We start from the raw sequence: 72,089 nt of genomic DNA on the forward strand, positions 1-72,089 counted from the left end.
AGGCCGTGATGCAGTGGGAGGTTGTGACACCAGTCAAATTTTGGTTAAAAATAAATTGATCAATAATCGTAATTGGGATGAACCAAGTGGTAGAGTTTGTAACAAGGTTTCCAAAAACATAAAGAACACTGAAATCCGAGTTATAACGAAGAAGTAATGACCAATCGAAAATCCGCGGTAAAACCGGCAAAACACTGTTCAGTGTAAAAAAGCGAATTTTCGATAAAAGGACTTTTAGCCTTAACAATCTAAATGAAAGTTGTAGAATATGTTAAACCGAGAACGTTCATAAAAAGAACGTCAAAATCTGACTTCGTATGAGGAAGTTATGATTTTTCGAAGTTTCGGTTTAGCAGTAGACAGCTAAAAATTTGAAATATAAATCGATCGATATTTAGCTGACACAACTTAAAAGCGAATCGAAGGTCTCATAAAAAGTAGCACAACAATAAAAAGACAGACGAAAACGGACGTCGGATGAAGAAGTTATGAATTTTTAACGGATTCCCGTCCCGGTCTGTTTAAAATAATAATATTAAAAATAAAAGTCAAAATCACCCGACGAAGTCTAAACAAAAGTCGTAGAGTATGATTTTTCCTACGCGTGCATATAAAGAACGTCAAAAACGGAGCTCGTATGCGAAAGTTATGATTTTCGCAAGTTTTTGGCACAAAAATCAAAAAAATCTAAAAAACCGGGAAATTTCGCTGAGTCACTCCTCGGACACGTCACCTCGCATGCGAGGCTGCCACGTGTCATCTTCGGGTTGGACCACAAATCTCCGTGTCACCATCGGATTGGACCGTAGCCGCGGTCCAGTAAGAAGCCTACACCTTCGCATGAGACACTCCTCGGATGACCCCTTCGCATGCGTGGCCTTCTCCTATTGGACCGAAGTCCGGTCCACTCAGAAGTTGCCCTGTCCGAACCCTCGCACGTGGCTTCGCTGCTGACCGACGCGTGGCTGCTGACTCACCCCTCGCCTCGCCACCTGTCCTCCTCGGCCGAACCCTCGCACCCCTATATAAAGGGTGCGAGCCTTCTCGGATGGAAGGGTTTTTCACCCCATTTCTCACCCATTTTGCACCATTTCACCCCATTTTTCACCCATTTTGCACCATTTCACCCCCTCGACTTTCTCACGACCCCCGAAGGCCCCGGTATCACGTCTAAAGCCCGAAGCAAGCCCCGGAGCCCCGAAATTCTTGATAATTCATCCTCTCTCCTGTCGAAACTCTGCCCGATTTAAGCCGGTTTTTCGTCAAACAAACTATTTTCCGGGAAACGAAACGCGGCCCGAATTACCACCTATCAAGGTGAGTTCATACCCCTATAATTTACCTTTTCAATGGTTTTTAAATGCTTTTTAGGGGGGGAATACAAGTTTAACACAATATTAAATTGTGTTAATAACTGTGTGTGATAATAATCACACAGAAAGTTTCTGTATGCTTTTAAGAAATTACCAAATACTTCCAAAATAACGTAAAGCCATGTTAAATTCTTTGAAAAATGTTTTATAAGCTATTTCAAAATATAAATGCCAAAGTCATGTTTATATATGTATAAATATATAAATAAGACTTGAAAGGCTTAGGACTAATGAATTATCTTATATCCTTTTCCTTGTTTGGATGTGGAATTAAGGTTGTGTTATTTGTCCGAAGGTCGTTTCCTTCTTAATTATATATATATTATACATATATGAGTCTAAAAGGTTACTCCCTTTAGTATCATTACCTTTGTATCAGGCTGAGCAAAGGTGATATTCCATAAGAATTCATGCTAATCAGATAGAACATATAAATTATAATAGGTATAATTTATGATTAAAAACTAAATATACAAGTATGATTCACGACTGTATACTTCCCAAGGAAATTACCAAAATTCATTCAACTATACCAAGATATGTATAATACCTTTAATATACGAACAACATATTAAAGAAGTAAAGATACATCATACCTAGTTTGCATTAACAAAGGTACTATACAGAGTACCAGAGTTAGCAAACACTTGGTAATGTCGGGTTTGCATTAGCAAAGGTACTATACAAAGTGCTCGAGTTAGCAAACACGAGGTAATAATACATCCTGTCGGGTTTGCATTAGCAAAGGTACTATACAGAGTACCCGAGTTAGCAAACACGAGGTAATAATACATTCTGTCGGGTTTGCATTAGCAAAGGTACTATACAGAGTACCCGAGTTAGCAAACACGAGGTAATAATTCATAATTCAAGTATACTAGAATACACTGTTTTACAAGAAACCATGGTTTTGATTCAAAACAAATCAAGGTTTTACACTTATCAAATACATGTCAGAAATTCTAATTCAAGAACACACTGTCAATCATTATTTCAGAATGATTGGGCTTTTCATAAATAATACACATGTAACGTTAATATGCTTTTTATGAGACACTAGATTCAGGTTGTTTAATTCATTTTAGACAACATAGAAAATCCCTGACATTATAACCAGAATCTCCAGTCGGGGATCGAAACAAGTGTGTGTAGATTTATATCGGGATTGACAACCCCGCACTCAGGCTGCTAGCTACAGTCTGGCATACACGCCGATGAGTGATAATTGTTATCACCAGTTTAAACACCCACAAAGCGTTTGTTTCAGGCCATCCGTCATAGTATGGTTATAATAACTACTCATTAAAAAGATATTAACAATACGTTAGTGTATAAACAAATAAACGAAAGTACACCTTCAAAGTACCAGTTTATAGAATACAAAATACAATGGTTTAATACAGTTTTCATTAACACCTGGTGGAGCCAGGCACACTCTCATTTTCAAGTTTTCATAAAGGAATACAAATAGAAAACAGTAATACAAAGAGAACGGTTTATGGATTAAACCACTTATCCGATGGAACTTAGTCACTCAATCTCTGTAAACTAGTATAACATAAAAGACCTTTAGTGGTTAATTCTATAATTCCTTAGTTATTACATCATAGTTATACATAAGTAATATCCGATTGACAGTGAAATGTGTGACTTCCGCCTTACTTCCTGTTCCTTGTTTGGTTGTGGGCTTAGGGCAGATGCACCCAGTTGACTGTCCATTCGATATTGTGTTATGTATAATCAGTATAAACTAAGTAATTACAGAGGGAAACTATTGAGGTTATCAATCTAGCACCTCAGGAAATATAGGATTTCCTGGAGAAACCAATGAACTTATCCAAAGAACTTACGGTATACTTAACAGAACTAAAATAATTATGAACTCACCAGCTTAAATGTTGATCTACTCTTTCCAAATAACTTGTATTCTCAGGAATCCAGTAGGCCGGTACACTCCAGAAGCTTTTGAGAAGACTACCTAGTATCGTACTGCGACTCTTGTCTTCTACTGTACCTACTTTAGTGTTTGAATATGTAATGTTTAAACACTTATGTAAAACTTATACTTATTAATGCAATGGTTGTTTGTACTTTGATTACTATGTTACATGTGTTGTGATACTTACCTTAAGTCCTCTGCCCCCGAACGTTTCCGCCGTTCTGGTTTGGGGGTGCGACAGATTGGTATCAGAGCAGTGTTTATAGTGAACTCAGTATATCAGTCATAAAGATATACAACTATAAACCCATTGGGATAAAAACACTCTGACCAAGAGTTATACTTTAAAAATATATCAATATTTTATAAAAGTATAAGTACATGCATAGTATATATACCAGAATGAGTATCACAAGAAGAACAAAACTAAAGTATTTGGATGTTGGACATTGCAGTTAAACCTAGACAGTGACGTAATCATATCTGGGATCAATATAGCCTGATCAACTATATTCATCCGAGATATGACCAACATGTGTTTAGGGGAGTGATTGTAGTGTTGCAACTGGTCTAAAACTTACCTAAGCACCAGAAGAATTCTAGAACCAAAGACTAAAATACTATGGGAGTATTTTAGGATGCTATAACAAGGAAACTGAAGACTTGTCAAGTTCTTATATCTAGAAGTCCAAGAATCAAACTCATAACTAAAATAACCTGGAGGTATGTTACATACCTTTGAGAAAATGTTAAAAAGATCTTTTCTGATAAGTCTATAAGTACTAAGTGGATACGTTAAGGTTATATATAGCCGAGATTTTATAGACTTAGAATAGGTGATTTTCACTCTACTTCCTTTTCCTTGTTTGGATGTGGTTTTAGAGTAGGATTACTTATTCAAAGGTCTATTTGATCTAGATTATATATAATCGGTACACACCATGTGATTATAGGAGGACCAGGAAGGATCACCTTCGTAAAAGTTCAGATTTTCTCATAGATTCTTTAGACATTCCCATTCTCGTATAAACCTGTTAGATAAACATAGTTACTCCAGCAATCAATAGAAGAGTCAAGGAGGATCCAACAGAATTTCATTAGGATAATCCCAAGAAAGAAACATATGAGAAGTACATAAACTATAGAAATCATTTAGTGTCCTTACCCTATTAAGGACACCAATGAGAGATTCGCATGAACTTCCGAGATTCAAAATCTTCATTACGAAGTAATGGGGACCAGGGTCAGAATCGGAAGTAAGACAGCCCGGGAATTGAATATACCTACAGAGGAGAAGGACATCCTATAGATACCAGGAGAGAATAAATCATTACCACCTAGAATAAAACGGAGAACAAAGGAAAACCACGCATGATTCATGTGAAGAGTTTGAGCACCATTTCATCTAAGTAATAACTAGTAAATCGGTTCAACCTAGTGAGTTAGTGATTTCATTACTCACATTAGCTTTTGAGTTTATCCTCTTTTTCCGGTCACGGCTATTAACAATAAATCAGATCACGGAATCTTAATTGATAGTGATTACTTCTCAAATTCATAAGTCTATTTTATGTAGACACTATTATGAATTGTTTTCGAATATTTTCGAAAATTAGGAAACGATATCCACCAAACGAAGGTAACTTAGTTCGGATGATACTCGGTTCCTAACCATTCTAGAAACTTAATTATGTTCCTTACCAGGACTGTATCATAGGGATGCAGGTCGAATCATTAAGAACAATATAACAAAATGAAAGATTAATACATAGATACAAATGGTTAGAATACATCTAGAGACACGATAGTCGCTCACGAACTCATTTTCTTATCATGTAACAGAATCATGCCTCCAAAGAAGTGTAACCAACCCACCAGCGAAACACCAATCCTTCAGATAGATGCGGTTACGTTTCAAGCTGCGGTCACATCAGCTGTAGCAACTGTCATGGCACACCTTAATACTAACAATACAAATGTTAGTAGTAATGTTATCGGTAACCCCGATCATGGTGATGGCCAAGTACAGCAACGAGCACCTACTTGTAAGAACACCTCGAACCTTAAGCGTAATAACCTTAAACGAAAGTTCGAGAACATGAAAGGGAGTTGTTCAACTCAAGAACCTAACAGAGGGCATCGAACTGGGGCAGTCAATACCCCCATCAGCCCTATTATTCTAGCACCAACTAAGCCGTATATAGGAAACCTCCCACACTGCAACAAGTGCAACTACCATCACCATGGAGGTTGCCGAAAGCGGCATTGCAATAGATGCAACTTGAAGGGGCATACCGCCCGCTTCTGTAGAACTCCGGTTGAGTTCATCACTTCAACTACCGATGTTGGAACCATTCCCATATGTTACTTTTGTGGTGAAATAGGACACTACAAGAGGGACTGTCCAACAGAGAAGAACGAAGGGGGAGCAAGAGGATTTTGATCCCAATACATGAGAAAGCATCAAAGAACCCTGCTATATATTTTGGTACGCTTCCAAACCCCGATAACTATCTATAATTATGATTACTCTTCCGTTCAAATTAAATCATAACACTTATATAAAAATTTGAAACCCTAACAGGTAAGCTATGATGACTTAGTGTATACATAAGGGTCATTTATAATTAAGATTTGTAGACTTAGAATGAGTAATCCGGCCTCATTTCCTGTTCCTTGTTTGGTTGTGGATTTAGGGCAGGGTTGCTCAGTCAAAGGTCTTACCAATCTTAATTATACATGACTTGTATACACCAAGCAATTATAGAGAGACCTAGTAAGGATCGTATCATGAAAGTTCATAATTTCAAATTATCAGAACCCTCGTATTGGTAGTACCCGCCAATTTCGAATCAAAAAGGGGTTCGTAGTGATAATAACAGAATAAAACCAGAAGCGCAGAAAACTTAGGTACATAGGATATCATTCTAGTAATCATTCGTCCCAGAACAACTTAATATCTATTTCATCGAGAAAATTCCGACATCCTCATTCGACATGGTTTGGCCTGGCCCTTACCATGTGAAAATTCTTATGCTGTATAAGAGAACTTTTCCTTAATCAGCCGTAAGATGAAATTCTTTCAATCCATAACACAAAACCCTTAGGTTGTCTCTCGTTTCAAAACTTCAGAAGTACCCATGCGAAGAGTACCACGCCATTCTAGCCTACTCCGTAGACAGGGAACTTCAAACGAAAAGCACTGAAGTAGTCTTAGAAGTCAGTAACTACCGAAATACCTCAATAGATCTCATAGGAAAATCATTGTACCACAGGTCAAGTTCAAGAATAGAGACTAAGAACTCATTAAGTTAATCTATCGCTGCTAAGTGTATACACGAGGGTGGTATATAAGTTAGACTTAACAAGATTAAGGATGTGTGCTTCCGCCCTATCTCCTGTTCCTTGTTTGGTTCTGGACCTGGGGCAGAGTCACCCATCCGAACGTTTTGTGAAATCTAAATTATATACGAATTGTATACACGAGGTGATGATGTATGAGCCAAGTATGAGTCTAATCATTAACTTCGGAGCAAAAGCCAGCATCATGCATTCTACCAGGTAGAATTCAACACGAGACCACGACAGTAGGTCGAGCTACTAAATGACTACGAATTTGAAATTCGTTATCATCTCGACAAAGCCAATATAGTAGCTGACACCCTAAGTCGGAAAGAGTACCCAGGTCATAGTGCCACTCACGGACTATGATAACCCTTTCAAATCTCTCCACACAAAGTAAGGAGGCTCAACAGGAAGCCTTGAAACCTGAAAATGTGGCAAGTAGAGAAAATAACTAAAACGTGTGAGTGCACGGTATTCCAATATCTGTTATCTCCACTGAGATAATAGAATCAGCTCCCAGTTCAGGCCGTCACTCAAAAATCTCTAGGAACCAGAGTAGTCATGATTCTATGGGATCGATTATGGTAAAGAATGGGATACCCATTTACCAATTAGTCGAGACCATTATCACACTAGCATTCAAGTTGCTCCATTCAAAACGTTCTGTGGTCACAAGTGCAGATCCTATCTGCACTGGACTAAATTAGGTAATACGCAACTAGCTAGAGATCCAATTTCCACACAGCACCCTTGCTGATCTGGAATTCATCCGAGAAACTACCAAAAACAAAATACGAATCGGGAAGCGTCATAAAGCTTCTAGAGTTAACCAGAGAAACTACGGCTTCGATAAAAGAAAACCCTTGGAATTCCAGGATTGATGACCTTGTCATATGAAGGTCTCACTCAGGAAAGATAAGATGCGCTTGATAGAGCATGAAATACAAAACTCAAAGTACATAAGACCATTTGAGGTTATTACCAGAATCGGTCTTGTACTTTTAAACTTAGACTACCACAAAAACTTAATAACATTCATCCCATCTTTCACATATCTAATCTAAAGAGGTGTCTATCCGATAAAACACTTGGTGTTTCACTCGATGAAATCAAGTTAAATAAAAGTCTACACTCTGTAGAAGAACCAATAAAAACCATGGATAGGGAAATCTAAAGAACCACGCTAAGTCTCATCCCGTTAGTGAAGGTTTGCTGGATTACAAACCAGGGACCTGAATTCACTTGGGAAAGGAAAGATTAGACCTAGTCCATGAGTATCACTTTAGACTTAATTTCGGGACGAAATTCCCTCTAACGGGGGATAATGTGACACCAGTCAAATTTTGGTCAAAAATAAATTGATCAATAATCGTAATTGGGATGAACCAAGTGGTAGACTTTGTAACAAGGTTTCCAAAAACATAAAGAACACTGAAATCCGAGTTATACCGAAGAAGTTATAACCAATCGAAAATCCGCGGTAAAACCGGCAAAACACTGTTCAGTGTAAAAAGCAAATTTTCGATAAAAGGATTTTTAGCCTTAACAATCTAAATGAAAGTTGTAGAATATGTTAAATCGAGAACGTTCATAAAAAGAACGTCAAAATCTGACTTCGTATGAGGAAGTTATGATTTTTCGAAGTTTCGGTCTAGCAGTAGACAGCTAAAAATTCGAAATATAAATCGATCGATATTTAGCCGAAACAACTTAAACGAGAATCGAAGGTCTCGTCAAAAGTAGCACAACGGTAAAAAGACAGACGAAAACGGACGTCGGATGGAGAAGTTATGAATTTTTAACGGATTCCCGTCCCGGTCTATTTAAAATAATAATATTAAAAATAAAGTAAAAATCACCTGATGAAGTCTAAATGAAAGTCGTAGAGTATGATTTTACCTACGCGTGCATATAAAGAACGTCAAAAACGGAGCTCGTATGCGAAAGTTATGATTTTCACAAATTTTTGGCAAAAAAATCAAAAAAATCTAGAAAACCGGGAAATTTCGCTGAGTCACTCCTCGGACACGTCACCTCGCATGCGAGGCTGCCACGTGTCATCTTCGGGTTGGACCGCAGCCGCGGTCCAGTAAGAAGCCTACACCTTCGCATGAGACACTCCTCGGATGACCCTTTCGCATGTGTGGCCTTCTCCTATTGGACCAAAGTCCGGTCCACTCAGAAGCTGCCCTGTCCGAACCCTCGCACGTGGCTTCGCTGCTGACCGACGCGTGGCTGCTGACTCACCCCTCGCCTCGCCACCTGTCCTCCTCGGCCGAACCCTCACACCCCTATATAAAGGGTGCGAGCCTTCTCGGATGGAAGGGTTTTTCACCCTATTTTTCACCCATTTTGCACCATTTCACCCCCCTCGACTTTCTCACGACCCCCGAAGGCCCCGGTATCACGTCTAAAGCCCGAAGCAAGCCCAGGAGCCCTGGAATTCTCGAGAATTCATCCTCTCTCCTGTCGAAACTCTGCCCGATTTAAGCCGGTTTTTCGTCAAACAAACTATTTTCCGGGAAACGAAACGCTGCCCGAATTACCACCTATCAAGGTGAGTTCATACCCCTATAATTTACCTTTTCAATGGTTTTTAAATGCTTTTTAGGGGGGGAATACAAGTTTAACACAATATTAAATTGTGTTAATAACTGTGTGTGATAATAATCACACAGAAAGTTTCTGTATGCTTTTAAGAATTACCAAATACTTCCAAAATAACATAAAGCCATGTTAAATTCTTTGAAAAATGTTTTATAAGCTATTTCAAAATATAAATGCCAAAGTCATGTTTATATATGTATAAATATATAAATAAGACTTGAAAGGCTTAGGACTAATGAATTATCTTATATCCTTTTCCTTGTTTGGATGTGGAATTAAGGTTGTGTTATTTGTCCGAAGGTCGTTTCCTTCTTAATTATATATATATTATACATATATGAGTCTAAAAGGTTACTCCCTTTAGTATCATTACCTTTGTATCAGGCTGAGCAAAGGTGATATTCCATAAGAATTCATGCTAATCAGATAGAACATATAAATTATAATAGGTATAATTTATGATTAAAAACTAAATATACAAGTATGATTCACGACTGTATACTTCCCAAGGAAATTACCAAAATTCATTCAACTATACCAAGATATGTATAATACCTTTAATATACGAACAACATATTAAAGAAGTAAAGATACATCATACCTAGTTTGCATTAACAAAGGTACTATACAGAGTACCAGAGTTAGCAAACACATGGTAATGTCGGGTTTGCATTAGCAAATGTACTATACAGAGTGCCCGAGTTAGCAAACACGAGGTAATAATACATCCTGCCGGGTTTGCATTAGCAAAGGTACTATACAGAGTACCCGAGTTAGCAAACACGAGGTAATAATACATTCTGCCGGGTTTACATTAGCAAATGTACTATACAGAGTACCCGAGTTAGCAAACACGAGGTAATAATTCATAATTCAAGTATACTAGAAGACACTGTTTTACAAGAAACCAGGGTTTTGATTCAAAACAAATCAAGGTTTTACACTTATCAAATACATGTCAGAAATTCTAATTCAAGAACACACTGTCAATCATTATTTCAGAATGATTGGGCTTTTCATAAATAATACACATGTAACGTTAATATGCTTTTTATGAGACACTAGATTCAGGTTGTTTAATTCATTTTAGACAACATAGAAAATCCCTGACATTATAACCAGAATCTCCAGCCGGGGATCGAAACAAGTGTGTGTAGATCTATATCGGGATTGACAACCCCGCACTCAGGCTGCTAGCTACAGTCTGGCATACACGCCGATGAGTGATAATTGTTATCACCAGTTTAAACGCCCACAAAGCGTTTGTTTCAGGCCATCCGTCATAGTATGGTTATAATAACTACTCATTAAAAAGATATTAACAATATGTTAGTGTATAAACAAATAAACGAAAGTACACCTTCAAAGTACCAGTTTATAGAATACAAAATACAATGGTTTAATACAGTTTTCATTAACACCTGGTGGAGCCAGGCACACTCTCATTTTCAAGTTTTCATAAAGGAATACAAATAGAAAACAGTAATACAAAGAGAACGGTTTATGGATTAAACCACTTATCCGATGGAACTTAGTCACTCAATCTCTGTAAACTAGTATAACATAAAAGACCTTTAGTGGTTAATTCTATAATTCCTTAGTTATTACATCATAGTTATACATAAGTAATATCCGATTGACAGTGAAATGTGTGACTTCCGCCTTACTTCCTGTTCCTTGTTTGGTTGTGGGCTTAGGGCAGATGCACCCAGTTGACTGTCCATTCGATATTGTGTTATGTATAATCAGTATAAACTAAGTAATTACAGAGGGAAACTATTGAGGTTATCAATCTAGCACCTCAGGAAATATAGGATTTCCTGGAGAAACCAGTGAATTTATCCAAAGAACTTAGGGTATACTTAACAGAACTAAAATACTTATGAACTCACCAGCTTAAATGTTGATCTACTCTTTCCAAATAACTTGTATTCTCAGGAATCCAGTAGACAAGTACACTCCAGAAGCTTTTGAGAAGACTACCTAGTATCGTACTGCGACTCTTGTCTTCTACTGTACCTACTTTAGTGTTTGAATATGTAATGTTTAAACACTTATGTAAAACTTATACTTATTAATGCAATGGTTGTTTGTACTTTGATTACTATGTTACATGTGTTGTGATACTTACCTTAAGTCCTCTGCCCCCCGAACGTTTCCGCCGTTCTGGTTTGGGGGTGCGACAGAGGTCCCGAGGTCTCCATCCGAGATTCGGAGCTTCCTGGGATTGGCAGGGTACTACAGGAGATTTATCCAGGATTTCTCCAAGATAGCAGTTCCGCTGACTTGACTGACGAAGAAGTCGGTGGTGTTTCGCCGGGGTCCTGAGCAGCAGACAGCCTTTGAGACGCTCAAGCAATGACTGTGTGAGGCACCGATTCTTACCCTGCCAGAGGGAGTAGATGATTTTGTGGTTTACTGTGATGCCTCGATCACAGGTATGGGAACAGTGTTGATGCAGCATGGGCATGTGATAGCTTATTGATGGGTTTTGCGCATTCTAACACTCCTAAGTGTACATGCAACCCTAAATACCTTGGATCTATGTTTTCTCTATTATACATGCAATTATGAACTTTCCAAGGTATTACCCTATCTAGCATACAATACTTGATACTTGGGTAATCAAATGGATAGAATACATACCTTTGTTTGATGTAGCTTGTCTCCATGAAGCTTGAGTGCCTAGTGCCCCAAGTGTGACACCTTAAATGGTTCACACAACACCAAATGCACATGGAATGACTTGAGAGAAATGGAACACTCCTTGAAATCGTCTAGCCCTCATATTCACACATTAGTGCACGATTTCTTGAGCCATGGGATTCTTTTATATGGTGGCTATTAGGGTTACACCATGTAACTCATAACTTTACCCATTCCTTATGCTCCATGGATTTTAACCTCCATGGAGTATCCATGGGTCACCCCATGGACTTAGTCCAACATAAGGAATCTTGGATCACAAGCCCACATATATAAGAATGAATGATTTACACAATCAACCCATATATTTAATTAGTCTCCTTTTGATCACTTAATTAATTCCAAATTAATTCTTGATCAATACTAATTAAATAACCTTATTAATATATTAGAACTTATAATATATTAACCAACCTTAAGTGTTATTTCTCTCATTATAGTATATCCAAATGCATGATGCCATGCAACCCAAATGGACCATGCCGGGTTGGGTCAAGTCTTACCAATTATAGTTATGGACTTAGACATTAATCCAACAGTCTCCCACTTGGATAAGTCTAAAACTATTATTGCGTATGACTTCAGGAACCGATCAGCAATCGTAGCTCTCAAAAGCTTCTGTCGAACTCTGACCTTGTCGATGAACTCTGACCTTTGTCAATGACTTGTCCATTAGATAAGGGATCATATATTCCTCCATTCTAGATATCATATGGACTGAGACATGGATTATAATCATTCTCTCTGTCCATTTGTTGTTTCCCGATTTCCGATTTATGACGACTGACTAATTGAACAAATCAAATCAGTCCAGGCCCGGCCGAGCACTTACATTTGTCATCACCAAATCATCGAGGGGCCCACAGATATCGCTTTTATCCCGAAGGTAAAAGGAATGGATAAACTTCGACTCATATGGCTTGTTCTACTACTTGTTGAATCATACACAAAGGCACGTTTTATAACATCGAGTTACCAATGCGTTTTCGTGCAATCAATGTATAACCAACTCATAGTAACAACTCATATCTCTACGTTTGAAGAATATAAGATATTATCGTCTCATGATCACTCGTGATAAAATCCATGAAGTGATTCCAATGAGCGCGGGTTGAATCCAATACTCAGAACTTATGAGCACTCATGAGTGTTGTAGCCCTTTGTCCAACATCTTAGACCTCTACAAGCCAACCCATGACAGTCTTAATTCATATCTACTTCCAACATATGACCGACTGTGGATGGTTTGAATAACTTAGTCATCCAGAACAATGACCTAGTTTATTCTGGAAGTCAAAACATGCAAAATGAAACACAAGAATAATTGAATCGAATATGGTATCAAAACCTATGAACATAAATAAAACACCTTTTATTTATCACCATATGATTACACATTATTCATTGTATACTGTTTCAGCTATCAACTTTATTCTTGAATTTAAAACAATAGTTGTCCCATGCTCCAAGCATGTACACTATGTTTTCTAAACACTAGTCATGCCATACACCAAGTATGCATACTATGTTTGTCTATGATCTTTACTTTGTGAAATAGATCAATTGAACATAACTCCAATGATCCTCTTTTCATAGTCCCAAATCCTTACTGCAAATGCAAGAATTCCAAATTCATGCCATTTACTGAAATCTGTTAGATTCTAAACTTATATGCATTGATCCTCTTGTAATGATTATGCACAAAGTCAGATAGACTTGACAACAAACATTACAGAGCATTCCAAAGGAGATCAACTCCTTGGAAACATCCTTCTTGCATTAAGTTTCCTAATCTTACACAGATTGAATAATTTCTAACTTTGAAACATTTCCATATTCCATTTTGACTATCACTTCTGAACAAGAGTTTCCTCCTTACAGATTATGTCAATATGGTCCTTCCAGAATTATCATTATACTTCCAACTGTCCTTGAGCAACCAATCTTTGGTAAACCTTAGATTGTCCTCGACAATTGTTTAATCATTTTAGTCATATCCAATTCTAGACCTTTTCCCTTCTTAATGCCCCAGGCATTTGGAAAATTTTAGAAAGGATGAATATAGCACATGCAATCGATCCTATATCTGAAGCATATGGGACACGATTCATGATGTATCACATAAAGACTAAACCAGTCTTTTGCTATAATATTTCCATTTCAATTTGCCAAGTTCTCATAATTCAGATTATGAAAAGGGATGTCGTAATCATAATCGAATTTTAGAACGCAAATAATGGACCATATATTAGAATTTTCTTATGTTGAGCCATTCCAACATAACATTCATATATATACTTGACTAAATACGATTAAAACCTCAATCTAAGCTTTTAGATTTGAGATGAAGTATAATTTCCTCTCCCTTAATTATAGCAAAACAACTTTTTCCCAATTGAAACCTTTTGTTTTCTATAATTAACATTGCTAACTTGCAACCTTTATCATAATTATCATGCTCCCACTAACATGATGATTATTAGCATAACACTTATGCTCCCACTAGCTTTGACATGTACTCAGAAATCAGTTGAACTTCTAGAAAAAACAATACTTTATTGACTTTCTTACCAAATTTCAGATTTCTGATACTAGATTGCTTTGATAAAACTTTATCAATATCATACACCTTATCTTAGATAGCTCACAGGTGTGTCTAAACAATTTCAGAACTATGAAAAGGGATGCCGTAATCATAGTCTCAATTGTTTAGACCTTTGCCACTTCTCACAAGTCCATGTTAGTGTGCTGGTTAACCACACAGCTCCACTAACGACTTTGAGAATGCAAATATCACAATTGCTATCTACTTCAAATCTACTTGGTGGAAATGTTTCCTCACCATCATTTTCATGAATCGGAGAGAAACCTTATGACCCTTAGATTTAATGGTGTATGTGTTCTTATCCATGTGAATTGTCAAAACCATAGTCACAAGACAAGGATAATGACAAATCCAAACTCATATGGACTGAACTCAATCTTAATTTCTTGCCACCTGTCAGCTCAAGGGCCTGCCATTGCTTCCAAGTTGTTGTGCAACCAATTGAGAACTCTAAGAACTCATATGCAAAGCCAACTTTAACTGGAATGGGCACAGAATATGTCAACACGATAGGTTATAAACCTCAAGTCGTGTGCTAGTGAAGAACTTCAGGTTTTATTCTTGATTAGTTCTTGAGACTTTCAAGACCTTTAAGACTCCCACTGTCCTCTTGACATATAAGACTTTCTTGTCAGATATTCAAGAGATAGTGTGGATTCTAATCAAGACAAACACTTCACACAATTGGCCTTAGTTGGTCTTTGTTTTATCCAAAACATCACAACTTACCAATTTCAAATGTACAAGAGTAGAAAACTTTTACTCTTACATTTGATAAGTGTTTTAAACCTTCTTTAAGACATGTCACTCAAGTTACAATCTTAGAATATAACTCTAAGAATTGTTTTTGGAACGAAGTATGAATCATCTTCTTGATTTAACCACTTCAATAATTCATAACTCCTCTTCTTAACTATCAGAATGCACTTAGAGGATGAATTGTGATAAGGTCTCAAAATCATTAAGATGGTCTTAAAACATGATACAAAAGTACTCTCCCATCTTTTCAGATTTGAGAAACTTTTATCTTTCTGCCTAAATTGATTCTTCTTATTCGCTCTGCCATACATTAGAACCTTTTCCAATGTCTCAGAATTACACTTAAGCTTGTAAGTATAACCATATTTACTGAGCTATAGTAAATTATGACGAATAGTCTTATCGATCTTTTGTGGTGGACTCTGACCAGTGCACAAGAATGTGTACCCGATCCCTTAGTCCTTCACTTGACTCACACACCCATGTGAACAAGTAGTTAGTCTTAATTTTTCCAATGCTCGAAAGTTCTCATTCATCATGCTATACAACTTGCATGATTCCAAGTTTCTATCCAACTGAAACTTGGGTGATGAGAATCTTTCCTTATTTGGTAAATTTAGACAGTACCACAAATGAAAGAATCAAATTCATATTTCCACTCTTGCTCTTAATGGAATCTTATAAGCAACACAGATTTTCACAAATGTCATTGTAAGGATACTTTAAAATAAATAAAATCAAAAGATTTACCTTTTATTTTAAAACTTTGCGGAAAAACTTATCCTTACAATCCATATGAAAACTTGTTGTTATTTATTCCTAAGCAAAATATCATAACTCCTAAGAAGTAGCTCAAGAATCCGATCTTCAAACTATACGATAGAAATCCATCTACGCGATCAGATTCAGCATATTCTTTCTTTAAGTTTCTTCACTTTTCTTTGATTCTTAAAACATCAACATCTGACCCAGTCACATCATGTATCAAGAATCTCAGAATAGAAACTTAGCAGAGTTAGATAGTGGACTTTACCTGAAGTAGAGTCAAACTTAATGACTTTAACATCCTTAGGTAAATTTGGCAGGTTCGCAACCAATGCCCCTTTCTTTGGCAATATAAACATATGGACCCTTTGGTAATGGGACTATCTCAGACTTAGCTTTTCTCTTTACCATTTGGTCAACCGAGTTGACTATGGCCGATCCATTTCCATTGGGAAGAGAATGCTTTTTTTGGATTCCCAGTGTCATCATTGTCAATGTCCATAAAGTTTTTAGGAAGTTGATCTTAGCAAATAGATAAGATCATTAAGGGTCTTGTCATAGTCTGTTTCATAGGTGTTCCAAAAGAACTCACTATGTGACTTAGAAAGTAGTTGAGCCACCAACTTTCTCAAGACTTTGACACCCAACTCTCCCGGCTTGTCAATATGTGAATACATCTCCAAGATGTGATCACACATAGACCTTTGCTTGCCAATAGGGCTTGAGTGACCTTAAACTTTTCAGGAACTTGTGGGTTAGGGAGAATAATTGGAGGAGGTGAAAGAAGTATGATTTCCATGGGACATCATCTTCATTTAGGAAAGCTTGTTTCAAGAGATTTGGGAAGATCATAAATGTCTAAACCAGACATCTTTTGGGAGATACTCAAGATAGTTGATTTAAAGTCCTTAATATAACACCCAATATGAAATATTAAGGCTAGGACCCAACACAATACTTTTATAACTTGGAAGAGGGATGCCGTAATCCAAGCTATACAATATTTGAAGGTAGGCGAATGACGATTCACCAATTTCCACCATGAAAACAAAATATATATTATTAGGTTTTAATTGGTTTTTGAAACTCCTAGATCTTTGAGATTCATTGAACTGTTCAATGGCATGTTTCAATCTCGACTGTGCCCTTCAGGTTTTGTGACTGGGATGTCGAGGATCACAAAACAAGGTGTGAAGTAACCATGCAAATTACTTGGTACCCTTAAGTGTTTACCCCTCAATCGATGTGCCGGTTAACCACACACGCTCCATCGATACTATGATAAATATTAAGTTACCCTTTGCCTACTTTGTTAAATCCAGGTTAGTGTGCCGGTTAACCACACACGCTCCACTAACGGTTTAAACAAAGTGCAAAGTGTAATTTCATGGATTAGCACCTTATTCACATTTTCCTAAGTAACTAAGATTGGGAATTTATAAGTGTTTAGTTACTTAGTATTTATCATTAATACTTTTAATGAAGGGAGAATTATAGTCCTTGTCCTACCCGTTCGGCTAACGACCCTCCACCAGTCAAGGAAGCGGTGGGTGAGAGTGGACACCCATTAAACTGCCATTTTATAGGCAGTAACCTTATACCCCCCTTATAGACCGGCTTCGTGAATGAGGCCTACTAACGGTAAGACTGACTTGCTCTTATACATATATTTATTATTCACTTATAATACTATAAAGTATAAGGGTTGAATTTTAACTTTTAAAATTCTAAGGGCTAACTTGGAATTAAAGTATTCATGGGGAAAACTTTACAAATTCCAAAACTTGAGGGCAAGTTTTGAAAATATTCAAAACTAATTAATTCCATAACTTATGTGTTTAAAGTAGTTTTAATTAAAAAAAAACTCTTCAAGTTCCATAACTTGAGGACAAGTTATGGAAGACTTTAAACTAATAAAAGAATGTAACTTTTCTTTATTTTTGTAACTTATGGAACTAATTAAGGTTACACATTTTATCATTTAATGAAGTGACTCCTGAACCTCCTTAACTTGAGGACAAGTTATGGAGTCATAAAACCATTTAATGAGGACAAGACTCTTCATTTTTGTAACCATTGCCAACTTTTTATGAGTTTTATGAAACTTAAATGTGACTTTTCATATAACTTGAGGACAAGTTACAAAAACACATTTTAGAATCAACTCTTAGATTAAAATGGATTGAAAACACATAATCAATTAACTTTTCTATTAATCTAATAAACTCATATGAACAAAGATAATTCACATCAAATTTTTTTCAAGTAATTAGCATAACTTTTAAACTAATACAATTCGATTTTTCAGCTAATTTTGCAAGTATAACAAGAAAACAAGCCTTGGCTCTGATACCACTGATGAGTTTTGCGCATTCTAACACTCCTAAGTGTACATGCAACCCTAAATACCTTGGATCAATGTTTTCTCTATTATACATGCAATTATGAACTTTCCAAGGTATTACCCTATCTAGCATACAATACTTGATACTTGGGTAATCAAATGGATAGAATACATACCTTTGTTTGATGTAGCTTGTCTCCATGAAGCTTGAGTGCCTAGTGCCCCAAGTGTGACACCTCAAATGGTTCACACAACACCAAATGCACATGGAATGACTTGAGAGAAATGGAACACTCCTTGAAATCGTCTAGCCCTCATATTCACACATTAGTGCACGATTTCTTGAGCCATGGGATTCTTTTATATGGTGGCTATTAGGGTTACACCATGTAACTCATAACTCTACCCATTCCTTATGCTCCATGGATTTTAACCTCCATGGAGTATCCATGGGTCACCCCATGGACTTAGTCCAACATAAGGAATCTTGGATCACAAGCCCACATATATAAGAATGAATGATTTACACAATCAACCCATATATTTAATTAGTCTCCTTTTGATCACTTAATTAATTCCAAATTAATTCTTGATCAATACTAATTAAATAACCTTATTAATATATTAGAACTTATAATATATTAACCAACCTTAAGTGTTATTTCTCTCATTATAGTCTATCCAAATGCATGATGCCATGCAACCCAAATGGACCATGTCGGGTCGGGTCAAGTCTTACAAATTATAGTTATGGACTTAGACATTAATCCAACACTTATGCCTCGAGACAGATGAAGCCTCACGAGGCTAACTACCCGACGCATGATTTGGAGTTGGGGGTTGTGGTGTTCACCCTCAAGATTTGGCGGCATTACCTTTATGGGGTCCGATGTACTATCTACACGGACCAGAAGAGTTTGAAGTACCTCATGGATAAGTCGAATCTGAACATGAGGCAGCGTCGGTGGTTAGACGTGGTAAAGGATTACGATTGTGAGATCCTCTACCACCTGGGCAAGGCCAACATAGTGGTCGACGCCCTGAGCCGCAAGGCAGTAGCGGCTCCGATTCGAGATATCTGCTTGAGGATGACAGTAGTTACTCTACTGTTGGAGAAGATTAGGGAGGCTCAGGTCGAGGGCCTGAAGGAGGAGCGCCAGAAGTGTGAGAGGATAGTTGGCCGAGTGGCTTCGTTTGATTACGACATTCGAGGATTGTTGACCCTGCATGGGAGGGTCTGGGTACCGTACTGGGGAGGAGTACGTCAGGTGTTGATGGATGAGACCCACAAGTCTCGGTTCTCCATCCATCCAGGGGCGACGAAGATGTATAGGAATCTTCGACCCGACTACTGGTGGCCCTGCATGAAGCGGGACGTAGCTTGGTACGTGGAGAGGTGCCTGACCTGTAGGAAGGTTAAGGCAGAGCACCAGAGGCCACATGGCAAGATGCAGCCGTTAGACATTCCCGTGTGGAAATGGGAGGATATCACGATGGACTTTGTCACACCCCCGGCCGAGGCGGCGGAATACGCCGGGCTGTGCGACTTAATTCATGGATCACAAGCAAATTGAATATACATCACAAGTTACAACAATAACAACATAACAGTTACATTATACTTTAAGATTTGAATACAAAGTTCATAATAATAAATTCATAAAGTTGCCTTAACAGATAGGCCAATTTAACAAAAACTAGATAAACTAGGTCGCCTGAAATCCATGACTAATCTTCTGACTGAAAGCTCGTTTGGTGACACCCTAAGAATACATGAAATTTTGAGGGTCAACACAAGGTTGGTGAGAGTTACAGGTTTTCTGCTAACTTCAATAATGATACTTTATAAGTCTAGAAAGTATTTCTTTTGTGGTTAAAACCATGTTTGATAAAGAGTTAAATCACAAGTATATCTATACTTGATATATTTGTTAAAAAGATAAATCATAAGTAAATCCATACTTAAAATGTTTGATAAAGTGATAAACCATAAGTAAACCCATATTTTAAATGCTTGATAAATAGATAAACCATAGGTAAATCCATACTTAGAATGCTTGGTAAAGTGTTAAACCATAAGTAAATACATACTTAAAATGCTTGATAAAGAGTTAAACCATAAGTAAATTCATACTTAAAATGCTTGATAAAGAGTTAAACCATAAGTAAATCCATACTTAAAATGCTTGATAAAGAGTTAAACCATAAGCAAGTCCATACTTAAAATGCTTGATAAATAGAGAAACCGGATCCGTGGTTTCTAGTTAAGGAGTCTGGTTAATGCCTATAGTGAGTCCTATAACCGAGCTATGTGATCAGTTATAATCCCTGCACAATGTTTCATTAGACGTCGTAGTTATACAAAAGATAAATATTCATCCGCTTCAATTGATCAGTCGAGGTTGTAGCTAGCAACCACAGGTGGGGGTGTCAACCCGTATAGATCTATACATACGTATCTCGCTCCGAGGATTAACGGTTATAGTTAAATGGGAATACTAAGTGGTTAAACTTAGGTAATGAATACTGTCTCACTATAGAGGCCATTAACTAGGTTATACGGTGGAGTAATGGTGTCAATGGTGGGATTGTGGTGAAACTTCAAACAACAAATTCCCTCCTTATAACTGTAGATTCGAGATTTCAACCAAAGAGATGGAAAGGGACCTGTCATTTTAGACAATAGCTCATATTTGCGGGATTGAGACAATGAATTTTCTAAGATTCGTTTTGCATCAGCTGCTAATGGGGAAAGATGATCAGTGTGCATCTTGCCTGAGGGAGGAGGAAGAGGACATTGTCTTACTGATTTTGGCACAAATGGTCCCTGCATTTTGATACTCTAACCAACCCCAAAATCGAGTTCCTTATTCAAAAATAATTAATAGAAATTATCGATTTAGACCCTGGATTAATATATCCAATTTATTTTAATAAATTGATTTATGTAGTTATTTCTATAATTAAGGCTTATTATTATCATTATTATTGTTTATTAATCCTATTTTGAGATCATTAAGCGGGATCGGGCATTTGAAGTTTCTCGTCAACCGGGTTCCGATTCGTCGGTTTTCACAAATCTGATTTTGGTTCGAGATAAAAAATATCGGAATAGTAAAATTAAATACTAAACTGAAACCTGAGTTCAGAAACGTTCTAAAAATTTCTATCTGAGGTGTGCAAGTGCATCAACGGATCAATACGGTTTATGAAATCAGATAAAGTCAGTGTTATATTGGTTTGGTTTCGTAAAATGGTCATATCTTTTGCATATGAACTCCGTTTTCGACGTTCTTTATATATTCGCGATCAGAGAAAAATGTACTACGAGCCTAGAATATTTTCTTTGTTCACAGGCACCTGATACAAAATTTATGTTTTTCAGTCGTTAACCAGAGTTACAGTTTATGCTTTACGTTTCGTTCTACATTTTCCATAATTTGAGATAAGATACCATTTCTTATCTTATTTTATTTGGAATGACGTTATAATTCTGCTAAAATATGCATTAAAATTCAATCGGTCAATATACAAAAGGTTCGTGGTGATCTAACCGTTTACAGATTCAACCCTAAATTCTGGGATGTCACATTACCTCCCCGTTAAAGGAATTTCGTCCCGAAATTATCTCGTTCCTACAACTCTTTTATTCCACTAGTGGAGGGATCGTCGTTGAACAGTTGTGGTGTGACATCCCCATTTTCACGGCCAGAAAAGACCGATTTTTGTTTATGCTTTATAAAAATCAGAGTACTTCTTTTAATAAAAATGTTGCGGAATTTGTTCCCAGAAAAACATAATAAATACGTTATCAAAGCATTTCCGAAGAAATGTATTTTTATTCATTTAAAACATTTGGGATGTCATCGTCAATACAGAAACATAGGCATAAACAGAACTTACATTCATTTACACTAGTGATCTACATCTCTTTTAAATCTCTCAGTGCAAAGTAGCTTCGTATCGACACCTGTGATACAAATAAGCTGGAGTGGGTCAGGTTGGGAAACCTGGTGAGTACATAGGGTTTTCAACCCACAATAATATAATTATTATATTTAAACATCAAACAATCAACCCGATTACCCATCCCCGTTATCTTCTTTAATATTCCTTAAAGAATTATCTTAAGGGTCATCTCCTATATCATATTTACCTCTCATCTTTCTACCTCACATTTCCTTATATGCTCGTTCCTAAGGCATGAATACGTAGTTACAACGTCGCCTGAACTCGTAATTCATAGTAAGGGTTAGAGTATCATCGCATGAATATACAGTCACCACATCACCTGGACTCATAATTCATCACCTACAGGTTATAAGTCTGCTGGTGTTTCCACGGGTTGTCTAGAATATTCCGTGGTCGCCATCTATACTCTAGTAGATGACTACATCTCCAAATTGTCGGACAAGGTTATAGTATCTTTCATCCTACATCACCGATTCATCATCACCTATCCATCACCTAATTATCATCACCTTCCTATCATCACCTATCTCTCATCATTTTATTTCATCACACACCAACTATTTCGTCTACCCATGTTTTATCCCAACGTATTTGTAGATATAAAATAAATATATATATTTAAATCATTTAAAACATGTATAAAATCATTCATCCATCATAGACAGCAAGTATTCAGATAATATGCACACATATCACGTAATTTATATAAAATACTTCATATCTATGTGTAAGATGAAAGGGACCATGCACTCACCTATTAAAGTGATGATTCCAAACTCAGACAACGCTTCGTTACTCTTAAAACAATTTCCTTCGACAAAACCTAGTATCAATACCACTAGGGTTTAGTCTAACGTTAACCGCAACTAATTAATAGTCTAGCTATTATTATTATTATTATTATTATATAAGCGTTAAACAACACTCTTATATAACTCATAATAATATCCCAAATAATTGTTTTAAGGTCCTAATAATGTTACTATAATTAATTAGAAGTTATATTAAAAATAGCGTAGGCGTAGCTCACTTACAACGAGTTTTTATTAAAAACCGGGCTTCGCTGGAGCAACGTTTCCGAGCCGAAAGCTTTTCTTCTCGGAGCCGTCGGGCGCTCCGGGGCTTTCTTCTCGTGCTAGGGAGGTTCCCTAGACTTGGGAGGGGTTTAGGGAGGTTAGAGAGAAGTTAGAGAGAGAAAGAAAGGTTTGAAGGTGTGAGGAAATTATGAAGAGTTCATCTCTTATTTATAGGAATTGTATAGTAAAGTAGTCTCCAAGCTTCGTCCGTAACTTTCGCATACGAGCTCCGTTTTTGTCTGTCTTTTTACCGTTGAGTTCCTATTAATGAGATCTTCAACTCTCATTTAGACCTCGTTGGCTAATTCTCATTCTATCTCGGATTTACAAAACTGTATCGAATTCGCCGCGCTCGAAAAGTAGAGACTAAGCTTCGTCCATAACTTTCGCATACGAGCTCCGTTTTTGTCTGTCTTTTTACCGTTGAGTTCCTATTAATGAGATCTCAACTCTCATTTAGACCTCGTTGGCTAATTCTCATTCTATCTCGGATTTACAAAACTGTATCGAATTCGCCGCGCTTGAAAAGTAGAGACTAAGCTTCGTCCATAACTTTCGCATACGAGCTCCGTTTTTGTCTTTATTTTTACCGTTGAGTTCCTATTAATGAGATCTTCAACTCTCATTTAGATCGCGTAAGCCAAAAACCGCTCGAACTAAAATTCGAGTTTCGGGATGTACACTGCTAAGCCGAAACTTCGAAAAATCATAACTTCCTCATACGAAGTCAAATTTGGGCGTTCTTTTTATGGACGCTCTCGGTTTAATGTTTTCTACGACTTTTGTTTAGATCACTAAGGCTAAAAGTCGCTCCATCGTAAATTCATTATTTACGCTTCCCGGTGTCGTGCCGGTTTTGCCGTAAAACTTCGACGGGCCATAACTTCTTCGTTATAACTCGGATTTCAGAGTTCTTTATATGTACGGAAACCTTGAGAAATATTCTTCAACTTGGTTAAGATTATTTATTATAAATAATCTTTTGCCAAAAATTCGTTTTCGACACTCATTGCCTCTAAATTGACTAGCCCGGATCTACGGGCGTTACATGTGGGTACTTGTGCTTCATTTGGTCTTCGTTCTCCCAACTAAATTTCGACCTTCTACGAGAGTTCCATTGGACTTTTACTATAGGTGTGCGGCCCTTAACCTTTCCCCGATCTAAATGATCTTCTCTATGATTTCCTAGATGACCTCATGGCCAATACGTAATGTATCTCCAACATGTTTTTTAGCCAGTTGGATATCTCCAACTTTTGCCTAGCATAGCGGAGAACGACATTTGCGTCCCTACAAGGCCTTGAATGGGGAAGCCTGTATGATGGTGTGATAACTATTGTTGTATGAAATCTCGACTGGCGGTAAATGAATATCCTATGCATTACCAAAGTCTATCACACAAGCACTGAACATGACTTCCAGAGTTTGTATCGTCCTTTCACTCTGTCTATCTCTTTAAGGATGATACGCAGTACTTACATCTGGTTTGGTTCCTCGGGAGTAGGTATCGGTTCAACTCTCAATAGTCGATGCATATCTTGAACGATTCATCCTTCTTTTTGACAAGCAACACCGGAGCTCTCCAGGGTGGGGAACTTGGACGGATAAAGGCTTCGTCATTTAGTTCTTGAGGTGGACAGGGTAGTTCTTGCATTTCCCATGATGCCAGGCGATAAGGAGATCTTGCCACTAGCGCTACACCCGTGATTAAGTCGATTAATTCCACCTACTTGACTGGGGGTAGTCCAGGTAGATCCTCTGAGAATACGTCCCGGCAATCGCACACTTGTGGAATATCTTTAATTTCCTTACCCTTGTCTTGCATATCCATCACGTGGGCCAAGAAAGAGAAGCATCTTTTTTGTAAGCGCTTTCTTGACTTCATGCAAGAAATGGCTCTTAGGTTCTTCCCTAATTTATCTCCATAAATAACAAGAGTTTCTTCGTTGGGTATGGGTAATCGGATGACTTTCTCATAGCATAGAACTTTGGCTCAGAGAGGTGATAACCAATCCATTCCGATAATCTCATCAAAACTTCCAATGTTCATGGGTATTAGGTTGATATGAGAGACGTGGTTGCTCAAGGTGTGGGGGAAATTGGTAAGTATCTCTAAGATGCCTTCTACTTGGCCGTTGCAGGGTTTATGGTTTAGCATGCTTCTAAACTTATGGTTAATGAAGCTTCTACCGATACCATAATCAAATAGCACAGATGATTGAAGTTTGCTGACAGGAAATGTACCGATAACAATTTAGCTATAAATGAGCACGTATGAGTTGTATTATATGATAGTGTATTAGTGTAACTTGTTCCTGAAATCCTACGAATTTCCAAATGATAATAAGTGCGATCGATTTCTGAAATCCTACATGCTTCCAAATGATAGAGAGTGAGTTCAAATTCTACTAATTTCATATGATAGAGAGGGAATTGAAATCCTACTGATCTCAAATGATAAGGAGAGAATTGAAACCCTGTCGATTTCAAATGATAAAGAGAGAAATGAAATCCTACCAATTTCAAATGATAGAGCGAGGGTTGATGATATTTACGACCTTGAAATACTCGATAGCATGAACACTTGTATTCCAGTTACATATTGTCACACCCAATTTGCTTAGGTCAGTTGGACTATATACTCTAGGGTATATATTTTGTGACCATGGGTACTAGCCCTTATTTGGTTGATTGGCATGATGACATAGTGTATGGGCAGTGCCACTTTCATCGTGTTGTTCTTTCTAGGGCTCTCTAACTCATTGAATGAGAGTGCTAGTGACATATTCTACTATATTCATGTTGTCTATCATAGATTCAATTTGTTGTCTTATTTCGAACACTATGTTCAATTAGGAGAAGCGCAACTTTATTGTTAGGCTTGTCGATAAGCGGAACAGACTTGGGGAGTGATGACTTGTCATTCTTGTTCCTCGAGGCTATTAGTTCTCTCTGAGAGTGTTTGCAAATCTTCTCGACTCTTGTGATAACATTTGCTTCCTTTAGGTGGAAGTACTACGTTGGGAATGAGGTGGAATCCTCTTCTTTCATGTTTTCTCCAACTGGTCTCTCATCTTTGATCGTTCCCTTCTCTTCTTCAGATTCCTCCCCTTTCGTAGGTTCTTTATGTGGTTCATATTTGGAAGGGTATTTTTCGTCTTTGGAAGATAGGGGAGCTAGAAGTTTGGAGACTACCGAATGATCGACTAAGAACTATAGGTTTCTTCGTTACGAATGTAATAGAGCTACTGGTTCTTTATTCTTTTTCGGATTTAGGTAAATCAGGAAAATTTGGACGTTATCCCAGACTTTTAAGTATTTTATGATTTTTAAGATGTATCTGTTGTCTGGGAGTTGATATATGTATTCAAGGTACTAGTTATTTGCATCGAGTCTTGAGAACATCCTTCAATCTCTAAAACTATCAACCATTGTAGTCTGTCAAACTCGTCGCTCAAGGTTGGTTGTTCACCAGCCCGACCATAAATAACATAGGCGCGTGTTCCTAGTTTATTTATGGTATGGCCTATGTACGATACTAACCTTAGTTGAGGCTTTTGACCTAAAGGGTTGAGTTGGTAGCTTTAGTTGAAGGTATGTCAGAATTTTTATTAGGTGTTCTCATCGCGGGTCAGAGTATACATATATAACTCTTATATATTATTGTTGGTGAGGTTTGTAGTATTACTAAATTTTGTTTTATACTTCAAGACTACAAATTACAGACGAGGGCCAGACATGAAACACCGGGGGCAAGACCATTGTGGCAATTAAGCCGTTTTGAAATCCAGCAACCCTAGCGACCCTTCAAACCATATTCCCCATACCGTAAGTAATCAAGAAGTAGTGTAATTATTAATAATACTTTTATTAGGAGCCAGTAGCTATAGTTGTATTTCCTCTTTCGAGGATACGAGTTCTCTATAGCCAATTTAGCTTTGATACCAATCTGTCACACCCTCGGCCGAGGCGGCGGAATACGCTGGGGCTGTGCGACTTAATTCATGGATCACAAGCAAATTGAATATACATCACAATTTACAACAATAACAACATAACAGTTACATTAGACTTTAAGATTTGAATACAAAGTTCATAATAATAAATTCATAAAGTTGCCTTAACAGATAGGCCGATTTAACAAAAACTAGATAAACTAGATTGCCTGAAATCCATGACTAATCTTCTGACTGAAAGCTCGTTTGGTGATACCCTAAGAATACATGAAATTTTGAGGGTCAACACAAGGTTGGTGAGAGTTACAGGTTTTCTGCTAACCGCAATAATGATACTTTATAAGTCTAGAAAGTATTTCTTTTGTGGTTAAAACGATGTTTGATAAAGAGTTAAATCACAAGTATATCTATACTTGATATATTTGTTAAAGAGATAAATCATAAGTAAATCCATACTTAAAATGTTTGATAAAGTGATAAACCATAAGTAAACCCATACTTTAAATGCTTGATAAATAGATAAACCATAGGTAAATCCATACTTAGAATGCTTGGTAAAGTGTTAAACCATAAGTAAATCCATACTTAAAATGCTTGATAAAGAGTTAAACCATAAGTAAATTCATACTTAAAATGCTTGATAAAGAGTTAAACCATAAGTAAATCCATACTTAAAATGCTTGATAAAGAGTTAAACCATAAGTAAGTCCATACTTAAAATGCTTGATAAATAGAGAAACCGGATATGTGGTTTCTAGTTAAAGAGTCTGGTTAATGCCTATAGTGAGTCCTATAACCGAGCTATGTGACCAGTTATAATCCCTACACAACGCTTCATTAGACGTCGTAGTTATACAAAAAATAAATATTCATCCGCTTCGATTGATCAGTCGAGGTTGTAGCTAGCAACCACAGGTGGGGGTATCAACCCGTATAGATCTATACATACGTATCTCGCTCCGAGGATTAACGGTTATAGTTAAATGGGAATACTAAGTGGTGGGTGGTTGAAGTTAGTCGGCGGAAACAGGTGCAGACGGAAGCGGTGTGGTGGTCGGAATTGATCGGTGGTGGCTGTGGGCGGCCTTGCTGCTTCGTTTCGATTGACTGATGCTTGGCGAGGAACCACAAGGAAGCATCAGCATCGTTAGCGTTTGGTGGTGGTGGGTTACGACAGGGGGGAGGTGGAGGGACTGCCACCATTGGCTGTGGTGGTCCTCTTCGCCGGTGAAGTGATAAACGGAGGAGATTGACGAGGGTAGGTGGTTCCTGGCAGTTTTCTTCGGTCAGTGGAAAAAGAGGAAGAACCATGGTGGTTCCTTGTGGTTACACAACAGGAACACCACCCTTGGCTTTGTTTTTCCGGCAACAGCACAAGCGAGTGAGGGGGAGGGAAGAGCCAACAGCAATGACACAATCGTGGGAGCTTGACTTGCTCCGATTATCAGCAAAAGAGAGAGGAAACACGGTGGTCTTAAGCAAGGCAATAGCAATGGTGGTGGTGGTTGGTTATTAGAACAGGAGAGGGACAGATGGGGTTGCTGGTCGATAATAGTGGCAGATGGTGGTGATTCGGTGGAGTAATGGTGTCAATGGTGGGATTGTGGTGAACTTCAAACAAAAAATTCCCTCCTTATAACTGTAGATTCGAGATTTCAGCCAAAGAGATGGAAGGGGACCTGTCAATTTAGTCAATAACTCATATTTGCGGGATTGAGACAATGCATTTTCTAAGATTCATTTTGCATCAGCTGCTAATGGGGAAAGATGATCAGTGTGCATCTTGCGTCTGAGGGAGGAGGAAGAGGACATTGTCTTACTGATTTTGGCACAAATGGTCCCTGCACTTTGATACTCTAACCAACCCCAAAATCGAGTTCCTTATTCAAAAATAATTAATAGAAATTATCGATTTAGACCCTGGATTAATATATCCAATTTATTTTAATAAATTGATTTATGTAGTTATTTCTATAATTAAGGCTTATTATTATCATTATTATTGTATATTAATCCTATTTTGAGATCATTAAGTGGGATCGGGCGTTTGAAGTTTCTCGTCAACCGGGTTCCGATTCGTCGGTTTTCACAAATCTGATTTTGGTTCGAGATAAAAAATATCGGAATAGTAAAATTAAATACTAAACTGAAACCTGAGTTCAGAAACGTTCTAAAAATTTCTATCTGAGGTGTGCAAATGCCTCAACGGATCAATACGATTTATGAAATCAGATAAAGTCAGTGTTATACCGGTTTGGTTTCGTAAAACGATCATATCTTTTGCATACGAACTTCGTTTTGGACGTTCTTTATATATTCACGATCAGGGAAACATGTACTACGAGCCTAGAATATTTTCTTTGTTCACAGGCACTTGATACAAAATTTCTGTTTTTCAGTCGTTAACCAGAGTTACAGTTTGTGCTTTACGTTTCTTTCTACATTTTCCATAATTTAAGATAAGATACCATTTTATATCTTATTTTATTTGGAATGACGTTATAATTCTGCTAAAATATGCATTAAAATTCAATCGGTCAATATACAAAAGGTTCGCGGTGATCTAACCGTTTACAGATTCAACCCTAAATTTCGGGATGTCACAGACTTCATTACTAAGCTTCCTAGGACCACACGTGGGGTTGATTCGATATGGGTCATCGTGGATCGGTTGACCAAGAGCGCCCATTTCATACCGATCCAGGAGAGCATCTCGGCCGAGAAGTTGGCCGAGATTTATGTGCGAGAGGTAGTGGCACGTCATGGAGTGCCTGTCTCGGTGGTGTCAGACCGAGATGTCCGGTTTACTTCCAGGTTTTGGAAGCGGTTTCACGACGAGATGGGTACTCGTCTCCATTTCAGCACCGCTTTCCACCCTCAGACGGACAGACAGAGTGAGAGGACGATTCAGACTCTCGAGGACATGCTTCGGGCATGTGTGCTAGACTTCGGTGGCAGTTGGGATACGTATCTTCCGTTAGCGTAATTCTCATATAACAACAGCTATCACTCCAGTATAGACCGACCTCCCTTCGAGATGTTCTACGGGAGGAAGTGCAGGACCCCAATCTGCTGGGGTGAGGTCGGTCAGAGAGTCATGGGGAGTACGGAGGTAGTACTCAAGACCACGGAGAGAATTCAGCAATTCCAAAGCAGGCTCCAGACTGTTCAGAGTCGGCAAAAGAGTTACGCCGACAAGCGGCGTTCGGACTTGGAGTTTCAGGTAGGCGATATGGTCCTTCTGAAAGTGTCACCCTGGAAGGGTGTTATCAGATTTCGGAAGCGGGGCAAGCTGGGCCCCAGGTTCATTGGCCCTTTTAGGGTTTTGGCCCGGGTAGGTCGGGTTGCCTATCGGTTAGATCTTCCAGCAGAGCTCAGCCAGATCCACAGCACGTTCCACGTTTCTCAATTGTGGAAGTGCTTAGTGGATGAGTCAGCAGTGGTGCCCCTGGAGGACATTCAGGTTGACGATAGCCTGAACTATATCGAGAGACCTGTAGCGATTTTAGATCGCAAGGTGAAGGAGTTGAGGAACAAGAGAGTAGAGTTAGTGAAGGTGCAGTGGCAACACCGGAAGGGTTCAGAGTGGACATGGGAGCCCGAGGAGGAGATGAGGGAGCACTACCCGGAGTTGTTTCCAGATTCAGCAGACTTCGAGGACGAAGTCTAAGACAAGTGGGGGAGAATTGTAACGCCCCATTCCTGGTATGAAAGTATTTCTCTAAGTGTTCATTTTATAAGAGCTACTCGACGAGTTGGTAGCCCTAACTCGTCGAGTAGATGCGAGTTGGACCGCAGGGATTAAGTAGACTACTCGACGAGTCAATAATGGACTCGGCGAGTAGGTCCATCAGGAGGAAACCCTAATCCTTAGGGTTTGCACCCTATTTAAGCATCATTATGGACCTCCACCCCAGCCTCCATCACCTCCACAGTCCATTCTCGAAACCCTAGCAACCATTGAGTGTCCTAACGCCTTTCTTGCCATTTTTATGTGATTTGAAGTTAGGAGAAGGAAGAGAGCTATTGGTGATTCAAGAAGAGACAGGAGATCCAGAGTTTTTGTTGCATTTCAGAGCCCTTGAAGGTATAAAGCTTGAACCTTGGTTTATTTTCATTTAGATCTTCATGAAAGCTTGTTTGTTGCCACTTTTGGGTCCTTTCCAAGCTAATTTCGGATAGAGAGCTTTTGGGACTGTAAGGACTTTAGATCTAGGCACTCTTGAGCTCCAGAAGCTCAAAGTTGCCACCTTTATTCGGCCAAGATCCCATTCTATGCCCTAGACTTTCATTTCTAGCTTGTTTTGGGTGATTTAGCTTCTTAGCATCATGCATGCACGTAAAGTTAGCAACTTTACGTGTTATGCTAGCCTAAGGAGTCCAAATCTATGAATTAGAGGCACTGGAATCACCTAGGATCAACTGTATAATCTGTGCATGCAATGAACTCGTCGAGTTGTTCTTGGGACTCGACAAGTCGGATCGATGTCTCCAAACCCTTCTTTGATTATGAGTGAAACCACTGAGTTAAGGAGATGACTCAGCGAGTTGGACATGGGTGAGAATCGCAAGCAAAAGAACTCGACGAGTCCAAGGAGAGACTCGACGAGTAGAATCAAGATGTCCCGATGTTATGACCGTTTGAACTAGACGAGTCGGTAGAGTGACTCGGCGAGTTGGGTTGACTGAGAATTGACTTGACTTTGGCGTTGACTGTGACCAGAAGGGTAAAATGGTCATTTTACCCTAAGAAGGATTATCAGTTTTTGATTAAGTGTTGTTATGGAATTATAGCCGGAGAGTCGCCGGAGCAGCAGATAGGAATCCCTCACCCAGTTTTTCAGCAGTCAGCCATACGATGTGAGTTTCCTTCCAGTAGGAACGGTTCTACGGCCACAATGCCGGCCCGTTTAAGTTGTAGAGTATGCCGGTGTGAGCCCGATGCCGGGATTAGCCCGATGCAGTTTATGTGCTTCCGGACTTCGGTCCGATGCCGGGGTGGTCCCGAGAAGTAGTTTAGTATGCTTGATGTCTTTGTGATTCATGCATGTATATGTGTTATGTGTTATGTATTCCGAGGTAAGCCCGATGCAGATCATGTGATTATGTTATGTGTTTATGATATATGATATGTTGTGTATGTGCCGGGGGGAGCCCGATGCCGGGGTGAACCCGATGCCCGATGCGGTCGGATGCCGGGGTGAGCCCGATGCCGGGCAGGAGTCCGATGCCGGGTAAGCTGATGCCGGGATTCGTCCCGATGCAGTTGGGAGTAGTCCCAGAGTTATGTTATTTGTTATACGTGATTTGTATGGTATGTGGTAGTTTGGGGGAGCTCACTAAGCTTCGTGCTTACAGTTTCAGTTTTGGTTTCGGGTACTTCAGCTAGCAAGGGAAAGGGCTCGGGATGATAGCATGACACACACCACAATTTTCTTAGCCTGAGAGTTTACTCTGATATGTTATATGAGATTGTGATATGATGACAGATTTTATGAGATTTGAGACAGATGTTTTATAATTTTATACTATGGCGATGATATTTATGTTGTTAAATGATTTTGAAAATGAAATTTTGGCTAGTATTTTTAGGATGTTACAAAGTTAGACAATTATTTATTTGATTCATAATTTTTAAGAGAAATTTAAATGCATATTGAATAAGTTTCGATTATGATTGTAGATAATTAATTGTATTTCTATATTTAAAATCCTACAAAATCATGTTTAATTAATAATTTATCGAAAATAATTGATTAATAATTATAAGTTTTACTATAAAAATTTAATTATTTTTATAACCGTAGTTCTCACTAGCTATAACCTAATTTTTTTAATATATAAATGTAAATTGAAATATATTTTTTTCAAAGCATATATTGTATCGAAATTAGATTTTTCTATATTTAACAATATTGCATAAAAAACCATGGGCGAGAAGCCGAGAACACAACGACTCGTGTGGAAACGCTACATGCGTTTTGAAATGGTCACGGGCCATTGAAATCGACCAAATAAAAGTGAGACTGTGAGAGGCGAGAGTGCCGCCGGACTTCAACAACTACAACCTGTCCGATTGGCAACTCCTTCGGATCCGCCATGGCTTCTGCGATGAGAATCGTTATTGGTCTACTTACACTTGTCACTATCGGAATGATTGCCGGTAATTTTCTCATTAATTCCTTAAAAACAGCTTAATGTCTATGATGATCAAAAAAAATTTCTACAATTACCCGATGCTTTGCTAAATAATTGCTATTATGCTTAAAAAGGTAGCTTAAGCTTCTTCTAAATTCTGTGTATATTGTGAAATTTTTCAAGGTTTGTTTCGATTTTAGTTTGTTGTTACCAAGGGTTAAGTAACAGCAACGAATGGATTAACTATTCATTTTCAGGCTTAGTTAATAAAAACAAATTGATCTATTTTGTTAACCAGATGTTTATACTCCTGTTGTTGGGTGATTTTCGTGAATGCTCTTTTATTGGGGACAATGACGGGGTCTTATTTGATGATCTATAATTAAGTTCCTTGGATTTGGCTAGCGTAGCAATCTTCTATCTGACGTGGTTCTTTCAAATCCATAATGTTTCTACTATAAAGCTTTTGTATAATTCAATGTAGTTATCCAATTCATTTGCCACTCAACAATTAGGTATTTGGATTTTATTTTGGGACAAAACTTATATAGATTTCACACCCTGATACCTAATTACCTTTCTTGATGTCACTCTCAGTGAGTTTCCAAAATGCTCCTCGGTTGATGTGCATGTGATAGACCAGACCCATACGTTATTGTGTCATGTGTGAACCCCAATCAATGCTTGTGCTAGACAACAATAAACAAAGTTTTTCCTAAGGGAATGATTTAAGTATTTTTTATGTTTACCTTTATATAGAGGTCAATTTCTATATAAAAACCACGTTGAGAACTCAATTAAGTCAAATCGCAAAGACCTAGCTAAAAGATGATGAAAAGACTAAAACTTGTTGATTAAACTTAACTAGATGCACAAACTATAGAACTATGAGTTATTTGTGGAAGGGGATGACTACTAAGTTTCGGTTGAATGCTTCTCATTGAAATCAAGTTGAAAATAGTTAGTTTTGAGTTTGCAGTGGGGTTATAAATCGCCATAATGCTACAACTATGGGGTAAGATACTGCAAACAAATAACTTTCATTAAGCTGCGATTAGCTACTCATAGGGGTTGGGTTCTAAACTGTTTCATCTCTGGATTCTGTGGAATTGACCACAAATAGGGTTGTAAATGAATGCTAAACGGATTGGATATCTACTTGATATTTGTATCCAATTAACAAATTGGGTATTCAAATCTATATTCATTGTTGATGGATGTTCACTGTAGTGTCTACATTCAGATCCATAGGATGTTAAAGAATGCAGATGTATTTGTATCCATTTCTAGTTAGTTAATGATTCAAATTTGATAGCATATTTGAGTATACATGTCTATATATCCTAAAAACTTTGTCAAATAGAAAGGGTATAATAAATGATAATTGTTGAACATCAATTAAATTTGAAAAACCATTGTCATCATTTCATTGAAAACCAAAGCATAGTTAAATAATAATTCAAAATGAAAAATAAAGAACAAAATTATGTAAACCAGAAATTCAGTAACCTAAAGCAAAAATGATTCATGTGACATCCAAACTTCATTTGTGAACAAAATATTCTTGGGGTCCTCTCAATTGTTTTTAATAATTAGCATGATATACAACATTGCTGTTAAAATAATGGTAATTAATACATCAAGATGATTGGATCCCTAGTAACCTACCTTGTAGTGTGGCAATAGTAGATGATAATTGACCTTTTAATTTTAGGCATAACTTCCTACTTCATGCTTTTAACCAATAACCTCACATTCCTAAAAGATATATACCATATATGTCTTACATTCACCATATCTTTAATCTCATTTTAGATGCCTTTTGCTAAATGTTTTGTAATTTTGTTGTTCTTCAACAAAACACAGGATCTTTGCTTCAATTGGCATTTATTCGGAACTTGGAAGATTCATATGGTAAAATATTCTCAACCATACCAGTCTTGAAAAGCTTTTATATGTTGATTATGTTCATTGTCATGGATGTGTAACAAATATATTGTTTATAGGCACTACATTTCCTTCATTAAGAAGAACACTTGGGAGTAATCAGTTGCCTACAGGTTAGCATCTTACATTCTATTCTTCATGACAATAAACTTTCATTAAAGTCAATAGCTAGTATCATAAAATAGAGAAGCATTTGAACATATAAATTGAGAAATTTACTCAACAACAACTGCTCATAAGTAACAACAATCCATGTTTTTAACAAACTCAATAATTTCCTATAACTAGATAACTTTTTGTCCAATGTTCACTAGCCCTACCAAATTTTGAGGTGATTGAAACATATCATAAAGCTGTTATTTTTATGTATTTACTTGCAATCTTTTTTAAAAAAAAGTTGTGTCATTGTGTGCATATGTTCTGTTTTTTTAACTTCATCTTTTACCCTCTTATGGTTTCAGCTGTATCAAGTTGGGGGAATGACAAAGAAGCTGCAATTTTACGCATTGGATACGTATGTCCTCAAGCTCCTTCTAAATCCACATACATAAATACATAAACATAAACACACACATATTTGTTTTTTATGAGCATTGAAGCTTTTGGTTATATTTTCTTAGGTTGTATTTTTTCACAGTTTATATAGTTATGTATGCAAGATAATTTCTTTCACTTTTTAGTTATTTGTTTTCGTTTTCTTTATTTCTACAGGTCAAACCTGAAATCATTAGCTGGTCCCCACGAATCATTGTGTTCCATAACTTTTTAAGCTCAGAGGTACACAAACATCATCAAAATTCTATTTTTTTAATTGTCAGTTTCTATGCTTATAAATCTAACCTGTTAAGCTTCTTTAATTATAATCTTAGTTTTGCTTTTATTCACAAATAGAAAGTTACTAGTGTTTGGATATTTCAAGGATGTATAATGCTGTAAGTGAACTCTTGAATATCATGACTTTTGTAGGAATGTGATTATCTTAGAGCATTAGCCAAGCCCCGTCTTCAGGTCTCAACTGTTGTGGATGCAAAAACTGGAAAGGTATGTATGTTGAGAATAAGATGTGTTTGGTTTGTCGATTCCGACGGAATTGGAATTCGAGATTCCATTCCATGGTTGCCAAATGGACGGAATTCAATTCCATCAGAATCCTTCAAATTTCTATTCAGTAGATGATGACAGGGTTCAGTTTCGTCCTTCATTTTTTATCAACAGACCAAACTACCCTCATTATGTATATATTGAAATACATAAAAGGAAAAATTCAATTGTATATATAATTATATTTACAAAACCCTGATAATTATTTATATATGTATTGTATTGTAGATAAGAGTATTTGGTTATTACCTTTGAAATATACTTTTCAGATTTTGCCTCTTTTTAAAAAATTTGTATGTAATGATTACTTAAAAAATAGGGAATCAAGAGTAATGTGCGGACTAGCTCTGGCATGTTTTTGAACCATGAAGAAAGGAAGTATCCAATGATAAAGGTTAGTTCTTAGTACTTGGTACTTTCCCTTGTGTTTGAGCTTGTAGAGCTATTTCCAATAATGAGAATGAGGGGGGCATTTCCGTCTTTTGCACAAACGAAAAATTGCAAGTTTTTGGGTGGGACAAAAAGTTGCAATTAAGAGGAATTGTAGTACAAGTGAGGATTTTAATGTAGTATGTTTATATTCAAATGTAGGCAATTGAGAAACGAATTTCTACATATTCTCAAGTTCCAGTTGAAAATGGAGAGCTGATTCAAGTGTTGAGGTGGGTGTGTTGTTAATTCGTATTTTTTTTTTTAAATTCAAAGGAATACTTTTACTAATACATTTTCAGTAATAAAGCTAACATCTACAGAAGCACAGGTATGAACCAAATCAGTTCTACAGACCCCACCATGACTACTTCTCTGATACGGTAAACTTTTGCACTTACCAAAATTTTCATTTATTTACACCCCTTCCTTTTAATATATATATATATATATATATATATATATATATATATATATTAATGTATGAATTCATTTATTAGAAAAATATAAAACATTATGCATCTCTTTTAACAGATTAATTGCAACATCACAAAGATCTCCTTAATACCTTCAAATCGATGCTGGTGCTGAATATAATTGATATTTATTTTATTTTTAACTTTTTCACAAATTAAAATTTTGTTCTAAATAATAATGAATTTGCATTACGTAACTAAAAAAAAGTAAAAACGTCTACAAAAGCAACTTTCACTGTTCATATGAAGAGTCTAAAATAGAATTCTGTAAATAAATGGGAAGTGGTGTAAATCAAAAGTATTATGTGAGTTATTGTTAATTTATTAAAATTGGTCTTTATGCTCGTGGGGCCCAACCATGTCTAAGGAGAGAGTTGTTTTTCCTTGCAGTTCAATTTAAAGCGTGGTGGTCAAAGGGTGGCGACAATGTTGATGTATTTAACTGATAATGTTGAAGGAGGAGAAACTTTATTTCCAATGGTAAGACTTACATTCCTTCCTTTTTTTTTGTACATGTATTTAATCTTATAAAATAGATACAAAGTGTAATCATATTAGATATTTTATCATCATACAGCTCGCATATAATTTCATACATAAAAAATGAAAGTAGGATGACATAATACAGAAATCAATGAAAGTATATTGCTATTTCTACATGTTCTATTTTTCATGCATCTCTCTAACTTGTATAAAATGCCAGGCTGGCTCAGGTGAATGCAGTTGTGGTGGAAAAATGGTGAAGGGACTTTGTGTTAAACCAAATAAAGGAGATGCTGTCCTTTTCTGGAGCATGGTATGTTACTCAAACACTCCTTAATTTTGTGTCTAGTAGCTGGTGGTAGATTTGTCATTTGTCAAAGTACAATGTTGTGTGTTGCTATTTCTTGCAGGGACTTGATGGGCAATCAGACCCTGATAGCATTCATGGTGGTTGTGAGGTCCTCGCAGGAGAAAAATGGTCAGCAACAAAATGGATGAGACAGAGACACACTACCTGAATTTAAAAAGTAAAAGTTAAAAGTACTTACAAGTATAGCATCAAAATTCTAAATTATAAAACTTTGTATTAAATTTAGTGTTAAAATTAGACAATTAAGGGAAGTTATATATATATATATATATATATATATATATATATATATATATATATATATATATATATATATATATATATATATATGATATATCACTTTTATAATTACAAAATTCCCATAAAATAATAGACCCGTAGGTTGTCAAAGTAAGGGAAATTGGATGACGAATGAATGGTATGAATATTTTAATCGAATGAGTCATGCTAATGCTTGGTTGGTTTGTAATTGTAGGAATGGAAATTCATATCAATGTTTTATAATACTTTTGAATCTACTCTGTATTATTCAATTAAAAAAAAAAAGACATAATTAAAATTTGTTAAAACCCAAATCAAATTATAACTAAAAATGTTTTCTCTAGTTATTTTTCAAAGTAGTGGTGTAATATGATTGAACTTGTGGAATCCTTGGAATAGTTTTGGGTTATTAAAAATTGCATAAATGAAAACGTATTATATTGTAATTCTTTTATGTCATTTTATGATCAAACGAAAACATAACTAAGTAATGAAAATAAAAAATGGAAGGAATTGTATTTCTGCAAGAACGTAACAATTTTTTCATTTTAATGAAACTAATAATTTCATTCTGTCCAAGTATTTTTCATTTGAATCTCTTTAATCTCTCTCTCTCTCTCTCTCTCTCTCTCTCTCTCTCTCTTTATATATATATATATATATATATATATATATATATATATATATATATATATATATATATATATATATATATATATATATTAACTTTGGTGGGTTTTAGTGTGATTTTTGTTAATATAACCAAATAAATTTTACAAACATCATTCACAATCATCAACATTATTTTAGTTATTTTTCATTGACACATTTAGTTTCTACTAAATTTAATAAACAAAAACAAATTATCTTACATGTATGACAAAACTAATGGGTAACTTGGTATGACAAAACTAATGGGTAACTTGGTATCTGATAGTTGCAATTGTAGTTGTTAGTTGTGGAAAGGCAGAGCTTTTATTTGTCTACAAGTGTAGAAGAAAAGTGGTTGGTTTTTAAAGTATAGTTTTTTAATAGAACTAAATGAAATGTAACTAACAAGTAACATCATCCACAATCAACATTATTCATAGCTATTTTTTATTGAACATGAGGTGTCCACTAACTTTATTAAACAAAAACTAATTTCTTACACTAGTTGGTAGCTTGATGGCTATTAGTTGTTAGCTGTTAGTTAGAAGTTGAAAAGAGGAAACCAAAGTTTTTTTTATCTAAAAGTTTACGAGAAAAGTAGTTAGTTTTTAAAGGTGCAAAATACAAAAATACTAAAAGTTAACAACTTCTAAAAGCTAATACATATTAAAAGCTATTTGAAATAGCTTTTGGATAAATAATTTTTTGTTTAAAATAAAAGCTTTAATCCTTATACCTGAACAATTTATTTATTTATTTATTTATTTTAAATTCGAGTTTTATTTTTCAAGCTAAAATGCTTAGAAGCTCTCAGAAGGTTGCTCCCGAACATCCTTACGAGTCCAAAAACTGATCACTTTTAAAAGTTTTTTTTGGAGATTCACTAGTTTACCCAATCTTTGTGAATTGTTTTACAAACCCGCTCATCTAGTTTGATTGCAGAATTTTGATAATAGATACTTAATTCAACTACACTTTGGCTCATAAATATTTCCCCCAAAACAATCTAATATTAGTCAACATGGTATATCTTATTGCAAGGGAACACTAAAACTCAGACAATGTAGTCTAAAAGCTTCAGGTGTTGCTACAACCCACAAAACATACCATTTATTACAAATATACAAGCTTCAATAGCATGCTGGATTAGCTATTCAAATACCCTTTTATTAAACCAAGTATACGTTGAGTTTAAAGAAAAGTTGATCATACTAAAATTTTCTCAAAAGTTCAAAGGATTAACGAAATTGATGTGTCACTTGTTATGCATTGCTATATAAAACATGGTATCTTGTACGTAACGAAAAAGTTTTAACTTCCAATTTTGCAAATAAAAAGGAAAGGACAAGTGTCATTGAATTTCGAGTCACAACTATTGTCTTCTGGATAATGGGAAATAAAGAAAACTAAAACATAACAAACTTGCAAACCAGGGATGGGTAAAACCATACCTTTAAGAAACCCAAACACCATTTACACTGTAAAACAAGGAGTGTCCACTTCTTCCTTTGGCACAAGCTTACCAATCAACTTAAGCAAAGAAGCATCTAGTGATCTAGCTTTTATATGATCAAGTAACAGTGATACAGTTGAAGCATCAAGTGAGAAGCCTTTTCCTTCCATTTCCAATAAAAGCATCTCTACCATATCATGATGAACATACTTTAAAATTCCTTGGAGAAGAACGCGGTAAGTCACATCATTTGGCGAGCAGCCTCTCTTTTCCATCTTAAAAAACAACTCTTTCGCTTCGCTCACTAAACCTTCCCGACAATAACCACTGATCATCACATTGTATGTCCAAACATTCGGTTGCAAACCTCTAACCCTTCACTCATTGAAAAGGTTCCTTGCAATATCAAACTTCCCACTTTTACTTGCACCATCAATGAGTATACTGTACACAATAATATTTGAATTTAGCATGTTGTCACCCATCACACGGAACAAAGAGAGTGCTTCTTCCACTTGATTGTTGTTGCATAGGCCCTCCAAAACTATTCCATAAGTGAATTCATCTGGAATTAAGTTGTGTGCTCGCATCTCATGAAATAGTTCATGTGCATCTTTACAACGTCCAACTCGAAACAATCCCTGTATCATGGTGTTGTAAGTGATCACATCGGGTTTCATACCTTTTTTAGTTATTTCATTAAGCAAATGCATGGCCTTTTCCATCTTCAATTTCTTGCAATACCCATTCAATAAACTATTATAAGTCACAATATTAGGAACCAGACCTCGAAACCCCATGGAATCAAAAACCTCCTTTGCTTTCCTCATTTCACCACGCAAACAATACCCATCAATAAGTGAATTGTATGTCACTACATTGGGAGCCTTGCCTTTTTGGATCATTAAGTCGAAGACTACTTTTGCATCTTCAACCTTACCTTCTTTGCAAAGTGCATCCACTAATATACTAAAAGTACGAACATCTGGGGAGATCCTTTGCTGTTCCATTTCTTTGAGCATTTTATCGACCTCATCCCGACGACATAAGTTACAAAGACCATGAATCAAAGAGTTGTAAGTGACAACATCAGGTAGAATGCCTTTGTGGAAGACCATTTCTTTGAAGAGGTTTAAAGCATCATCTACCATTTTGTCCTTGCAAAGACTATCAATGATGGTGCTATATGTGAACACATCAGGTTTACAACCCTTTTGATCCATTCGTTTGAGCAAAGCAATGGCTGTATCATTATTGCCAAATTTAGAAAGCCCTTTAATCATAGTGTTATACATAATTGTATTAGGTTCACATAGTTCCTCTTTGATTAGCTTCTTGAATAACTTTTCCGCCTTGGGGATTCTATCTTCTAGGATGAGTCCATTTAAGAGTGTATTAAATGTGTAAACATTAGGTAAAACAGCACGTTTAAACCCATAGCCAAGGACTGCAAATCCTTCATTGGTACGGTACATTTGGCAGCAACACTTGATAGCAATGCTAATAGTGTACACATCGACAGGAACACTAAGGGCATTCATTTGTTTAAAAAAGTCAATGGAACAAGAATAGTGTTTCATTTTGGTAACACCTTGCAACAACTGATTGAATTGAATCACTGGGGGCACAGGTTGTCTCTGTGTCATTTCATCGAACAGTTGGATGGCATCATCAAAGTTAGTGATCTTCTCAAATATAGATGGAGGATGATTAAAAACTGTTTCATGACAGGAAGAAGAAGTCGAATGAAACGATGCTAAAATCGTTTTGAAGGGGTAGATTTCGGTAGCTAATTCTAAAAATGATGTAGGATTTCTGGAAGAACAAAGGGAAGAAGGAGAAATGAAGGTACCTTTGAATTTTTTGGGGAGATGGGAGTGGATGAAAGAAGCAACGCTTTTTGGAATCCCCACCATGACAATCGGCTTCAACTACTTGGGTTCAATAAGATACTGTTTTGAATTCACTCGTAGGATTACTAGCATCCTCGCATTGTTTTGTGATGGTGTTTAAAAGTCATTTCAATATTAACATCTGTTATAAAAGATAATTGTCCTAAATTTTTTTTTACCGTTTATTAAATTTCCGTTCCTTTAATTATTGTTTTATACAAGATAAGTGAAAGTTTTCAATTACACTCACTTGCATAGAAGTTATAATTAACATTTTTTTTTTTATTAAGTATATATAACTTACATAAATAATCCATATGGTTTGTGATAATTTATATAGTTGGTCCCTAATTCTTTTTTTTTTTTTTAATCGAGCGATCCTTATGATCTAGTTTTGTTGCATTTTTGTTCTCAAACCGACTTAATTATGATCCTTATGATCCTTATGATCTAGTTTTGTTGCATTTTTTAATCGAGCGATCCTTATGATCCTTATGATCCTTATGATCTAGTTTTGTTGCATTTTTTTTTACCGTTTATTAAATTTCCGTTCCTTTAATTATTGTTTTATACAAGATAAGTGAAAGTTTTCAATTACACTCACTTGCATAGAAGTTATAATTAACATTTTTTTTTTTATTAAGTATATATAACTTACATAAATAATCCATATGGTTTGTGATAATTTATATAGTTGGTCCCTAATTCTTTTTTTTTTTTTTAATCGAGCGATCCTTATGATCTAGTTTTGTTGCATTTTTGTTCTCAAACCGACTTAAATTGACTAATTTGCCCTAAATGTTTTTTTTAAATCACCATAGAAACACAAATATTTTAAGTATTCTAGTTTTACATAGATATAATGGATAAACGGACAACAAGTTGTGTCGCAACCCGTTTTTGGATGCCAAATACTAATTCTTTTAAAAACAGGATTCATAGATCTTGGGGTAATAACATTTTTATGCATAATCTGTTGGACTCTATTGAGGAGCTCCACATCATCTGGCGCAAGGAAACCGAAAGTATCAAATGTAAAAGGTATAAACGTGTGTTGATTGTCCATGCACGCTTTCTCATGTTTTGATACTTTGCATGATGCAACTTTTAAAGCAGTTTGTCCCACAGTGAAAACCCCACTCCCTAAGCCCACAAGATGGAAAAGATTTTAAAAATCTATATTATTATTTATAGTATGGCCCACCACATAAATCCTTCCATTGGCCTCGATCTACAACCCTCCCATATTACATGTTTTAGACTTAGTTCTTCTCCTCCATACTCTACTCCTCAAGTCCCGGTCTCCCCTTTGGAAGTATGTGTTACATAAACCTTCATCACAAAGGATTTCAAATAGTGAGAAATAGTTGTGATAAAAACTTGAAGCAAACTACAAAAGAGTGATCGATTGAGCGAAGATGATGGTTAATTTGAACATTATACCATCTCGAGTCACTGTCGTCCTCTCCCAACTATTATAGGAAAAACAAACATTGAAACAACAACATATATATTTTATGGTTAAATGATTTTGATTTATTTACCTAAGCGACTTTCCCGACTCGATTTTATGTTGTTCTGCAAGTTGGTGATGTTAGAGGGTGTAGTGGTGGAGGGATGCAGTGGCAATGGGCGGAAGAGGGTCGTCGACGTAGGAGAGAGTGTAACGTCTCGGTTTTCAGAATAAATGTTTCATTTTTTAACCAGAATAAACACCCAAATTTTATAAAGATATATTAAAGACAGAACCATTGGTTCATAAACCAAAATCTAAAATCATACTCGTAAAGAAAAGTATCATAGAATCTCCAATCATAAAAGTGATGATGTGTGTACAGTCACGCCTTCTGTAACATCGAAAATTTCCAAACAAAATTTTCATTTTAAAATCATATAATTCTCATTAAACATTTCACAAAATCTCATTTATTTAATTTACAAAACGCATCTCCATAATTGTTTGATTAATAATCTAGGATCCTCAAAACATAACTCTTTCTCCGGTAAGCAACCCGACCCACCCGGGCCAAAACCCTAAATGGACCAATGAACGTGGGGCCCAACTTGCCCCGCTTCCGAAACCTGATAACACCCTTCTAGGGTGATACTTTCGGGAGGACCATGTCGCCCACCTGAAACTCCAAATCCAAACGCCGTTTGTCGGCGTAGCTCTTTTGCCGGCTCTGAACCGTCTGGAGCCTGCTTCGGACCTGCTGAATCCGCTCCGTGGTCTTGAGTACTACCTCCGTACTCCCCATGACCCTCTGACCGACCTCACCCTAACAGATCGGGGTCCTATACTTCCTCCCGTAAAGCATCTCGAAGGGATGTTAGTCTATACTGGAGTGGTAGTTGTTGTTATACGAAAATTCCGCTAACAGAAGATACGTATCCCAACTGCCATTGAAATCTAGCACGCATGCTCGAAGCATGTCCTCGAGAGTCTGAATCGTCCTCTCGCTCTGTCTGTCCGTCTGGGGGTGGAAAGTGGCGCTGAAATGAAGACGAGTACCCATCTCGTCATGAAACCGCTTCCAAAACCTGGAAGTGAAACGGACATCTCGGTCTGACACCACCGAGACAGGCACCCCATGATGTGCCACTACCTCCCGCACATAAATCTCGGCCAGCTTCTCGGCGAGATGCTCTCCTGGATCAGTATGAAGTGAGCGCTCTTGGTCAACCGATCCACGATGACCCATATCGAATCAACCCCACGTGCGGTTCTGGGAAGCTTAGTAATGAAATCCATGGTAATGTTCTCCCATTTCCACACGGGGGTGTCTAACGGCTGCATCTTGCCATGCGACCTCTGGTGCTCCGCCTTGACCTTCCTGCATGTCAGGCATCTCTCCACGTACCAAGCTACGTCCCGCTTCATGCAGGGCCACCAGTAGTCTGGGCGAAGATCCCGGTACATCTTCGTCGCTCCCGGATGGATGGAGAACCTGGACTTGTGGGTCTCATCCATCAATATCTGTCGCACTCCGCCCTAGTACGGCACCCAGACTCTCCCATTCACGGTCAATAGCCCCCTGATGTCGTAATCAAAGAAGGCCACCTGTCCTATAATCCTCTCGCACTTCCGGCGCTCCTCCTTCAGGCCCTCGACCTGCGCCTCTTGGATCTGCTCCAGTAGTGGAGTAATCACTATCATCCTCAGACAGATATCTCGGATCGGGGTTGCTGCCGCCCTGCGGCTCAGGGCGTCGGCCACTACGTTGGCCTTTCCCGGGTGGTAAAGGATCTCACAATCGTAGTCCTTCACCATGTCTAACCACCGACGCTGCCTCATGTTCAGATTCGGCTGATCTGTGAGGTACCTCAAACTCTTGTGGTCTGTGTAAATGGTACACCGGACCCCGTAGAGGTAATGTCGCCATATTTTAAGGGCGAACACCATATCCCCCAGCTCTAAATCATGCGTCGGATAGTTAGCCTCGTGAGGCTTCAACTGCCTCGAAGCATAAGCTATCACCTGACCTCGTTGTATCAACACTGCTCCCATACCTGTGATCGAAGCGTCACAGTAGACTACGAAGTCATCTACTCCCTCTGGAAGGGTGAGAATCGGCGCCTCACACAATCGATGCCTGAGCGTCTCGAAGGTTGTTTGTTGCTCAGGACCCCAGCGAAAAACCACCGACTTCTTGGTCAGTTGGGTCAACGGAACTGCTATCTTGGAGAAGTCCTGGATAAATCTCCTGTAATACCCTGCTAGACCCAGGAAGCTCTGAATCTCAGTTGGAGACCTCGGAGTCTCCCACTGCATCATGGCCTCTATCTTGGCCGGATCTACCAAAATACCCTTCTGGTTGACAAGGTGCCCAAGTAACTGCACCTCGCGCAACCAGAAATCACACTTGGAGAACTTCGCAAAAAGTCTCTCCCTCCTCAGTGTCTCCAGCACCTCTCTCAGGTTCTCCTCATGTTGCTCCTGAGTCTTGGAGTAAACCAAGATGTCATCAATGAATACTATTACAGACCGATCCAGCTTCGGTCTGCACACGCGATTCATGAGGTCCATGAACGCGACTGGAGCATTGGTGAGTCCAAACGGCATCACCACAAACTCATAATGACCATAGCGGGTCCTAAAAGTGGTCTTCTGCACATCATCGTCTCTGACCCACATCTGGTGATATCCGGACCGCAGATCAATCTTGGAGAACCAAGATGCTCCCTAAAGCTGGTCAAACAAATCATCTATCCTCGGGAGTGGGTAACCGTTCTTCACCGTTACCTTGTTCAGTTCCCGGTAATCTATGCACATACGATGCGACCCGTCCTTCTTCTTCAAAAACAGGATCGGGGCTCCCCATGGTGACTTCTCGGCCTGATAAAACCCTTGTCTAGCAGCTCTTGCAGCTGCGTAGACAACTCCTGCATCTCGGGAGGACCCAACCGATATGGTGCCTTGGCTATCGGAGCCGCACCGGGGACCAGGTCAATCCGGAACTCAAGCTACCTTTCCGGAGGTATCCCAGGTAAATCCTCCGGGTACTCTCGCACCACTGGTACGTCATCACTGTCGCCTTACCCTTATCCCGGGTATCCATGACATAGGCGACGTATCCTACGCAACCCTACTGAAAGTAGCTCCTCGCTCTCGCTGCTGAACAGAGAATCAGTCTGCGCTGTGGCCTCTAGCCTTGAATCACTAACTCTCCCCCACTAGGAGTGCGAACCCTCACTAGCTGTTGCTTGCAGTCAATCACTGCCCCATTAGGGCTCAACCAGTCCATACCAACTATAACCTTATTCCCTCTCTGGGGAATAAGAACCAAATCCATTGAAAACTGCTCGTCAAATAACCGTAGCGTACAACCTCTATGAACCCTCGCAACCCAGACGGTCCTATCATCTGCTTTCTCCACATCAAGTGGGCAATCCAACTCCCCCGGAGCTCTACTAAATTGCTTGCTAAGTGCGAGCGACACAAAAGATCGGGTAGCCCCCGAATCAAACAATACCATGGCTGATATACCGTTCACTAAGAACGATCCTATAAACAAACTCACAAAACATGAGTAATAATAAAAAAATAATAAAGAGATAATGGAGAAGGTACATACCAGTAACCACATCAGGGCCTGCACGTGCCTCCTCTGCTATCAACTGGAAGGCTCTGCTCTTCGCCACTGGTGCCTCAGCCCGGCCCTGACGTCCGTCTGTAATCCTCAAAGTGGTAGGAGCGGGTGCCACCACCTGTCCTACTGATGCTAGACACGGACACTGGGACTTCTTGTGTCCCCTCTGATTGCACTGGAAGCAAATCAGATCAGATGATGTAGTGGTGGTGGTAGTAGCAGTACAATCTCTGCTGACATGTCCAGTTCGGCCGCACTTGAAGCAGCCCGAACTACCCGCCCTACACGGTCCCTCATGCCCCCTGCTGCACTTGCCACAGCGGCCTCGGCCCTGTTGGCCCTTCCCTCGGGAATCTACTTTGGGCTTCTTGCTCGAGCCCTCCGTGCCAAACACTGCCTCTGGCTTCCTCTTCCTCTCCATCTCTAAATCAATCTCCCTCTCACGATCCCTCGCTATCATATCCTCCAGCGTCTTGCAGTTGGACCGGCTCACAAACTGTCTGATATCACTCCTCAACATCTCATGATATCGGGCCTTTTTCATCTCCTCGTCCGCCACATACTGTGGAACGATAAGGGACCTCTCCCTAAACTTAGCGGTAATCTCTGCCACTGTCTCTGTCGTCTTCTGGAGATCCTGGAACTCCCTAGCAAGCTGCTGCACCTCAATAACAGTTGCGAACTCGAACCTGAACCTGGTCATGAAATCACTCCAGGTCATCGCATCCAATACTGTATCATCACCAATGGCTCTCCTAACCTCCTCCCACCAATCACGTGCCATGTCCTTCAAAAGACAGGACACAAGCCTAACCTTGTCCCCCTCGGGACATCTGCTGGTGCGAAATGCGTTGGCGACATCCGCCAACCATCTGGTACTCGCAATGGGGTCTCGAGCCCCATGGTAGTCGGGAGCTCCACAAGCCCTGAACTCACTGAAATTCAGTGTGCGCGACCCCATCATAGCCGCCACCTCAGTGCGAAAAGCACTCAACCTCTCATCCAAAAGCTCAAGAATGCCCTCCTTGATCGTGCCAAAGATCACAGGAGTCTGGTCTAGTATGTTGCACGTGATTTCTGAGGACATGAACTCCATGGTCTTCTCGTCTAGCTGCTCAGCTCCAGAGCCTGAGCCTGATCCCTCACCGGCACTTGAACTGCCGACTGCTGGTCCAGGGCGTAAAACCACCATTCTGAAAAACACATCATAACAAACATCAGAATACTGAACATAACTGGAGGGATTTGAAACACTACAAGTTCCCTGACTTTATCTCAGCCTTCCTTGATTCGAGTACGAATCCTCTGCTATCAGTAGTACGAGCCCATACTACCTTCCACATCTATCCGTACTTTCCTCAATAACTGCCTTGACTCCACCAAGTCCCTTCTACTACTACTGCTTCACGCGCTACTCTCTTCCTAGTCTTGCCCTAGGGTAATCACCATCCCACTCTCCTCCATCAGCTGCTTAAGAGGTCCGTGCTATCTTCCCCTAACTAGCTCACGAATACTATTACATATTACTCAGACTAGATAATTCTTCGAATGAGAGATCCTACCCTACAACAGATAGACTCAAACAAGAGCTGCGAAATAGACTTAGACCTAACCTTCTGAAGTTATTTGGTCCTTGCAATATGTAACGTAACATATTTGTTTACTAGTTAGTGAAAGACAATTAGAACTCCTAAAAAGCACAAAGCAAGCAGCAGTCGGACATTGAGTACACATAATCAAGCATATACTACTCAGCTATCATACTGTCTAATCTGTACTAGCATGCAGTTCATAAAGCTGATACACATATAACAGGCACATAAGGCATCCTTCCTAGATCCTTAGTCCTAATCTAGCATGTTGTTCTCATAAAGCTGAAAAAACATATCATAACATAAACTGGTATGGGTAATTTGGGAGTACTTACTTGAGCTCGGCTGATTGCATGCACCACACCCTTTTTCTCTTTTCAAAATTCCTTTCTATTTTCAAAATCCTTTTTATAAAAATGATTTTCTTTTGAAAATTTTATACCACTTCCTTAGTTTGAGTCCATATACACCCGAAAGTCTGCCCGAATCTCTCAAACCAAGGCTCTGATACCAACTTGAAACATCCCCAAAAACACGGTCCAAAAATTTCGTTTTGAAAATTATTATAAAACCATAAATCATCCATAATCATAAAGAAAACCATACATCATGTATCTCAAAACATCATATCAAATAGTGTGACAAAACATCTGATAAAATATCAGAGTCTCAAAACAATCCCAGGCTGAATGCTGTGGTGTGTGCCATGCGATCACCCCGAGCCCTTACCTTTGCTACCGGAAGTACCTGAAACCAAAACTGAAACTGTAAGCACGAAGCTTAGTGAGTCTCCCCAAACTACCACATACCATACAAATATCATACAAATATCATACAACTAGGAGATACGGCCCCCGCCCAAAGGGGATTAAGTGGCTTAAATAGGGTGCAAAACCCCGAAAATAGGGTTTCCTCCTGGCAGACCTACTCGTCGAGTCCATGCTTGGACTCGCCGAGTAGACCCTTTAATCCCCGCGTCCTTTCTGGTATCTACTCGACGAGTTAGGGCTTACCAACTCGTCGAGTAGCTCAAAAATAAATACTTTAATAAATTAATTGCGTACCAGGAACGGAGCATTACACTCCCACTAGCCTTCACATACACACATGACTCGTCCTCATTCCTAGTGAAACCAAATTCTTTGACTTTCTCATGGAAGCAAAGATACTAGCTACGAGACGCTTGTTTTAATCCATAAATGGATTTCTCAAGCTTACACACTCTATTAGGAAACTTTGCATCTACAAAACCCTCTAGCTGACTCATGTAAACATCTTCAGCCAACTTCCCGTTAAGGAAAGAGGTTTTGACATCCATCTGCCATATATCATAATCATGAAAGGCAGTTATGGCGAGCATTATCCTAATAGACTTTATCTTCGCCACTGGTGAGAAATTCTCATCATAGTCAATCCTTACGGTTTGAGTAAATCCCTTCGCAACCAGTCGTTCCTTGAAAGTGTGTACCTTTCCATCCATGTCGGTCTTCTTCTTGTAGATCCATTTGCAACCAACTTTCTTTCGACCAGGTTCTTGATCAACCAAATTAAAAACTTGGTTATCATACATGGACTTGATCTTGCTATCCATTGCCTCTTTCTGTTTGGCAGCGTCAGGGCCTTTCATCACTTCCTTGTAGTTAGTTGGCTCATCAAAATTTACCAGTGTATGATCACTAACAAATGTGTCACCATTTTTAGTTATATGTAAACCATAGGACTTAGGTAGAATGCTAACTCTACTAGATCGGCGAAGAGGTAATGAATTGTCAATGGGTTCAACAGGAGTCTCGTCCTCTGGTTGAGCGCTAGTATCTTCTAAGGTTCCTTCACTGGTTGACTCTTGAATCTCTTTAAGGTCAATTGTACTCCTATTGTCCTCTTTTCATATGAGCTTTCTCTCGCGAAAGACTCGTCTTCATGTTACAAAGACCACATTCTCGCTAGGTTTGTAGAACAAATATCCAAAAGTCTTCTTTGGGTAACCAATGAAAATACATCTCTCACTTTTAGGTTCTAGCTTGTCATGAGTCTGTCGTCTAACGAAATCTTTACAACCCCAGACCTTGATATGTGCTAACGATGGAACTTTCTCTGTCCACATCCCGTGAGGTGTTTTGGCAACCTTCTTGGTAGGGACAAGATTGAGGTTATGGGTGGCTGTCTCTAAGGCATACACCCAGAAAGAAATGGGAAGAGAAGCTCGACTCATCATGGAACGAACCATGTCTAACAAGGTCCGATTACACCTCTCAGCCACACCATTAAGTTATGGTGTCCTAGGAGGAGTCAATTGTGAAACAATTCCACATTCCTTGAGATAGTCGTGGAACTCGATACTAAGATACTCTCTGCCCTTGTCAGATCGGAGCATCTTTATTTTCCTTCCTAATTAATTCTCGACTTCATGTTTAAACTCTTTGAACTTTTCAAAGGTTTTTGATTAAGTAGATATAACCATATCTGCTATAATCATCTATAAATGTTACATAAATCGATTAGCATCCCTTATGGTGGATCTGAAGGGTCCACACACATCTGTGTGTATGATATCCAACAAACTTTCACCTCTTGCACAAGATCTAGTGAAAGGTGATTTTCTCATCTTGCCCATAAGACAAGATTCACATTCATCTTCTAGCATTAAGCCGAATGATTCCAATACTCCATCCTTTAGGAGTTGGGTGATGCGTTTCTTGTTAATGTGCCCAAGACGACTATGCCATAAACATGTCTTTTCTAAACCATTAGACGAATCAATATGGAATACACTATTACCTAAGTTATTGTAACGACCCAAAAAACTCCTATTCGTCAACATGGTTAGTTTCCGTTACTTGTATATTAATTTTCTTTAGTGATTTCGATGTTGGTGTTTATAAATTCAATAAATTTAAAAAATGTGTTATGTTATACCTAAAAGTTTATTGTAGGCGGTACTTTGGATAATTTCTAGTCATTAAAAGGTTTATTATGAGTGAGGGGCTAAGGTGTCATTTAAAGAAATTTAATTTTTCAAGGTTTCTAGGGTTAGGTTGGAAGGGGTTTAAGTTTGACAACTGAGGGGCCATTAGGTAAAATGTGGCATAACTCCCTAAGGAGAAGGATCGATCCTTCTCCTTTTCATTCGTTCCTTGTACATGTTTATAAAAAAATCGACGACAATATATTTTCCTTTTGTGTGTGTTTTGATTGGAAAAAAATGATTCCTTGTTGGGTTTTTTTGTGCGTCGTCGATCAAGCCTAAAAAGAAGAAAAAAAAAATTCACAAACGACTTGAAGAGGATGAAGAAACCGAGCCGAGCAAGGAGGGAGAATATAGAAGAATTGCTTGTTGATCCTAGATGGGGGGGAGGGGTGGGATGCGAAAATCATTCAATTGGTGGTAAAATTCTCTACTTCATCTTCTCATCATGTTCACATCTCAATTGCTTGTCAATTGGGTGAGTTATTATGTCAAATTTCATCTTATTTGATGTTAATTATTGTATCTTGTTCTTCCTTGCAGTTCTTCAATGTTCTTATGGCCAAATTCCATTCTTATTGGGTGTTATGATGATTTATTGTTGTCCAAATCATGTTATGAACACTCTCAAGAATGATTTTGATATGTCCTTGAATTACTCCTTTGTTGATTGTCAAAACTCATGATATGGTTATCTTATATCCAAGTGAGAATCTTTGGTGAATTACTATGTGTTGGACTCTCCAAAAGGTCCTCAAAATAGTTTTCAAGTGTATTCAAATATGGCTAGTTGGTAGGAGAAATTCAAACCCAAGTTGGTATTTCTCTTTTTAACAATGTATTTTGTCTTTTCTTTAAAGACAATGTACTTTGGACCATGGTCAAAGGATAAAACTATCTTTTTACTTCTATGATATATTGCTACTGATTTAGACTAGGTTTTTTTTTAGCTATTTGGTCTACTTGGGGTGATGACTTAATGGGTTAAGTGGTCAAAAAGCCTTTAAAACTCAAAGATGGAAATTGAAAGAAATTGACAAATTTGCCCCTGGATTGGAAAAAATATATAAAAATCACCAGGAGTCGGATTAATGATCCGTAAATTCTAAATTTTTTTATTTTGAGTCTAGTTTGTCCTTGAACTTTTCGAGGACCTGTTGTTGTCACACCCCCAAACCAGAACGGCAGAAACGTTCGGGGGCGGAGGACGTCATGTAAGTATCACAACACATGCATTATAGTAATCAAAGTACAACCAACCATTGCATTAATAAGTATAAGTTTTACATAAGTGTTTAAACATTACATATTCAAACATCAAAGTAGATACGGTAGAAGACAAAAGACGTAGCACGGTACTAGGCAATCTTCTCAAAAGCTTCGGGGGTGTACCTGTCTACTGGATTCCTGAGAATACAAGTTATTTTGAAAGAGTAGATCAATATTTAAGCTGGTGAGTTCATAAGTATTTTAGTTATATATAGTATACTTCCAAATTCTTGGGAAAGTTCGCATGTTCCTCCAGAAAATCCTATATTTTCTTATATGATAAAATGATAACCACAATAGTTCTTTCTACAATTACTTAGTTTATACTAGTTATATATAACCTAATATCGAACGGACAGTTAAATGTGTGAATCTGCCCTAAGCCCACAACTAAACAAGGAACAGGAAGTAAGGCGGAAATCACACATTCCACTACCTATCAGATATTATTTATCTAAACTTTTATGTATAAACTAAGGAATTATAGAATTAACCACTAAAGGTCCTTTATGTTATACTAATTTAAAGAAAGTGAATGACTACGTTCCAGAAAATCCTATATTTTCTGCTTTACAACTGATAAGTAGTTTTAATCTCATAAAATCGTTCTGATAAGTAGTTTTAAATCCCCATAAAACCGTTCTATAAAGTAGTTTTAAATCCCCATAAAACCGTTCTATAAAGTAGTTTTAAATCCCCATAAAACCGTTCTATAAATTAGTTTTAAATCCCCATAAAACCGTTCTGATAAGTAGTTTTAAATCCCCTTAAAACCGTTCTGATACGTAGTTTTAAATCCCCATAAAACCGTTTCGTTTTGTTTGTGGAAAGTGATAAATACAATAGTATTTCTTAAAAATAAACTACCGATGAATAACTACCCTAATATTAACCTGGTTAATTAGGGTTAAAATGTGATAAAGTTGTAACCATACTGATAGACTAGAATGAACACGACGACCTTCTGGTGTCGAAACTGAATATGTGACATTTGTCACCCCATGGCCGGTTTGCCGGACTGTAGCTAGCAATAGGGATGTGGGATTGTCAGTCCTGTATAGATCTATACACACAATGCCCGCTCTCCCTCCAAGAGACTCTGGTTACAAGAATGTAACATAGCAAGTATTGCTATGTCCTACAGACGTACTATCACATTTTAGTTTGAGTAAAGATCGAATTATACCCTTTTCTTGACCAAGTAGTTTAGACCTCGTATACTTATCTAGAAAATAGATTTCTCGTTGGTTTCATAACTTATACCTATTATAATTTATACGTTCTATCTGATTAGCATGATCTCTCATTAGTGTACCCCTTTGCTCAGCATGATACAAAGGTAATGATACCGACTGAAATAACCTTTTATATTCTCGTATGTATAATATATATAATTAAGAAGGAAACGACCTTCGGACAAATAACCCCACCTTAAGCCCACATCTAAAAAAGGAAAAGGAAATAAGGTAACTCATTAGTCCTAAGCCCTTTAAGTCTTATTTATGTACTTATATATATACAAACATGATTTTGACAATTATAAGTTTAAAGAGTTATAAAAATATTTAAAAGAGTTTAACGATATTCTAAAAAGAGTTTATGTGACTTTTAAAACAGTTTACATGACTTTAAGTCATTATGGAAGTATTTGGTAATCCTTAAAAGCATAAGGAAATCTTTTATGTGATTGATATCACATGCAATGATTTACACAATTAAATTGTGTTCAACTTGTATTCCCCCCCTAAAAAGCATTTAAAATCATTTAAAAGGTAGATTATAGGGGTATGAACTCAGCTGATGTTGGAGATTTGATTGAAGATATGATATAGGATGTTTGGTATGCCAAGTGAAGTCCCGAGCACAAATGGATCCCATTTGTCATATATTGACATATATAGGCATACAATTAGTGTATATAATCACTAACATGTAAGGGAAACAACCCTAGGAAGTAAGAAACACTTTCAATGAAGTGTTAGAACCCCAAATGGAAAGTTGAATGATGATCACGGCCCAAAGGAGAGTTCACGACCCAAGAACACATGAGTGTTCACGGCCCAACATGAAGGGTTCACGACCCTATGAAAGGTTCACGACCGTGAACTCTTGAAGATCATGAAGATCATGAAAAGAAGTGTTGCATCTAGGCTAGAATCAAGTGTTTCAAGGGGGCTAGAAGAAGAGGGATGAGATACTTATGTTTTTGGAGTGAAAAGAGGGTTTTCACTTGATGATACTTGAGAGAGAATGGGGTGGTTCACGGCTGGAAGATGTGAAAATGAGGAGAAAATGGCCAACACCCTTATATATATGCGAGGGTTCACGATCCGAAGGGTTCACGGCCGTGAACCTCGTTTACGGTCCGAAGGTGGTGGTGGCCGAGAGCATGATTACGGTTGCGAGGGTTCACGGTACGAGGAGTTCACGGCCGTGAACCTTTTGTGGCCCGAAGTGTATGGTCTGAAGTTTGCTTGTTCTCGATTGCGAGGTTGGTGTCCGAAGGGAAAGAAAGAATGGATTTCGGACTTCAAATTTTCACCTCTTAAACATATAAAACCTTGAATACGAGGTGTACACATTTATAAAACATTAATCTAATCCATTTAAAATAGAATAAGATTTAAGTTGATTTTAGTTGACCCAAGTTTGACTTTGACTGACTTGGGTTGACTTTTCAAGAAGAAAATAACGGGTTGTCACATCATCCCCCCGTTAGAAAGAATTTCGTTCCAAAATTAAATCTAAAGAATATACATGAACGAAGGTGAAAGGTACGGATACTCATGTTCCATTTGATCTTCCCGTTCTTAAGTGAAATCTGGTCCTCGCTATGCATCTCAGCGGATCTTCACTAATGGGGTAAGTATGTGATTAGTCCTAACGACTTTGGTGTCTAGGATTTCTACGGATTCTTCCACGAAGTTGAGGCTCTCGCTTACCTCGATCTAATCGAGTGGGATAACAAGAGTCTCGTCGGACAAACAGGTTGAAAGATAAGGACGTGGAAGGTAGGGTGTATGCTAGTGAATTCTCGAGGTAGCCGAGGTCTATACGTTACTGGATCAACTCTAGTAAGAATCTACAATGATCTCATGTACCTTGGATTTAGTATTCCATGCTTTCCGAAGCGTATCATGCCCTTCCGGGGTGAGACCTTCACATGACGAGGTCACCAACCTGGAATTCCAAGGGTTTTCTCTTATTGAAGGCGTAACTTTTCTGCCTGACCCTGGGAGCTTCACATCGCTCCTGGATTTGTACTCTCTTCTCGGTAGTTTCTCGGAAGATTTCCGGACTAGCGAAGGTGTTGTCTGGAAATTGGGTCTCTAGCTAGTCGCGTGTTACTTACTTTAGTTTAGTGCAGAGAGGACCTACACTTGTGACCATAAGAGGTTTCAAATGGAGCAACTTTAGATGCTAGTATGATAAAAGACTCGACTAGTTGATAAATGGGTATCCCATGCTTTACCAAAGTCGATCACATATGCTCTCAGCATGACTTCTAATGCTTCAATCGTTCTCTTATTCTGTCTGCCGGTTTAAGGATGGTAGGTTATGCTCATGACTAGCCTAGTTCCCAGAGATTTCTGAAGTGACTGCCTGAACTAGGAGATGATTCTATTATCTCTAACGGAGATAACAGATATTAGAACACCGTGCAGTCTAACTAATCTCTCTAACACACATTCTAGTTATGTTCTCTATTTTTCCTGTAAGAAGTGCAGGGACTTGGCTAATCTGTCGACGATCACCCAAAATGGTATCAAGTCCACCCGTTGTCTTGGGTAACTTGATTATGAAGCCCTATTGCAATCCACTACCACTTCCAATCAGGTATTTTCGGTTGTAGTAGTAAGCCTGGGGGTTTTTACTCTGATGTTCATGATAAGACTCATACTTGGCTCATCTACCATCACTTCTTGTATACAAGTCGTATATAATTTAGATTTGACAAAACGTTCGGATGGGTGACTCTACCCCAGGTCCACAACCAGACAAGGAACATGAGATAGGGCGGAATCACACATCCTAAATCTTGTTAAGTCTAAATTATATACCACTCTCGCGTATACACTTAGTAGCGATAGATTAACCTCATGAGTTCTTATTCTCTATTCTTGAACTTGACCTGCGGTACAAGTGGTCTTCCTCGGAGATCTCTTAGGTATACTACGGGTGGTTACTGACTTCTAAGTTTCTTTGGTGCTTTTCGTTTCAAGTTTTCTATCTACTGAGCAGGCTAGAAGGTGTGGTACCCCTCGCATGGGTAATTCTGAAGTTTTGAAGTGAAAGATGATATAAAGGTTTGCGTTATGGATTGGAAGAATTTCATCTGACAGCTGATTAAGGAAAAAGTTCTTTTACACAGCATAAGAATTTTGCGTGGTAAGGATCAAGCCAAACCATGTCGGATAAGGATGTCAGAACTTCTCGACGAAATAGTTATTAAGTCGACCTGGAAGAAATGATTACTAGGATGATGAACTATCCTATGTACATAAGTTTTCAGCGCTATTGGTTTTATTCTTTTATTATCGCTACGAACCCCTTTTTGATTTGAAATGGAGGGTATTAACAATACGAGGGTTCTGATAATTTGGAATAATGAACTTTCATGGAATGATCCCTACTAGGTCTCTCTATAATCGCTTGGTGTACACGAGTCATGTATAATTAAGATTGGTAAGACAGTTGACTGAGCAACCCTACCCTAAATCCACAACCAAACAAGGAACAGAAAATGAGGCGGGATCACTCACTCTAAATCTACAAATCTTAATTATAAATGACCCTAATGTATACACTAAGCCATCATAGCTTACCTGTTAGGGTTCTCAGTTTTTATACGAGTGTTGTGTTATGGTTCAAACGAGAGAGTAATCATAATTATAAATAAATTATTGGGGTTTGGAAGCGTACCAAAATATAGCAGGGTTCTTTGATGCTTCCCCATTCTCTGGGGTCAAACTCCTCCTGCTCCCCCATCGTTCTTCTCTGTTGGACAGTCTCTCTTAAAATGTCCTATTTCACCACAAAGATGACATATTGGACTGGTTCCAACATTAGTAGTTAAAGTGATGAACTCGATCGGGGTCCTACAGATGCGGGCAGTGTGCCCCTTCATGTTGCTTCTATTGCAATGTAGTACTCGGTAAACTCCATGATGATGGTAGTTGCACTTGCTGTAGTGTGGGAGGTGTCTTAAGTATGGTGTGGTTGGTGTTGGGATAGCAGGGCTGATGGGGGTATTGACTGCCCTAGCTTGTTGCCCTTCAGTAGGTCCTTGAGTTGAACAAATCCCTTTCTCATTCTCGAACTTTCGTTTCAGGATATTAGGTTTGAGGTTCGGAGTGTCTTTACAAGTAGGCACTTGTTGCTGAAATTGGTTATCACCACGATCGAGATTGCCGATCACATTTCCACTAACATTTATGTTGTTAGCATTAAGGTGAGCCATGACAGCTGCTACGGCTGCTGTGACTGCAACTTGAAACGTAGCCGCATCTATCTGAAGGATTGGTGTTTTATCGGAGGGTTGGTTACGTTTCTTCGGAGGCATGATTCTGTTATAAGATGAGAAAATGAGCTCGTGAGCAGTTATGGTTGGCTCTAGATGTAATCTAATCATTTATATGAATATAAAATTTTCGTTTCGATATACTGATCTCAAATATTCGACCTACATCCCTATGATGCAGTCCTGGTAAAAGAGTAGAAGTAAGTTTCTAGAATGGTTATAAGACGAGTGTTATCCGAACAAAGTTATCTTTGGTTGGTGGATACTATGATCCAACTTTCGAAAAGATTTGAAAGTAATTCATGATAGAGTCTACCTAAAATAGACTTATGCATTTGAGAAGTAATCACTCTCGATTGAGATTTCGTGATCTGATTTATTGTTATTAGCCGTGGCAGGAAAAGATGCTAAGCTCGAAACCTAATGTGAGTAATGTAATCACTAACTCACTAGGTTGCATTAATTTATTAGTTATTACTGTGATGAAAAGACACTCAAACACTTCGCAAGTAACACGCATGGTTTTCCTCTGTTCTCAGTTCCATTCTGGGCAGTAATGATTTGTTCTCTCCTGGTATCTATATGGTGTCCTTCTCCTCCGTAGGTATATTGAATTTCTGTGTCGTCTTACTTTCGATTCTGACACTGATCCCCATTTCTTCATAATGAAGAGTTCAAATCCCGGAAGTTCATGCAGACCTCTCATCGGGTCCCTTAATAAGGTAAAGGCATTTGGTGGTTTCTATAGTTTCCTTACTCCTCATTTGTTTCTTTCTTGGAATTCTCCTAATGAAATTCTGATGGATCCTCGCTGATTCCTCGGTTGATTGTTGGAGTGGCTACATCTATCTAAAGGGTTTATACAAGAATGGGAATGTCTAAAGAATCTATGAGAAAAATTAAATTTTTACGAAGGTGATCCTCTCCGGTCCTTCTATAATCACATAGTGTGTACCGATTATATATAATCCAGATCAAATAGACCTTCGAATAAGTAATCCTACTCTAAAACCACATCCAAACAAGGAAAAGGGAGTAGAGTGAAAATCACCTATTCTAAGTCCATAAAATCTCAACTGTATATGACCTTAAAGTATACACTTAGTAATTATAGACCTACCACAGAAGGTCTTTTTAACAATTTCCAAAACTTATTTATGGTACCTAAAATACTTCTATGGTATTTTAATTATAAGTTTGATTCTTGGACTTCTAGACATAAGAAGTTGATAAGTTTTCAGTTTTATTGTTATAGCATCCTAAAAATACTCATATAGTATTTTAACCTTTATGTGTTGGTTCTAGAATTCTTCTGGTACCTAGGTAAGTTTTAGACTTGTTGCAACACTACAATCACTCCCAAACACATGTTGATCATATCTCAAATGAATATAGTTGATCAGGCTATATTGATCCCAGATATGATTACATAACTGTCCAAGTTTAACCGCAATGCCCAACATCCAAATACTTTTGTTTTGTTCTTCTTGTGATACTCGTTCTAGTATATATATTCTGCATGTACTTATACTTTTATAAAATATTGTTATATCTTAAAGTATAATTCTTGGTCAGAGTGTTTTTATCCCAATGTGTTTATAGTTATATATCTTTTATGACTGATATACTGAGTTCACTATAAACCATGCTCTGATACCAATCTGTCACACGCCCAAACCAGAACGGAGGAAACGTTCGGGGGCGGAGGACATCATGTAAGTATCACAACACATGCATTATAGTAATAAAAGTACAACCAACCATTGCATTAATAAGTATAAGTTTTACATAAGTGTTCATACATTATTTAAACATCAAAGTAGATACGGTAGAATACAAAAGACGCAGCACGGTACTAGGCAGTCTTCTCAAAAGCTTCGGGAGTGTACCTGTCTACTGGATTCCTGAGAATACAAGTTATTTTGAAAGAGTAGATCAGCATTTAAGCTAGTGAGTTCATAAGTTTTTTAGTTATATAAAGTATACTTCTAAATTCTTGGGAAAGTTCGCATGTTCCTCCAGAAAATCCTATATTTTCTGATATGATAAAATGATAACCACAATAGTTCTTTCTACAATTACTTAGTTTATACTAGTTATATATAACCTAATATCGAACGGACAGTTAAATGTATGAATCTGCCCTAAGCCCACAACCAAAAAAGGAACAGGAAGTAAGGCAGAAATAACACATTCCACTACCTATCGGATATTATTTATATATAACTTTGATGTATAAACTAAGGAATTATAGAATTAACCACTAAAGGTCCTTTATGTTATACTAATTTAAAGAAAGTGAATGACTACGTTCCAGAAAATCCTGTATTTTCTGCTTTACAACTGATAAGTAGTTTTAATCTCATAAAACCGTTCTGATAAGTAGTTTTAAATCCCCATAAAACCGTTCTATAAAGTAGTTTTAAATCCCCATAAAATCGTTCTATAAAGTAGTTTTAAATCCCCATAAAACCATTCTGATAAGTAGTTTTAAATCCCCATAAAACCGTTCTGATACGTAGTTTTAAATCCCCATAAAACTGTTTCGTTTTGTTTGTGGAAAGTGATAAATACAGTAGTTTTTCTTAAAAATAAACTACCGATGAATAACTACCCAAATACTAACCTGGTTAATTAGGGTTAAAATGTGATAAAGTTGTAACCATACTGATATACTAGAATGAACACGACGACCTTCTGGTGTCGAAACTGAATATGTGACATTTGTCACCCCATGGCCGGTTTGTCGGACTGTAGCTAGCAATAGGGATGTGGGATTGTCAGTCTTGTATAGATCTATACACACAATGCCCGCTCTCCCTCCAGGAGACTCTGGTTACAAGAATGTAACATAGCAAGTATTGCTATGTCCTGAAGACGTACTATCACATTTTAGTTTGAGTAAAGATTGAATTATACCCATTTCTTGACCAAGTAGTTTAGACATCGTATACTTATCTAGAAAATATATTTCTTGTTGGTTTCATAAATTATACCTATTATAATTTATACGTTCTATCTGATTAGCATGATCTCTCATGAGTGTACCCCTTTGCTCAACATGATACAAAGGTAATGATACCGACTGAAATAACCTTTTATATTCCCGTATGTATAATATATATAATTAAGAAGGAAATGACCTTCGGACAAATAACCCCACCTTAAGCCCACATCCAAACAAGGAAAAGGAAATAAGGTGACTCATTAGTCCAAAGCCCTTTAAGTCTTATTTATATACTTATATAAATACAAACATGACTTTGACAATTATAAGTTTAAAGAGTTATAAAAATATTTAAAAGTGTTTAACGATATTCTAAAAAGAGTTTATGTGACTTTTAAAAGAGTCTACATGACTTTAAGTCATTATGGAAGTATTTGGTAATCCTTAAAAGCATAAGGAAATCTTTTATGTGATTGATATCACATGCCATGATTTACACAATTAAATTGTGTTCAACTTGTATTCCCCCCTTAAAAAGCATTTAAAATTATTTAAAAGGTAGATTATAGGGGTATGAACTCACCTGATGTTGGAGATTTGATTGAAGATATGATATAGGATGTTTGGTATGCCAAGTGAAGTCCCGAGCACAAATGGATCCTATTTGGCATATATTGACATATATAGGCATACAATTAGTGTATATAATCACTAACATGTAAGGGAAACAACCCTAGGAAGTAGGAAACACTTTCAATGAAGTGTTAGAACCCCAAATGGAAAGTTGAATGATGATCACAGCCCAAAGGAGGGTTCACGGCCCAAGAACACATGAGTGTTCACGGCCCAACATGAAGGGTTCACGGCCCTATGAAAGGTTCATGGCTGTGAACTCTTGAAGATCATGAAGATCATGAAAAGAAGTGTTGCATCTAGGCTATAATCAAGTGTTTCAAAGGGTCTACAAGAAGAGGGATGAGATACTTACGTTTTTGGAGTGAAAATAGGGTTTTCACTTGATGATACTTGAGAGAGAATGGGGTGGTTCACGGCTGGAAGATGTGAAAATGAGGAGAAAATGGCCAAAACCCTTATATATATGCTAGGGTTCACGACCGTGAACCTCGTTTACCGTCCGAAGGCGGTGGTGGCCGAGAACATGATTATGGCTGCGAGGGTTCACGGTCCGAGGAGTTCACGACCGTGAACCTTTTGCGGCCCGAAGTGTATGGTCCGAAGTTTGCTTGTTCTCGGTTACGAGGTTGGTGTCCGAAGGGAAAGAAAGAATGGATTTCGGACTTCAAATTTTCACCTCTTAAACATATAACACCTTGAATACGAGGTGTACACATTTATAAAACATTAATCTAATCCATTAAAAATAGAATAAGATTTAAGTTGATTTTAGTTGACCCAAGTTTGACTTTGACTGACTCGGGTTGAATTTTCAAGAAGAAAATAACGGGTTGTCACAGTTGTCACCTCCAATTAAGATGAAAATCGCCTTTTTCACCAACTGTTCAGAATATAGCTGCATTGATATGCATTTTTGTAAAAATCATAGAAAATCGTAGAAAAGTCGTTTGGACCTTTAAAAGTACTTTTTGAAAAGCTAAAATTCTAAACTTCTGGAATATGAGATAAAAATAAATTTTTTATAGGTCTCAAGGGTGATAAAACAGCCCTAAACAGGCGGTTGTTTTAGGTCCAAAATTGGGAACTTTGTTTGATAATTAATTTATGTGTTTAGGTTATGGAATTGTCATTTTTGGCATTATTGAGCTTCAACAACCTTTTATTGGTATTGTAACAGGGGCAAGGGTGATATTTCAACTCTTACAAGACTTGAAGAGTAAGGAGGTCACATCTTTGGCAAATATGAGGTAATTTTGTGGATTTATAAACTACATTTTTAGGAGAATCTTATATCTTAGATGGAATGGGATGAACCTAGTTACCTAGGATGTATGTGCCCCTTTTGGTGTTGAGTATTGTTCCATGGATGTTGAAATGCTTTATGTGTTACAGTATCTAAGATGTTGCTGTTGGATTAGGTGTCTAAGCCCATAACTATAATTGATATGTACTTGACCCGAGAGTAGCATGGTCCATTTGGGTTGCCTTTACCAGAACAATTTGATAGGAATAATATTTGAGAAAGAGGCTATTTATGATTTACTAATATGTTATAAGTATAATATATTAATTGAGAAATCATAATATTTAATTAGTATTGATCAAGAATTAATTTGGTGATCAAAAGAGACTAATTAAATTAACGTGGACTGATTATGTAAAATAGTGACATATATATTAGTTGGGCTATTGATCCATGATGGGCTAAGTTTATGTAAGTATCCATGAAGAGTTAGCCCACATGAGATATGGATCATAACCTAAGTGTATGGATTAGGGTTTACCCATGACTCTTGAAATCCTACACTATATAAATATTACCCCTTAGCCAAAATCGGTTCACCCTAAGTATTCTAAGAGAATCATAACTGATTTTGGGGTGTCTAGCCTCTCTCTCAAAGTCCTCCTTTGTTCATGGTGTTTGTGAACCATTTGAGGCATCACACTTGAGGTGCTAAGCTCTTGAAAGGCCAAAACTACAAGCTACAATAAAGAGGTATTCTTCTAACTTGATTTTATGAGTCATGCACCAAAATTGTATGCTAGTTGTAGGCTTCATGCTTTGGAATTTTTATTGCATGTATAACTAGAGAAAACTTAGATCCAAAGCTATTAGGGTTGAATGTGCAGCATAGGAGTGTTATAGTACACAAAACCCAACAGTTGCATGCTAGTCTCCTCTTTGTTTGATGTGAGATGTGTGTTAAGGCCATTCTAGATTGAATGTTGTACATGAATATTATGTGATGTCAGCATGTCAATACTTGTTTGAAAATATTTGTCTAAATTGTTTTAGGAAAAACATGCTAGTTTTGCAAAACCATTATAGAAGTGTTGTGAATGAAAGTAGTGTGTGATGTAAAATGTAATAATTAAATAAAATTACATGTTTGTATGAAAATGAACCCTTAAAGAGGTAATATGTTAATAAAAGAAAATTCATAATTCTTTCATGATTAATTGAAGAGGTAAAAGTGTAACTCCTTAATTCATTATTTAATATTAATATAAAAAGAGGAATACACTAGCGGGGCGAAGGGTAGTAACCTAGTCATAGGAATATACCCTATCCGGATTATAGCGGGGACCCGAGGGTTTAACGATACCTACGGAAAAAAAGCTTAAGCCAAAGCGGTGTTGGATGATTTTTCTAGGAGATCATTCGAGACATGGTATGAACGGTGGGTGGACCGGAGTGATGTTGGTATAGCGGTGGAGCCAGCGCAAACATCTGTAGGATTGGGAGGTGTAATACAATGGGATTGACACCGCTTGTACCAATCCTTAATGACAACGCATGTATAAGTATGTTCAATGTTGTAGTAGCGAATGCAGCGCATCGGGAGCAATGATTACGAGTAAGAGTCGTGCCTCACCTATTGCATTGGGTCGTCCCGGTCATGTTAGTAGCGAATGGGGTATTGCCTTGGGGGTTTGCGGTAAATAAATAGACCCTAACGCGGAGGTATTACTTTAATAATTACAGTGATGGTGAGCGGTGAGTAGTTATTAAAATAAAGCGGATAAATAAAATATTATATAATAATATTATAGCGGCGAAAAAAAATAGTTACAGCGGGGTTGAGGAGAGTAACTAATAAAAGAAGCTCTAAAAGAAGAACTAAATAAATTGAGCTAAACAGTGATTGATATACAGTGTGATGTTGTCATATCTTGCTTGTGAGTCTTTGGTTGCGTGGGGATGTTTTGTGTGATCCATCCATGATATGTGTGTTCTGTTAACACTGTCCTATAATTGACTCACTTAGCTTATGCTAACACTTGTTCTTTGCTTGTTGATTTTTGTGTATTGGAACAGGTAGCTTGACATGATTCCATGGTGAGGATGGGAACCTTTGGGTAGTCTTATTTAGTATCTTTAGATATGATACCATTTGGACATGATGGGTTTTCATCATATTGTTTTGTGAACTTAAAATTTGGATAGGTTTGTTTTGACATAAAGTAACGTTGGTGATGTTTTTGAAATATTTATAATAAGTCTTCCGCAAACATAATCTGTTAAAAGTGTTTAATTAAAAAAAAATAGGTGAAAAATCACAGTGTTACAGCTATCAACACAAGTCACAGTTTCATACACACCAATACAATGTAAAGCTTCAAACATAAAAATACCATTTTTATAAACCAAAATCTATCCATTCATATCATTAAACGAATATCGAAAACCTTGTCTAAAAAGTGCATGAAAAAAATAATGTTTTGTGTCATTTCTGAAGAATAGAAACAATCAACTAAATCTAATCTAACATCACCACCAAGGACAAGGCTATAAGTTCCAATCTTGGTAACAGGAGAACATTGCCTATTTCCCATGATCAGATTCATCCTTCCATGCTCCACCTCCTTACTTTATCTTAGTCCCTATAAATTAGAACAAATGTGAAAACCACATCATGTATCAAGGACCCCAGAACGAGTAGGTTGTGAGTTATTAGTTTGAATAGTGTAAATAACTATTGACTACGACTTCACTTTTACATCCTTGATGTCCTGCAAGTACTTGGGGTAGCTTCATTTCCAATGGCCCTTATCATTGCAATAGAAGCAAATGGTCTCTTTGGGATCACTAACAGAAGGAATGTCAGAACTGGGCTTTGCTTATGGGCCATTGCTAGAAGACCCAACATGGGCCCTACCCTTCCAATTCTGATTAAGAGCACCTTTCCTTTTCATTTATTTGTTTTGCCCAATGGCAAGGACAGGAGCATTTGTACAGGCAGGGGTTTGATTCTTTTTCATTCCTGACTTAGTTGTCTGCAAAAAGTTGTGGAGTTGGGCCAATGTGGTTTCTGTATTGTTCAAATGATAAGACAAAATGAACTGATCATAACAATGTGTCAAGGAATTAAGGACCATGTTTGTGGACAAATCCTTGTCGAAATTCACATGAAGCCTTTCAAGGCGCTCCACGTATCTTTACACTCTTTGCACATGGTTGCAGACTAACTCTCCTTCCTTCAATTTTCAATCCATTAGAGCTTTGACGACCTCATACTTTTCTTGACGATCTCTCTTGTGAAACTTTTCCACAAGATCCAAGTTCATCTCTTATGGCTAGTAGTCCTCATAGAACTTTTGCAACTCAGTAATCATGGTGGAAACCATGATGCAAGCAACCTTAGTCACGTCGTCATAATGTTTCTTGTAGGAGGCTATTTCTTCAGGATTAGCGGTAGCTTCATCAATATCGATAAGTTGTTTCTTAAGGACATACACTTTACCCACATATCGAAGAGCTATCTTGATGTTGCACATCCAATCATTGTAGTTGGTGCCATCCAATGTCACCTTGGACACGATCGAGAATAGTGAAAAGTTGTGGGTAGAGTTTTAAGAAGTAGAAGCATCACCAGAAGTAGACATCTGTAGAGAAAAAGTAGTTTTATTTAAATGAAAATAATCCTTAATATTTTAACCCATAGTTAATATTTAAGGCTAGGATCCAAAATAACAATTCACAACTAAGAAGAGGGATGTCGTAATCTTATTATGAATTTATGAAGGTAGGTAAAAACAATTCACCAATTTCGAACTATGAAACTCTTAGATATTTAGGGATTCATTGAATCTATAAATGGCATGTTTAATATCAGATTATTCTTTTCTATTTGTGATTGGGATACCGAGGATCACAAGCAAGATATGAATAACCATACAAATATGATTGGCACTCTCAATATCATATATCATCTCTAATTAATGTGTCAGTTAACCACATACGCTCCATTAACAATGATATTTTTCGAGATGCCCATTATTACTTTTTATAGTCACTATTAGTGTGCCGGTTAACCACACACGCTCCACTTAACTACATATAAAGCATAATGTTCAATTTTATGGATTAGCATACTTTTCACATTTTTCTTAAAGTAACTAAGAGTGAGATTTTTTAAAAAATGGTTTAGTTACTTTATATCATTATACTTATTAATGAGATTATGTCCTATCAAACCCATTCGGCTAACGACCCTCCACCATACAAGAGAGCGGTTGGTAAGAATGGATACCCAATGTCGGTCATTTTATAGGCTGCTTTCTTAAACTCTCATTATAGTATGGCTCCATGAATGAGACCTACTATTGATTTGTCTAACTTTGTCTTATACATATAATATATTAAACTTTTAATTATATATATATATATATATATATATATATATATATATATATATATATATATATATATATATATATATATATATATATATATATATATATAGTATAAGGTGCATTTTAAAACTTTTCTAAAATACTACTTTAATTTTAAATTTTCGAAATTAATATAAAAATTAAATTAATTTTAAAAATAAACCAATTTTGATTTAATCTTTATCTATTAATTAACGATTAATTAAATTAATTTAAATCATATAAGGATTAAATAATTATTTACTATTAAACTATTAATTAAATAATTTGAATTTAATCATAATCCTTACCCTACTAGGTTTTCAAAAATTAAGGGGCATAAGAACTATCCAATTTTAATTATTCTATTTTAACCAATTAAAACAATAATTATCAAATAAGGAAACCCTATTATCCCTACCATATTTTCAAAACTTAGGGAGGAAGCAAGGGTTTCAAGAACCCTTTCCCAAGTCGAAATTTATATCCCTTAGGGTTTAATTTCAATAAACCTTAGTTTGATCTATTCACTTATTATGCAAATCAGTTGAAAACATGTGGCTCTGATACCACAGATAGATTTTCTTGGTTATAAAAAATCATGTGGCGGAAAATAACTTAACCCTTAAGTTCACATGCAACCTAATTTTGGATCTATGTTTTCTCTATTGAAAGCTATAAACTAGGAACATCAAAAGAACCCTAGGAAACCTTAATAATTTCGAAAAACATAAAAGGTTAGGATTTACATACCTTTTAGTTGTTGTTGTAAATAACTTTATCAAATCCTTTTTCAATAGCTCTTGGAAGCAAGCACCTGAAATCTCATATCTTTGATGGTTCACACTCAAACCCTAGCGATTAGGAAACTTGAAGAGAGGAGAGGGAGGTATATTTTCGGCTATCCATTTGGGAGAAGAAATGGCTGAAATATGAAGCGTGTAAGGCCCTATTTATAGTTGTTAGGAAAACCCTTGATAACCTTTACTTGATTAAAATAATAATATTTCAAATCATGTAATTATCTGGTTTCCTAATTATCTTCAAGGGATATTCTAGAAACCGTAGAATATTTCCCCAAACCCGTCCAACTCCTATGCGGAAGGTTCTGGAACCCTTTTGTTCAACTAATGAACAATTACAGCTTACATCCTTGCACTAATAATTAATCCAATTAATCCTAAACCCTTGATAACCTTTACTTGATTAAAATAATAATATTTCAAATCATGTAATTATCTGGTTTCCTAATTATCTTCAAGGGATATTCTAGAAACCGTAGAATATTTCCCCAAACCCGTCCAACTCCTATGCGGAAGGTTCTGGAACCCTTTTGTTCAACTAATGAACAATTACAGCTTACATCCTTGCACTAATAATTAATCCAATTAATCCCAAAATTAATTCTAATTAATTCTTAATTAAATAATATTATTTTTAAATAATATATTATTCTCATAATATATTAATAAATCGTTTGTTGCTATTTATTAATTATATAATAAATCAACAAATCAGTCTTTCTCTCTAAAAGTCATCATATTCAATTACCAAGTTTGAGGGCAACCCAAAAGGACTTTGTTGATAATTCAAGTATATACAAATTTAGTTATTGGCTTAGACACCTAATCCAACAGTAATGTATTCTTTCTAGAAGAATCATTTACTCCTTCCAACCTTTCTATAGAGAGGAAGTTCAATCAAGACGATACTTGATTATCATACATGGATTACATCTCATGTTCATGACTCTAAGTCATTTATCAGATTCGAGATCTGACATAGCATCTTAGTATTTGATGGATTTTCCAGAAACCATCAATACAAGTGGATTTTCAATGCAAGTGGAGACCATTTTGAAGATGAAGATGGAGACCATTTTGAAGACCTTAGAGGTACCCACAATTTTATAACATTTTTATAAAAGTTTAAAACTTTTATAAAAGTTTTATAAAATTAGAAAAAGTAGATTGTCAATGCAAGTGGGAGCTTGAAGTCAACATGAAGAACAACTTGAAGATTTTGGTCCATTTGGTCCCTTAGGAATGGACTTGACACTTTTATATTGGCTCATAAAAGTGGCACTAGAACTTGGCTTGTTTTACACTATTATGCATGCTTGTGTTATTTCTTTTTATGCAAATATTTTGTGTGGCTGATAAATTAGATTTTCACAAACTCAAACTATTTTTTAGACAAAATAAACATCACATGGATTTTGTTTTTCAATTTACAAAATTAGAACATAAGATGTAACAAGTTATAACTTCAAAATAAAACTCGATTTCATTAAAATGTTAATAACGGTAAATTTTGAAATTGTAAAATTATAAGTCTAAAATGGTGATTTTATAACTTATTCAAACTCTAAAATATTAATAATAAAAGGAAGTTTTATTAAGTAATAAATAAAATTCTATATGGATCAAACTCAAACTTAATATTGGATATTATTGTTAAAATCGAACTGCGTCAAAATATAAAACCGAATTTTATATTTGACCCTTAAATGTGATTTTTTTTTTGGAAAAACGATATCATGATTGATTGGATACATGCAATTATCATGATATCATATGTTTTTAAAACTAGAATTATAAAACATATAAAAGACCCTTTCAAACCCTATATCTCTGCAATCCATCTTGAAGAACACTCACACTTCTGTATGACCTAGTGGGACAAAGGTTACATAACGGTTTAGTGTTATCTTTTGATGGTCGGGTGTCTTCATGATTTCTATAACCAAGTTATAGGCCGATTACACATGTTTTTCAAATTGGATGATTTGATCGAAAATCTTTTGTGATAAAGGTCACCTAAGCAACAGAGTTCTGATGCATAGATGGGATCAAACATGTCAAATTAAATTTGTTATTACTGATCCCATAAATCTAGGAATTGTATAGTAAGATATAATTGATAATCGATATCTACCGGGTTGGATTCAAATTAATCGGATAAAGGTCACATAACCATTTATTTGTTTTGCAACTTGGATCCTAGACTTCGATAATTAATGTTTTTGGAAACTAAAAGGATATTAATCATTAAAGAGTTTAAATATTCAAAATATTAAATGAATTTTGTTAAAATTTTGTAGACAAATAATCCATTCTCATTACCATGATTTTTCATTTTCTTTATTGACTTAATGAAACAATAACATTCACTGGATACAACTTCAATGAATGGGTTCATGTCATAAGAGACAATCTCGTGAGAGATATGAAATTGTATACTCTTAAAAGTCCTAGTCCTAAACTATTTGTTTTGAGCAACTGACCTGAACATGACACCTGATAAAGGAATCACTGTGATGCTAAAGATGTTTCTAACATCAAACTAGGAATAGTTATTCTGGACTTCCAGAAAGTCTTGAATAATTTTGATATATATCTGATGATATAACAGGTTAAGCAAAAATCCAATAAATATAGTGATATTTTGTTTTAAACATTCAAACATTTGGAATAGTGCAAGGCTAAAAGAGTCACCTTGTGTGATCTAAGAGGCCCATGTTTTATGGATTGGACACCATTAAGCCCAAGAACTCCAATAATGCCCACATAGATGAATCTTGTTTCTTTTTTGGAGAAATAGGACACTGGGGGAGGATCTAATCCTCTTATCTGAAAAGAAATTATGGAAGAGACTAGTACTTCAGGTATCTACTAGATAGAACTCATACTTTTTATATAACACTCGATTACTTGGTACTTAAATGTTAATCTAATATTAGTAAATGGCTTGCAGATATTTACAG

At 37.1% G+C, this 72,089-nt stretch overlaps 2 protein-coding genes across 2 annotated transcripts; one reads left to right on the forward strand and one right to left on the reverse strand.

Moving 5' to 3' along the window:
* The first annotated feature begins 33,373 nt into the window (after positions 1 to 33,373).
* LOC145167402 (prolyl 4-hydroxylase 1) lies at positions 33,374 to 38,860 on the forward strand. The gene is made up of 12 exons (XM_079086605.1): positions 33,374 to 33,610; positions 35,452 to 35,499; positions 35,592 to 35,645; positions 35,994 to 36,046; positions 36,244 to 36,309; positions 36,499 to 36,573; positions 36,953 to 37,027; positions 37,225 to 37,295; positions 37,394 to 37,445; positions 37,929 to 38,018; positions 38,242 to 38,334; positions 38,432 to 38,860. The coding sequence occupies exons 1-12, from the start codon at positions 33,547 to 33,549 to the stop codon at positions 38,537 to 38,539; spliced, it is 849 nt and encodes a 282-aa protein (XP_078942731.1). The 5' UTR covers positions 33,374 to 33,546; the 3' UTR covers positions 38,540 to 38,860.
* Positions 38,861 to 40,662: 1,802 nt separating this feature from the next.
* On the reverse strand, positions 40,663 to 42,690 carry LOC145167405 (uncharacterized). Its single transcript, XM_079086607.1, has one exon. The coding sequence runs from the start codon at positions 42,670 to 42,672 to the stop codon at positions 41,134 to 41,136; it is 1,539 nt and encodes a 512-aa protein (XP_078942733.1). The 5' UTR covers positions 42,673 to 42,690; the 3' UTR covers positions 40,663 to 41,133.
* Between the last annotated feature and the right edge of the window lie 29,399 nt (positions 42,691 to 72,089).

This window comes from Lactuca virosa, chromosome 3 (assembly GCF_052849685.1).
Source record: "Lactuca virosa cultivar CGN04683 chromosome 3, Lactuca_virosa_CGN04683_v6, whole genome shotgun sequence".
Taxonomy (NCBI): domain Eukaryota; kingdom Viridiplantae; phylum Streptophyta; class Magnoliopsida; order Asterales; family Asteraceae; genus Lactuca; species Lactuca virosa.

Excerpts from the sequence above, each read along its gene's own strand:
- LOC145167402 (XM_079086605.1), top strand. The coding sequence starts at position 33,547 with ATGGCTTCTGCGATGAGAATCGTTATTGGTCTACTTACACTTGTCACT. Across the intron at positions 36,574-36,952 it reads TGGATGCAAAAACTGGAAAG|GGAATCAAGAGTAATGTGCG; the intron begins GTATGTATGTTG and ends CTTAAAAAATAG. Across the intron at positions 38,335-38,431 it reads CTGTCCTTTTCTGGAGCATG|GGACTTGATGGGCAATCAGA; the intron begins GTATGTTACTCA and ends TATTTCTTGCAG.
- LOC145167405 (XM_079086607.1), bottom strand. The coding sequence starts at position 42,672 with ATGGTGGGGATTCCAAAAAGCGTTGCTTCTTTCATCCACTCCCATCTC.